The sequence below is a fragment of the Clarias gariepinus genome, chromosome 11 (assembly GCF_024256425.1).
Source record: "Clarias gariepinus isolate MV-2021 ecotype Netherlands chromosome 11, CGAR_prim_01v2, whole genome shotgun sequence".
NCBI classification, from domain to species: Eukaryota; Metazoa; Chordata; class Actinopteri; order Siluriformes; family Clariidae; genus Clarias; species Clarias gariepinus.
The window spans coordinates 33,110,995-33,182,201 of record NC_071110.1 but is presented as its reverse complement, the minus strand read 5'-3'; the positions used below and the strand labels follow the sequence as shown (position 1 = coordinate 33,182,201).

Sequence of the window (71,207 nt, the reverse complement as noted above, 5' to 3'; positions counted from 1 at the left end):
TAACTCTTCACTCAGCAGTGGGTATGTTCCTAAATCCTTTAAATTAGCAATTATTAAACTGCTAATTAAGAAACCCGACCTGGACCCCATTAAGCTGTCCAATTACAGGCTGATATCAAACCCTTTATTTCTAAGATTCTGGAAAAGATAGTAGCGGAGCAGCTATGTTCATATCTACATAGGAATGGCATAAACGAACTGTATCAGTCAGGATTTAGGCCTCATCACTGTACAGAGACAGCACTCGTTAAAGTAATAAATGACCTCCTATCGGCCTCTAATCAGGGTTGCATCACTACACTTGTGTTACTCGACCTCAGTGCAGATTTTGACCCCATCGATCATAGTATTCTCCTTCACAGATTAGAAAATGTAGTAGGAATTAAGGGAACAGCCCTCTTCTGGCTCAGATCCTATTTGACTGATCGTTATCAGTTTCTAGATTTGAATGGGGATCATTCTGCATGTTCCCAAGTGGAGTTTGGTGTTCCACAGGGTTCAGTTTTGGGCCCTTTTAGGCCCTTCTTTTTTCTCTTTACATGCTTCCTCTGGGAAACATAATTCATAAGCATTGTATTAGCTTTCATTGGTATGCTGATGACGCACAGTTATACGTCTCAGCAAAACCAGATAAGAAAAATCAGCTTACATGAGAGACATAAGAGGTTGGATGTTAATTAACTTCCTTCTGCTTAATCCTGATAAGACAGAAGTTCTAGTCATAGGACCAAAAGCAGCAAGAAGCAAGCTTTCTGATCACACTGTTACTTTAAATGGCCTTTTTGTTCTATCAAGAACAACAGTAAAAGACCTCGGTGTGATTATAGATTCCAGCCTTTCATTTGAAGCTCATGTAGATAATATTACCAGGATAGCATTCTTTCACCTTAGAAATATTGCCAAGATAAGAAATATATTGTCACTAAACGATGCAGAAAAACTAGTTTATGCTTTTATCACCTCTAGGTTAAACTTTTGTAACGCCTTACTTTATCTAAACTTTTAGTTTATCTATGTGTGATTAAATATTTCTGTTTGTCTTTCAGGAACAAAAGCACACAGACTGACGTAGAGACAGTCAGACAGACGGAACTGTCTGGTTGTTCAGCTATGTGCATAAATAAGCTTCAGCTAGTCCAGAATGCAGCAGCGAGAGTCCTCACTAGAACCAGAAGATACGAGCACATCACCCCTATCTTATCTTTACTGCATTGGCTTCCTGTTAAATTTCGCATCGATTTTAAAATACTACTCTTGACGTATAAAGCATTAAATGGTCTCGCGCCACAGTATCTGAGTGAACTGCTAGTGTCTTACGAACCGCCACGCCTACTTCGATCAAAGGATGCAGGCTGCTTGTCAGTACCACGTATTATAAAAAAATACAGCTGGGGGCAGAGCTTTTTCTTACAAAGCCCCAAAGTTATGGAATAGTCTTCCAAATAGTGTTCGGGACTCAGACACAGTCTCAGTGTTTAAGTCCAGGCTAAAAACCTATTTATTTAGCCAAGCATTTTTATAAAAAGATTTGCCTTAGGTAAAGGAGCAGATCTGGGGGACTCATGGACGTAGAGTATTATGGTGAACTGGTATGTTTAGATGTTGTCCTCCCCACTCTCATTGATCACTCATGTTTGATCACCAGATCAAACCGTAGCGGTTCGTAAAACACTAGCAGTTCACTCAGATACTGCGGCGCGAGACCATTTAATGCTTTATACGTCAAGAGTAGTATTTTAAAATCGATGCGACAGAAGTTCTAGTCATAGGACCAAAAGCAGCGAAAAGCAAGCTTTCTTGATCACTCAGGTTTGATCACCAGATTTAACTGTTATCTCTGCTCTGTCCACTTCTCTATTTTCTTCTTCTCTCTCTCTCTCCCCCTCTCTTTTTTCCTCTACCTGTCTCTCTCTCTCTCTCTCTCTCTTACTACACATGTTGCTCCTGAGCTGCCAGAGATCCAGACCCCCTCTGCCCCCTGGACCTGTCCGACTCGTCCTGGTGTCCCTCTTCTGGTTGGGGATTTGGTCACATGGACGCCCCGTGTGGTCTGTCTGGGATGCGTGTGGTGACTGGGGACAGTTCCACTTTACCATGAAGACGGTCCTGTCCTCGGCTGATACAGACAGCTGTTTTCTGAGGACTCGTGACTGCAGTCGCTCGATAGTTCTACCTGAGCCTCCAATAACAAACTGGACTCTATATTAACTTAAATACGTCTCCTGTTATACTAAACTTCCAGCCTCCTAACACACAGTATGAGTGCAGATCAATCCCTGCTATCCATTATCACCCAGATGAGGATGGGTTCCCTGTTGAGTCTGGTTCCTCTCAAGGTTTCTTCCTATTACCATCTCAGGGAGTTTTTCCTTGCCACTGTCGCCATCGTCTTGGGCTTGTTCATCAGGGACAATCTTAACATTTTGATTCATACTCATTCACATTTCATACAAACTTTAATTATTCTTTTGCTTGTGTAAAGCTGCTTTGCGACAATGACAACTGTTAAAAGCACTATACAAATAAAATTTAATTGAATTGAAGTGCAGTAAGATAGATAAATAGCGGCAGACGGACAGAGAGACAGAGTGGGACGGTGAGACATTAATACAACAAGTAGACAGACAGACAGATAGACAGACAGACAGGCAGATAGATAGATAGATAGATAGATAGATAGATAGATAGATAGATAGATAGATAGACAGCCAGAATAAGGGAAACCGACAATGAGACTTAGACATACCTCACTCTATAAAAAGATGGATAGTAAGACAGACTGGGAGACAGATGGATGGATTGACAAAGAAAGAGACCGACAGATGGAGAACAAGTCTGGAAAGAGGGGGACATACAGATGGAGAGACAGACAATTAGTCGAGCAAACAGATAGAAGAGAGTTTGAGTTGGCGTCAAACTAAATTACTAGTATTTCAAATAGCATGGAAGGAGAGCATCCTGAACTATAGAAAAGCTCTTAGTGTAGCTAGATCAACATATCTTTCCACTCTTATAGAAAATAACAAAAGTAATCCTAGATTCTTATTTAATGCTGTAGCCAAATTAACCAGAAATAAGACCACTGCAGAAATCTCCACAACAACATCATGCAATAGTGAGGACTTCATGAACTTTTTAAATAATAAAATTGTAAATATTAGGCATAAAATTGAGGTTTTGAAACCGAACAATGTAATTGATGCAGATGTTAATCTAGCCATGTCTGATCAGAACCTAGAATACTTTACTCCCCTTGAAGAGAATGAACTAATTTCACTCATCTCTTCTTCAAATTCATCAACCTGTATATTAGATCCTGTACCGACACATTTTCTTAAACAGATAGTACCAGCAATAATAGAACCCCTGTTGAGAATAATTAATTCTTCACTCAGCATTGGATATGTTCCAAAATCTTTTAAATTAGCAGTTATCAAACCAATAATTAAGAAACCTGACCTCGACCCCTGTCAGCTGTCCAGTTACAGACCAATATCAAACCTCCCCTTTATCTTTAAGATTCTGGAAAAGATAGTAGCGGAGCAGCTATGCTCATATATACATAGAAATGGCATACATGAACTGTATCAGTCAGGATTTAGGCCTCATCACAGTACAGAGACAGCGCTCGTTAAAGTAGTAAATGACATTCTATTGGCCTCTGATCAGGGTTGTGTAACTATGCTTGTACTACTTGACCTCAGTGCAGCTTTTGACACCGTTGATCACGCTATTCTTCTTCACAGATTAGAAAATGTAGTGGGAATTAAGGGTACAGCCCTCTCCTGGCTCAGATCCTATCTGACCCATCGTTATCAGTATGTAGACTTAAATGGTGATTATTCTGCATGTTCTCTAGTGGAGTTTGGCGTTCCGCAGGGTTCAGTTTTAGGTCCACTGCTTTTTTCCCTTTACATGCTTCCTCTGGGCAACATAATCCGTAAGCATGGTATTAGTTTTCATTGTTATGCTGACGATACTCAGTTATATGTCTCAGCAAAACCTGATGAGAAAAAACAGCTTACTAAAATTGAGCAATGTGTGCAGGACATAAGAAATTGGATGCTAATTAACTTCCTTCTGCTAAATCCGGATAAGACAGAAGTTCTAGTCATAGGACCGCATACAGCTAGGAGTAAAATTTTAGATCACACCGTAACTTTAGATGGCCTTTCTGTTCCATCAAATGCAACAGTGAAAGACCTTGGTGTGATTATTGATTCCAGCCTTTCATTTGAAGCACATGTAGATAATATTACCAGGATAGCATTCTTTCACCTCAGAAATATTGCCAGAATAAGAAATTTATTGTCGCTAAACGACGCAGAAAAACTAGTTCATGCTTTTATCACCTCTAGGTTGGACTATTGTAATGCCTTACTGTCTGGTTGTTCAGCTAGATGCATAAATAAGCTTCAGCTAGTCCAGAATGCAGCAGCGAGAGTCCTCACCAGAACCAGAAGATATGAGCACATCACCCCTATCTTATCTTCACTCCATTGGCTCCCTGTGAAATTTCGCATTGATTTTAAAATACTACTCTTGACATATAAAGCATTAAATGGTCTCGCGCCGCAGTACCTGAGCGAACTGCTAGTGTCTTACAATCCGCCACGCCTACTTCGATCAAAGGATGCAGGCTGCTTGTCGGTACCGCGTATTATGAAAAATACAGCTGGGGGCAGAGCTTTTTCTTACAAAGCCCCAAAGTTATGGAATAGTCTTCCAAATAGTGTTCGGGACTCAGACACAGTCTCAGTGTTTAAGTCCAGGCTAAAAACCTATTTATTTAGCCAAGCATTTTTATAAATAGATTTGCCATAGGTAAAGGAGCAGATCTGGGGGACTCATGGACGTAGAGTATTATGGTGAACTGGTATGTTTGGATGCTGTCTTCCTCACTCTCATTGATCACTCAGGTTTGCTGACGGTGAGGTGATTGTTTGCTTTACATGTCAGGAAGCCCTCAAGTTTGTGTTTCCTTCTGGCTCTCCCTTTTAGTTATGATGTCATAGTTAGTCCTGCCGGAGTCTCTGCTTGCACTCTACAGTTAATATACATTCACATTATACATTGTGTGACTGTGACCATACCTAACTGCCATCTCTCCTCTTCTTCTTCTCTTTCCCCCCCTTTTTCTTTTTCCTCTCTCCTCCTGTCTCCCCCTTTCAATCTTTCTCTCTCTCTCTGTCGAGCTACACATGTCGTTCCTGAGCTGCCAGTGATCCAGACTCCCTCTGCCCTCCGGACCTGTCTGACCCATCCTGGTGCCCCGCTTCTGGCTGAAGATCTCGTCACATGGATGCCCCGTGTGTCTCTCTGGGATGCGTCTGGTGTCTGGGAATGATTCTCTCTACCTAGAAAATGGTTCTGGCCTTGACTGGTGTTGGCAGCTGTTTCTCTGGGGACTTGACAGTTCGATAGTTCAGGACTGGAACTTCTTACAAGTCTACCTGGGTCTTCAATAACCACCTGGACTCCATATTAACATCAATTAACATCAGCTATTATAGCTGAACTGCCTCCCACCCTACACACTGTATAAATGCAGATCATTTACTGCTTTCTGTTTCACCCAGATGAGGATGGGTTCCCTGTTGAGTCTGGTTCCTCTCAAGGTTTCTTCCTATTACCATCTCAGGGAGTTTTTCCTTGCCACTGTCGCCCTCGGCTTGCTCACCAGGGACAAACTGACCATTTTGATTCATACAAATTCACATTTCATACAAACTTAAATAATTCTTTTGACTGTGTAAAGCTGCTTTGCGGCAATGAAAATTGCTAAAAGCGCTATACAAATAAAATTGAATTGAATTGAATTGAATTGAAGAGAGAGCGAGACAGATATACAGTATAAAGAGAACGCAAGAGAAAGACAGAGAGACAGACAGATGGATAAATAGACAGACTGAGGCAGACAGACAGAAGGAGAGAAGGAGAGAAGATCAGTGAGTGAGAAAGACAGACAGACAGACAGACAGGCGTGTACCTGCATCTTTTGCCCATTTGAGGATGGACGTGACCTCATTTCCTGTCTGTGAGCGACACACACCGTTCCGCGCAGCAGCACTCAAACCCACAACGTTCAGATTCGTCTTCACACCGCAGAGATACGCTGTCCCTGTGGAGCTGCTGTCCGGGATCTGAAAGTCTACTGTATACACCTGCACACACACACATATACTGTATGTACAGTAGTTGTGCATGGAAATATATGTGTGTGCGTGTGTGCGTGTGTGCGTGTGTGTGTGTGTGTGTGTGTGTGTGTATACCTTAGAGAGACCGACGTAAGGGAACGTGTCCATGTTCATCACCGTCTCCTCTCCTGGACGTCCCTCCAGTTGGCCTTTCAGTATTCGCGCAGCTGTGATTGTGGTAACGCCCATTCCTGCACACACACACACACACACACACACACACACACACACACACACACATTTGTGTAAGATGTGACATTAGACATTATGATTAGTAAATTTATTGTTACTTCTGTACCCAGAACAAAAACTTTCTGCCTTTTAACTTGTTTCAATATTTACATGTTTAAAGGATGAAGGTTCGAGCTGAGGAGGCTGTGGTGCGAGCAGTCAGGTACAGTGGAAGTTTATTAGCTTAATTCATTCCGAAAGTGTGCTTGTATATCACAACACTCGTATATCAAAGTGAATTTCCGCATAAGAAATAACGGAAACTTAGATGAATTGTTCCATAACCCAAAAATATTCATCTAAAAATAATTAATACAAAATATAAAGTTAAAATTAAAACACATTAACCTGCATTTTACCTTTGAAATCCCAACAGAGCAGTGTTTCGTGTACACGTTAGCGTGTACGTGTGTGAATGTGTGAAGCTGAAGTAAAATGACAGGAGAGGAGAAGAGAGAGGGTTACTGTGTAGGACAACTTTCACACACACGCGTGCACGCACACACACACACACACACACATGGTCACAATATTAAGGTTAAACAGTATACACACGCGCACCGATGTTGACTATACAAGTGACACACGCACATTGAGACTGAGCATGGGCGACGATTGGCTCAGTTGTGATCATGTGACACAGCAGACAAAGTGCATGCGTTACATGTGTTACTCACAATCCAAGGTTTTACTGTAATGTACGAATGAGGACTTTTGTTTCTTTCCGATAAAACCACAAATAATTATTGTATACAGAGACGAAAATTTACATAAATGAAAATATAATATCAAAAACCTTGATTTTAAGACATGTTTGGATTGAATGTTACCGTCTCCGAGGAACAGAACGATGTTTTTGGCAACATTAGTGTTGAGTTTTCTCCTGAGAGCCGAGTTTAGTGTCGCCCGAGCCTGAGTTCTCCAAAACTCCGGGTTCTCCTCGTCCACTGCAAAAAAAATAAAAAAATAAAAAATAAATATATATATATATATATATATATATATATATATATATATATATATATATTTTATTTTTTTTTTTTTTAATTTAATGCATTTTTCTATTTATTCTATTTAAGTTGTTGGAAGAGAAATCTTACAGGTAAATGCTGTTTTTAACATTTCAGGATTAATTTAGATAAACGGATGTGTTTTAGTGTAATGTAGTTTTCAAAATGAAAATGTATATACATATAAATTATTAGCTACAGAGAATTTAATTGAAAAGTGAATTATAAATGTTAGTTACGCTGTATAGATTTCCCCGAGGCGGTCAGAAGAAGGCACAGGACACACAGCAGAAACCGAATCATGATGATCAGCAGCGAGCCTGAGCAGAGCGCCCGCTACACAAACATCTGGCTCTCAGGTAATGTGACTCGGCTAATCGCGCTCTTAATAAATGACCCTGATGTTAGTGGGAAAAAAATAACATCTTTATTGCTGGGCAAAGTTCCACTCGCATGGGGAAGGGTCATGAGCCAAGAGGGAGAATGTAGTTTATATGCGAGTCAAATTAATAGTAACAATACAAAAAATAAACTTTAATGTATAGCATGTAAAAAAAAATGCTAATTAAAATAATAATAATAATAATAATAATAATAATAATAAGAAAAAATAATATTTACAGTGTTATAAACTCAACACACATTAATAAAATAAAATTATATTTTTACATTGATTGGTTAAAAACGTGTAAAGTCAGAATCTTGCAAAGCTGTTGAGAAATATAAAACTGAAAATATCAATTAATCAGAATAAATAAAAAGTACATCTGTATCAAAATAAAGAGCAAACTGAACTATTAATATTTATAAATTTATAATTACTCCAGTTATTGTTCACGGCCACATGTCTTATCATTTATATATTATATTTATGAAGAGTAATCCTCATTAATAATTAGTGAGTGGATTATGGCCTGCTGTATCACACCCGAGTCAGGAGAAGGGCAGATTGCGGGTTCAGAGATCAAAGAGAATTTTATTGTTTGATAAAGGGTGAGGCACTACAAAGGATTATTATTATTATTATTATTATTATTATTATTATTGTTATTATTATATTGTTATTATTATATTGTTATTATTATAAATCAAAATTTCACAATTTATCTTTGCTGGGGGGTTTTCTGATTTTTGTTTAAATATCTTTTTTTTGTATCGTGAAAGTGGTGTTGGTGAATGTCATAAATCTGTGATTTTCAAGGCTCAGGTGTTGCATTTGCCGAATGTTCACGTAAATGACTGCAGTGTGCTCCAAGCCACCTTCTTCAAAACGTTTGCACCATTTAAACGGGGAGGGGCGGGAGAATTTAGGAAGCGTGAATACATTTAGGCATTTGGCAGGCGCTCTTATCCAGAGCTACTTACATTTTTATGTCATTACACATCTGAGCAGTTGAGGGTTAAGGGCCGCGCTCAAGGGCCCAACAGTGGCAACCTGGTGGTTGTGGGGTTTGAACCTGGGATCTTCTGAACCGTAGTCCAATGCCTTAACCACTGAGCTACCCCTGGCCCGGAATACAGGTGGTGCAGCTGGGGTCTGGACCAGATCCAGAAATCAAAGTCAAGGTGACAACTTTATAGATTATCAGCTGATGTTCTGATTATCACACATGATTGTGTCTGCTACACTATGTTCTTTCTCATATCTTTCAAAAGTAGAATTTTAACACTAAGTTACACACCTGTGATGAATTAGACCATGTGTGAAGTTTCATCACCATCTAGTGGTTTTGTCTTGTATACACACACACACACACACACACACACACTATGTATCAAACATAAACACGTACAGGAATTTTACAGAAAGCGAAAGCACAGCACTGTGTCAAGCAGAAACATGCAAAATACACACAGTTTATTACACACACACACACACAGACACACACACACACACACACACACACACTTGTTCAGAAATAGATTTATGGTCAGATATTTAATAGAGTGAATTCATTATTTTTTGACCTCTGGTATCAAGATTTCTTTAAAACCATACAGAAAGTAAAGACTGACAATAGCGGTTAGCATGACCATGGGTGTGTGAATGTTGTGTGTCCTTGTGTTGAGTTGTATATCACGAACACTCTCTGCGTTCTGATTCACAGATCATTGAGCAGAGAAGCTTGTTGTGTAAATATCAATTTCCAAAGCACTGAACTCAGAGACTTCTACTGCTCTTTTAACTTCTACTTCTCCTGCTGTCTTTTAATTTTAACTACTGTCTTTGAACTTCTAGTTCTATTGCGGTCTTTTAACTTTAACCTCTCTTTTAACTTCTAGTTCTTCTTCCACTTCTACTGCTGTCTTTCAACTTTTAACCTACTGCTGTCTTTTATCTTCTACTTGTATTGCTGCATTGTAGCTTATATTTCTACTTCAACTTCTAATTCAACTTCAAATTTTTTTTAACGTTTAACTTTTAACTTCAACATCTACTGCTTGATTGTATTAATTATATAGAAATACAAATATTAATAATTTAAAATAATTTATTATTATTTTACCATAATTAATATTTGACATTTCAGAAATTAGAAGATCTCATGGAGTCACGTGAGACATAAGTTTAGTTAGTTTAGTTTAGTTTAGTTTTAAGAAGGTTAAGTTAGACCGAGTCTTCGATGAAGTTTATCCATTTGTAGAAAAGATGCTAAATGATTATAAACATGTGATTGGCTTGTGGGAATAAATGATGGTCATTCATTCTGAGATGTTTGTAAAGAGAACAAAGTAAAATCTACAAACAAATATACTAACTTAATACTCGTGTATAATTATATTAGTTTATATAATTAAATAAAATATATTGATATATCAGTATAATGATGTTAAAGTATAATTACTAAACTCTGAATTTGAATTTCAAAGGCTTGACCTCAAAGAGATGTCAAACTCTAGCCCCGCCCCTCTCACCCCTGCTCTCACGTGCAGTTCTGTTTCCATAAGTTACTGTTTTATTAAATAGTCTGATGAAACAAACTGTTTCCTGAATAACATTTACACATTTCCTAATAAGAGACTTTCTGAACATTGCAGTGTTAAAGCTGATTGGTGTGTAAATTCTCAGTACTGTGTATAGTTTACGGAGTCTTAAGATTTCTGCATGACTGAACCCAACACTGTGTACAATGCAAATCCATCATTCTGTAACACTGTAGAAGATAATAAATGCCTGCATGTGTTGTTTCTACATGATTTAACAACTAATATTTTGTTGGAACACATGACCACATGACCTTTTTCCATCGCTCCCAAGTCCAGGCTTTATGCTCCCTAAAAAATCTGAAGCCCTTTATTTGATGAGTCTCACTAACAAGGGGTTTTCTTATGGACACACAGCTGTTTACTCCCAATCTCATCACGTGTCTGTGTGTGTGTGTGTGTGTGTGTGTATATGCTCTTACTTTTACTATTAAACATAGTTTTGGTTTGTATTGTCCATCCTTCTTTTACCATGCAACTTCACCGTATGTTAAAGTGATCAAAAATCACATTAATTTGAAGTTGAAGCTTCAGCTCTGTCCTTACATGGTTTAATTCTGTCTTGGACAGATCTTAACCCAATTCCAGTCATTTCAACTTGATCTCCTTAGTTGTTGTCTTTGCTCGATGCAGGACAATAATTTGACTTTTCTGAAACACAGGGTTCAATGAAAACTGAATGTTTTTTAGTAGTTGTTCCTCATCTCCGGTGTCTTTTATATTTCTTGCAGAAATATGGAGAAAACCTGAGCTATATGACTTTACACACAGTCTACAAGTCAGATACTTTTCTGCGATTTATCTAAATTTTCCACATGATATATGAAAAATATTCTCTTTCTCTCTGTCTCAGTCTGTCTGTCTCACTACACCTGTCTCTCCTGAGCTGCCAGTGATCCAGACCCCCTCTGTCCTCTGGACCTGTCTAACTCGTCCTGGTGTCCCTCTTCTGGTTGGAGATCTGGTCTCATGGACGCCCCGTGTGGTCTGTCTGGGATGCGTGTGGTGACTGGGGACGGTTCCCATGAAGACGGTCCTGTCCTCGGCTGATGCAGACAGCTGTTCTCTGAGGACTCGTGACTGCAGTCACTCGATAGTTCAGGACTGGAGTTTCCTACAGTCTACCTGAGCCACAAATAACCAACTGGACTCCATATGAACTTCTTCACATCTCCTGTGATACTGAACCTCCAGCCTCCTAACACACAGTATGAGTGCAGATCAATCCCTGCTACACTATATGGACAAACGTATTAGGACAAACCTGCAGTGACATTACACATTAACTTTAATATGGAGTCAGTCCTCCTTTTGCAGCTCCTTCATCCTTCTTCCACACCGAACTCATCAAAACCATCTATATAGTCTTTGCTTTGTGCACCGTGACACAGTTCTGTTGGAATAGAAAAGGCCTTCAACAAACTGTGGACACTAAGTTTAGTGAAGCATAGCATTGTCCAAGATGGCTTGATGTCTTCGAGATGTATTCAAGATGTATGCTGAAGCATTAACATTGCTCTTCACTGGGGATAAGGGGTCAGGTTGCTCGAAACAATCAACTTGATTTAAACAACTGAATTCAATAATTTACAGGTTTAGCCAAATACCTTTGTCCATATGATGTACCTGTTATCACCCAGATGAGGATGGGTTCCATGTTGAGATTGGTTCCTCTCAAGGTTTCTTCCTATTGCCATCTCAGGGAGTTTTTTCTTGGTACTTAGGCTTGCTCATCAGAGACAATCTGATCATTTTGATTTATAAACATTTCCTCACACATTTCATACTCATTTCCCAAATTTTCTGTTTGCTGCTTCGCGACAATGACGAATGTTAAAAGTGTTATAAATAAATTTTCATAGAATTTATTGTAATTATGTGCTTCTTAATATAATAACTTAATATGATAATTTAAATACAATATTTTAATATGCACATACAGTAGTTAAAAGCTTTTAATTGGATAATTACTGAAGTGACTAATATGTTACATTGAGGTTTTTTTTTTTTTTTAATAAAGATATTTAGGTTTAATATCTTTTAAAGGTAGATTTTGGGCAATTTATTTTACAGTTTAGCATATTATCCTTCTTTTTGTATTTGTTCATAAGTTTTTAGATCATTGCTGTTATAACATCTTTATTTATTTATTTATTTATTTTTTTATTATTATTTAATTGGAAATTGTCCACATTTTAATTAGCTACAATATTTGTTCTTAGTGTAGCAGTGTTAATATTTAAGTGTTTAGGTTCCATCTGAGGGGATCTGAATTAATCATGTGCAGGACCTCAGCTTACTCAAAATAAATCTTCACAAATTCATGAAGAGCTCTAAACTCTGATTATTGTCATTTATTAAACTGTGTGATGTTCTAGTCAGACGACGAACAAACCAACGCTGCAGTAATTCTAGTGTTTGAGACTACACAACTGGAAACACATTTTCCTGGTTGATTCCTGTGATATATGTGAGACTGTATACATCACCTTTCATAAAAGGAAAAAAATTGATGCTGAATGCACAGACACACACAGACAAGGCAACAGTAGAAGTGTGTTTAAGACTTTGTTTAGGCTACACACTCGGTCCACTGCTGTGTTCTTGGAGAAGAACTAAAATTAGACTTTTTACTGAAAAGCAGAAGCCTGGAGCTCCAGTCCCGCCTCAGGTCATCACTTCACTGATCCTGTGACATATAAAATGGACCAAGAGCGCATCAGTGGCGTGTGTGAGACGCTGCACGACTCTATTGAAGCACTATTGATGTGTATATGTGTGTGTGTGTGTGTCTGTGTGTGCGAATAATCAATGGCTCGTGAGGAATCTGGGGAAAAGAACATGCATCAGTCTGAACAGCCACTGGTAAGTACTGTGTGTGTGTGTGTGTGTGTGTGTGTGTGTAAGAAAACATGATAAACTATCCAAATAACTGTACTTAGGCTGCCAATACATCTGTGATTGCCACAAATATTAAGAGCATTAAAGTTTTTTTTTTAATTCTTTAGATATTTAATGGTTCTGGTCTCATTTAGAGAACCCCAACATTTTTTGGATTGCACAGAGAACCTTTAAGGATTTCTTCCAAAAAGACAAACTGATGAACGTCTGTATTTATCTCCTGTTATACTGAACTTCTAGCCTCCTAACACACAGTATGAGTGCAGATCAATCCCTGCTATCCGTTATCACCCAGATGAGGATGGGTTCCCTGTTCAGTCTGGTTCCTCTCAAGGTTTCTTCCTATTACCATCTCAGGGAGTTTTTCCCTCAGCACCGTCACCCTCAGCTCGTTCATCAGGGACGATCTGATCATTCTGATCTAAACACATTTTTACTTTCTCCTACATATTTCCATAATCATCTTTAAATTTTTGTAAAGCTGCTTTAAGACAAGAACTTTTGTTAAAAGCGCTATTTAAATAAAATGTAATTTAATTTAACTGAATTCTCCCAAATATGGACGAATAAAAAAAAGAAAAATATCCATTATTAGTCAGTAAATAAATTTGCATTTCATGCCATAAATATAATTTTACCTGATAAAAAAAAACTATATATTTTTTTAAATAAATAATTTGGATTTATAAAAAGATTTCTGATTTAGGACGAGGTACCGGATTGATTGTGCATGTGGTGTTAATAAGTACAATATTTGATAAACAAACAAACAAATCAATCAAACACATCTTATCTAAATAATTAAATATTCAATTTTTATTTCATCAAAAAAAATTCATTTAATGAAATGCTACTTTTTTTAGTCTTCCATATTTTTTTACTCTAAAACTTTCAGTTTGTCTTCCTGGAAGAAATCTTTACTGATTGAGTATACTTTACTTTATTGATTGAGTGATTTTAATTTTTTTATTTACACCTGATGGACTTCGGGATTCCTGTACTTTGTCCTAAATTTAAAATGATTTTACAAATCCTTTTATCACCTGAGTTAAAAACACCTTACCCTTGAAAAAAAATTCTTACTTGAGAATCACTCTCACTTGTGCTAAACCAACAAATAGCAAAATAATAATTTTAATTAATGCTAAAATTATGAGACATAATTAATATATTAACCATAACATTTATTTTGTGGTGTTTAATGTTTAAATTAGTTTCTTAATTTGTGCATGAAAAAATGTAGTGTGCATATGTGTGAGTGTGTGTGTGTGAGTGTGTGTGTGTGAGTGTGTGCATGTGTGTTTACTACTGGACCAGCTGATCCTCTTACACCAGTTCTGTGAAGTGTTATTGCTGCTGCTGTCCACTGGAGCAAATTAATGTGAAAATTTCTCAGAATGTGTCACGCCAGTGAAGTTTCTTTACAGTCAGATGTGTGTCTCTGTGTGTGTGTGTGTGTGTGTGTGTGTGTGTGTGTGGTTGGATGGATGGGTAGAAGAAGGTTCTACTAAGAAATGAAATGTTTTCTAGAGGATCTTAATGATCTGGAACATGTGATGATGGAAACTGACGTCATAAATGTTGGTTATTAATACTTTCATGTAAAATAATTTGTTTTGTTTTTTTACGCCAAACGTTCATTATAATAATGTTTTTGGTTCCATTTTTGGGGCCCGATCATGTCCATCAAATCTGCAAAATCTGACAATTAAAATCTATCTCCAGGGGTAAAGCTTGATTTTAAAAAAAATTCCCCTTTGTGTGTGTGTGTGTGTGTGTGTGTGTGTGTGTGACAGATGTCCAGCTGTACAGATGAATCAAAGGACAAAAGCAGATTCAGGCAGCGTCTCACTGAACAGAGACAGAACGAGGAGAACAGGAGCAAGCGCACATGTGAGTGTTTAACGCTGTGTGTAAAAGAGGAATAAAACTCTCGGGTCTGTGCAGTTATGGGAAAATAATCAGCCTCAAGGTGGGAACTAATTCTGCTCCAGCACATGAATCAGCCAGGACACAGCGTTAGGGTTAGGGTTAGGCAAAGAAACTACTTTTATCAGTTTAAAAATATATATTATTATAATTATAATGTATCCTAATATCAAATTAGATTAAACTAATCATTCTAGTAATTAGAAAAGAAAATTTATATATATATATATATAATCTAATAATATAAATTATTATAATTTATATGATTTAAATAAAAAAGGTTTAAAAAAAATTGGCAAGTTAATAGAGAAGAATTTGTAGATTCCATCCAGAAACCTTTTGAGCTATTTTTAAATCCTTTTTCTTGCTTTATTTTATTTATTTAATTATTTATTTATTAATATCTTAACTTTTAGGGTTATTTAAAAGTGTCTTATTACTACTAATGAACTAAATTTAATTAAAAAAATTATTCTTTGTTATCTCTTTTCGTTTGCACATGTCTGTGTTAAAAGTGGAGACGGAAGTAATTAAAGGGAGTGTGTGACTTCACACAGTATAAATATTACACATGTAATGTTCAGTGAACTGCAAAATATACTTTTGTACTTTTTACATAATTTGCATATTCATCAATATATTTTCATTTAGATCTTTATTATTAAAAAGTTAAAGTTTTATTCTTGGACACTGGCTCCTGTGGTGCATTGTGGGTAATTGTGATCGTGTCTGCGCAGGTGATCCGCGGTGGAAGACGTTCCTGCTTTGGCACTTTGGTGAAGAATGGATCATCCTCATCCTGTTAGGGATCATCCCCGGTTTCTTCAGCTGGGCCATGGACTTCGGCATCGATGCCGGCCTGCATGGTGTGTGTGTGTGTGTGTGTGTGTGTGTCTAGAAATTCATTGAGCAGTGAATTTTCTTTGACTCTTACAAAGTTTATAGACATTAATATTGTGTGTGTGTGTGTGTGTGTGTGTGTGTGTGTGTGTGTGTGTGCGTGTGTGTGTGTGTGTGTGATCCCTACATCCCTACCTAGGAACAAGGAAGCTGTATGAGATGGCACACCATAACGTCTTCCTGCAGTATCTGGCCTGGGTTTCCATCCCCATCCTGCTGATCACCTTCGCCACGTTATTTACTCAACTAGTAGGACCACAAGCTGCAGGTATATTACAGCACACACTAGAGCCTAAGAGCTCGTCATGGTAACCACCGTAACCATAGCAGCAGTTTAATATGGTGTGTGTGTGTGTGTGTGTGTGTGTGTGTGTGTGCGTGTGTGTGTGTGTGTGTGTGTGTTTAGATTTAGTTTTAGAAGGCCTAGTCTATAAATGTGTCGTTTTTGTATATGTTTTGGAGATAAAGTCAGAGAGGCCAGATTGAGGTGGTTCGGACATGTTCAGAGGAGAGATGGTGAATATATCGGTAGAAGGATGCTGAGGTTGGAACTGCCAGGCAGGAGGTCTAGAGGAAGACCAAAGAGGAGATTTATGGATGCAGTGAGAGAGGACATGAAGTTAGTTGGTGTGAGAGAAGAGGATGCAGAGGATAGGGTTAGATGGAGGCAGATGATTGGCTGTGGCGACCCCTGAAAGGGAACAGCCCAAAGACAAAGGAGAAGATGTTCATGGATGTGTAGTTTTTGTGGGTGTAGTTTACGGACGTGAAGTTGTTGGATGTGTAGTTTGGTTTTGTTTTATACACATCAATGTCTCTCTTAGGATCTGGAATCCCAGAGATGAAGTCGATAGTGAAAGGAGTGATGATTAAAGATCACCTGAGCCTCAACACTCTGGTGGCCAAACTGGTGGGTCTGACCTGCGCTCTGGGCAGCGGCATGCCTCTGGGAAAAGAGGTATACACACACACACACACACACACACACACACACACACACACACACACACACAGATATGTACACAAACAATAACTTACACACATTATAACTAATAGAAATATTACTTATTATTATAACATTTTATAGTAATTATATATATATTAGCAATATATACTTTTTCAGGTATTCTTTATAATTTATTTGATGTGCTGGCATATGGCAACAATATTTTATTTATTACCTGTTAACATATTAACTATGTTAAGTAAAGAGGTAGATTCTAGCCAAATTCACACCTGTTTTAGGGAGGGGACGATACAGATGGGAATGTGGTTTTGGTGCTTCGGTCACATTCCACAGCTGATACATGAGAGTCAGACAACATCAGCACCAGTTTAACCCCTTACTGCTGTTTGGGAGAAAAATTCAACGTTTTTTGCTCTTCCCTGAGTTCCGCGCCTATCACACTCCATGTCTGAGACACAAGCTTCAGATGATGTCAGCATTAATAGTGTAACTTCTATTAATAATATACAGTAACTAGGGTGAATGTGTGTATGTAGTTGTGTGTCGTTGCAGTGTAATTATTTATGGTAGTAAAAATAATATCCTGAATTTCCTTATTTATTGATTTATCTATTGTTTTTATTCCCAGAGTCCTTTCGTGCACATCGGCAGCATATGTGCAGCACAGCTCAGCCGCCTCTGGCGATTTATTGGTGGCGTTAAATCGGTAAACTGTCAAAAAATAAATGTCAAAAATGAATCACACACACAGACACAAAGAAACTCATTCATTTTTATTTATATGTGATTTTGATTTAATAAATGGGAAATAGAAATGTTAAGTCTTAATTATTACAGTAATGATCATGTGTGTGTGTGTGTGTGTGTGTGTGTGTGTGTGTGTGTGTGTGTGTGTGTGTGTGTGTGTGCCCCAGAGTGAGTCTCATGGCATCGAGCTGGTGGTTGTTGGTTGTGCTGTTGGAATCGCCTGCTGCTTCGGCTCACCTATTGGAGGTGAAGACAAACGTTGTGTGTGTGTGTGTGTGTGTGTTGTGTATTGTTATGAGTTAGAGTCATAAGAAAACAGTTATAGATGTATGCTTTTTTTAAAAATGTGTGTGTGTTTTGCAGGAATCCTGTATAGTATAGAAATGGCCACGTCGTTCATCATGGTCCGGTGTTACTGGAAATCTTACGTTGCTGCCACCATCAGCGCCTTCGTCTTCAGGATCCTGCCTGTGTGGAGTGGACAAAATGGTGTGTGTGTGTGTAATAGATTTAATTTGGTATGATGGCAGAAAAACTTAGTTAAAAAAATAGGTTTTATTGAATAATAATAATAATAATAATAATAATTGATGCGTATTTACAGAAAGTATCATTCCTCTGTTTAACACATCGTTCCGTCTGGAATTTCCCTACACACTCTACGAGATTCTGGCCTTCGCCATTCTGGGGTATGTGTGTGTGTGTGTGTGTGTGTGTGTCTGTGTCCTATACTTATAGTAGTTATTAAAATACAAACTATAAATCATTAGATTCAATTATAATACTAAACTAAAGTTAAAGAAAAACCTGTTACCTACTTATTATTATTATATTATTATAACTGTATCCAGTGCATATTACTTCATTATTTTTCCAATAAACAAATTATATATATAAATAAAACTAAATAACTAAATAAATTATAATAATAAATATATTTTATCTTGAATAATTTATGGAGTATTCAAGTTCCAAAATGTAATTTTTGTTTTATTTTAGGAATAAGATGAATAATCAGTAGTAATTATGATTTTCTGCATAATAATTCCATTAGACTTGTTCATACTAAAATATACATTAGATTATTAGGTGTGCAAAAATTAAAGTAACTGTTACCGTTATTTTGATATAAAATACAGTTTGTGTGTGTGTGTGTGTGTGTGTAGGATTCTGAGTGGGCTTTTTGGAGCATTTTTCGTCTTCATGAACAGCACGATGGTGCGCTTCATCAGAAGCCCTCACCGCGTTAGCAGGTTCCTCGCCAAGACGTGAGTGCTTTAGTTGGATACTAACACGATCACAAGCAGGTTCGCGATTCCACACCAGAAACAGGAAATTTCGCAATGTTCCGTGGGCAGACGAGATGCAGACGAGATTCCAAAGTTCAAATAGAAACATTACTTAACATCAGATACAACCAAATGATAACACAGCAGGACAGCTACACACAAATACACTACCGTTGTGCTAGCTCTCTAACCACAATCAGAACTTTCTGTCTCAAAAATGAGCAGTGTAATATACTGTACATATAAACACTATACTACAGCTGCATGCAGTTACACAACAGCTGGAAACTCCTGTAGCTCTCAGGTGGAAGGTCCTACATCCGAGTGCATTATACCCACTTGAAGCTCAGATCTCAGCTCTGGAGTGTGATACGAAGACCAAACGTCCACTCTTATTTACACCATGTCCTCTTAAGCCTGAGGTCTGAATTTTGTGAAGATCTGAGAATCCTAAGAAATCTGAGAAACAGTAGCCTTTGTGGATTTTTAGGTGAAAAATTTTTAAATTTTCAGATTTTTCCCAAATTCACAAGGTACGTTAGGGAGTACAAAACATACACAGGGGGACACAGGTTACTCTAAAAGTGAGACGTGAAGTTCCAAAGTCCCACCTATTCCAGCAGGTTTAGTAGGTTATACTCTTATACCTGAGAGTTAGCATGAAATTTAGCCAGACGCATTACAATCGAACATTAAAACAGCTTCAATGACTTGCAAAAAAAGTCCTTGCAAAATATTCTCATTTGCAAGATCACGGCTTCTTCTTATTCCATGTTTTTGGAGTCTATGAGAAGTTGGTGCGAGACTGCCACCTACTGAACTGGAGTGTGTTTGTTTCTTGCCCATCTTCCACTCCACACTCCTTTGTACAAGACCTGGCATTTAAACAACCAAGAACACAAATGACACATTTCAGTGTAATTAAATACTTTTAGTAGTTTTTTTTTATACTTTAAACTCTGTAGGAAATATACAGTACGTACTTGAGACAAATCAGTCCATAAACACTCTAGTGCTAGTGAATTAATTCATTCAAATAAACTGATTCAGCAGCGCACCGATGGGTCTAATAATTAACATACTTACGAACAATAATTAGAACCTAAAAATATGATGTGTGTGTGTGTGTGTGTGTGTGTGTGTGTAGCCGTGTGCTGTATCCTGTTATTATCACCCTGGTCGTCTCCACTTTGACCTTTCCTCCTGGATTTGGACAGTTCATGGCAGGAGAGGTAACACACACACACACACACACACACACACACACTTACCATAACTAATTTGTATATAATTAACCTCCCCTAATCCAGACCTTGTGTTGCATCACTTCCTGTACAGCTCACTCAGAGGGAAACTCTCCTCGCACTGTTTGACAATCACACCTGGTCCAAACATTTCAAGAGTGACCATTTTGATCACTCGGACCATTCTGTGGCGTGGAAACACCCGAAAGTCAACGTCTTCGGCACGCTCACCATCTCCTTCATCACAAAGGTCAGAAACAAAATTAACCTTCGAATCACAAACAGATTATTATTATTATCTTTTTTTTTTTTTTTTTACTTTTTTAAGAATTTCAGCTTAAATTTTTTTTTTCCCCTCTCTGTGCTCAGTTCTTCATGTCAGCGTTGGCCATCTCCATGCCGGTCCCCTGTGGAGCTTTCGTACCTGCTTTCGTCATCGGTGAGTGGCTTTAAAGGGTGTGAGTGTAGTCATGACTTTCATTTCATATACCATTTGTGTTTGTAGATTTCATTGGTGTGCAAAGTACACATATCCTGTAAAAGTAAAAGTAGAGATGCTCTATAGGTAAAATTACTCAAGTAAAAATAAAAGCTCTCCATTTACATGTCAACTTAATTAAAAGGAAAAAAAAAAAAAAAAGCACTCACCTTAAAATTTACATCAGCATCGAAAGTACTATGTGTGTATAAGTAGCCTTTTTATAATAATAATAATAATAATAATAATAATAATAATAATAAATCTCTCTCTCTCTCTGCTTCCTTCGCTTCTGATTTGGAACGGCTGTAACGTGCCATAAGGGGAATGCAATTTTGCATAGATGTCAGGTGATGGCAAAATTCCCACTTCATATACTACACACCTCTGTGTCATGTAACGCCATGCAAAAATGTAGCCAAGTAAAGGTAGAGATAATTGTTGTAGGAAGAAGTGGAGTAAAAGTAAAACGATATAATACTCAATGCTCGTCAAGTACAGACACCTGAAAAATGTTCTGAAGTACAGCGACACAGCGAGTTTGAGCTCATTTACAAAATCGGACAGACAGATTGTTAGCTGATGAAATGGTTAGGACGTCAAACATACCTTAAAGTATAATAAAGTAATAAGTTGGTCGTGTGTGTGTGTGTTTAGGCGCAGGTCTCGGCCGATTGGTCGGTGAGGTGGCAGCTGTTGTTTTACCTGAAGGAGTTTATGCAAACGGCACCGTTTACTCTGTAATACCTGGGAGCTACGCTGTAGCAGGTAACACACCCACAAAATGAATAAAAAACAAATCGACTATTCCCGTCTCTGGACCTGCGGCACTGTGTGCTTCTCTTCTGTTTGTGCGTAGGAGCAGCAGCGATGTCCGGCGCAGCCACTCACACCGTCTCCACAGCCATGATCGTGTTCGAGTTAACCGGGCAGATCAACTTCCTTTTCCCGTTAATATTTTCTGTTATAGTGGCTAATGTCGTAGCCCAAAGTCTGCAGCCGTCACTCTACGATGCGCTCATATTCATCCGGAAACTTCCGTATCCCGTAGAGCCCGACTGGGGCGACAAGGAGTGAGTGTCTGTCGTCTTTAGTCCGTCTCATCATATTATTTTTCTAAATCTACAGAAACATTTATATGATGGATTTACATTTAGCCACACCCACAAAAGATGAAAATGACATGATTTACTAACCCGTGTGGAAGCCTAAAAAGTTTCCAGCTTTCAGACAGAGCTGTTTGTCTTTGTTCAGAAAGTCTAGCATCCGTGTGGAGGACATAATGGTGCATGATGTGAAGTACATCACGCTGAAAGACACTTACAGAGACGTGAAGAACCTCCTGCTCTCAAAACTCAGAACCTTCCCCTTGGTGAAGTCTGAAGGTACCCATCCACCATAGACATTCCTCCAACATCTCATCCTGCAATCAGAGTTTAATGTAGTGACGTATTGGTGGTGCTCAGATTATCTCCCTGTTCCTGCTCTAGACTCAAAGATCTTGCTGGGTTCTATCGAGCGCGCTCAGCTGAAGGTGCTGCTGTCCAATCAACTCAGCAGCACAAGGAGACTCAAACACCACCATCAGCCAAGGGAGAAAAAGGAGTGTGGTCATGAGGTGAGGAGTGTGGGAGGGGTTTGGGGTGGGTGGGGAGGTATTTATAAGACACACACACACACAGCGCCTGGACCATTGGTCTGCTGTTCGGTGTGTGCTTTGTTTTCAGGTAGACCTGCAGGAATTTGTCAAGTAATATCAAGAACATTTTTTTTATTTAATGTTTAGATGAAAGGGCGTGAAGTAGACGTACTAGTAGATCTTCGAACACCTTAGAAAGTGTCACAATATCAAGTTGATATAATTAAAGGACAGAATTAATTTTTTACTGTCCCAAACATTTACATTAAAGCATTTAGTAGACACCCTTATCCAGAGCAACTTTGGACATTTTAATATTTTTTCCCATCTCATTATACATCTAAGCAGTTGAGGGTTATGAGTCTTGCTCAAGGGCCCAACAGTGATGATTTATGCGTGGTGGGGTTTGAACCTGGTGGAGTTGGCCTGGATTGTAGTCTAATGCCTTAACCACTAAGCTGAGATACTAATGAAGAACCTGAAATTATTAAACACGCGGTTTGAATCATCACCTACTGACAAGGAATGTTTGTGCCATCAACGTCACCCCACGTCTTGGCCTGAACAACCTCACACTAACCGAAAAGGAAACTGAAAAAAAGATAAAATGGTATGATAACTACTCTGATCTCACCTTCTAACATTTTGGACCTGTAATTGTCTTTCAGCCCTTTGTAGATGGAACCTCCCAATCCTGTTCTACTAAAGCACTGATAATAGAGAAAGGTACAACACCAGACCGCGTGTCACACATTCTACACATCAGGGAAACCCATTAGTGTGGGGAAACGAAAGCATACGCATCTAATCTTTCGAAATGGTACAATCTTGCTAAACATGCCTCTTATTCCTCACTCTAACATAAGTACTACTGGCAATCGCTCAAGGTACAGCATGATTGCCCTGGTGGATCTCCAGGTGGCCAAATTTGTAGATCTGGGATCCACTGCCTCTACTGAACGGGGAGCATCAAGGCATCACCGAGGTTGGATGAAGGTTTCGGGCTTTTGGGTGGCAGGTCTTTCTTCTTAACATGGCTTGGTCCTCATTGTGGTTTCCATCTTTCATATAGGGTTTGTCCTGTGCATCAAGAGAACTGTCAAGATAGTCTTGTCCAAATAATGCATCTAGCTACTTTAGGGTACTGTTTCATTTTCAGGAGAACTGTTGGCTCCAAATTTAAATCTAGAACCATTTTCTGTGCACCAAATGTATTTATTTATTTATGAGGCTTGACTAGTGTGGAAGATCTTCAGAGCTTCACTCCAGAACGATACTAAGTATCAAAAGTCCTAAAGATTTCTAAAATACAATGTAACAATTCACTTGATGCCCAGGAAAACATTGAAGTAAGGTCCTTTCCACTTCATTCCTTGCCCATCTTACTGGGTGCTGGTTCGGATCGCGGATGGCGTAGACACTTACATCAGGTGGAGTTTCTGGATCAGTCGTGACCCTGATTATATCCACGGACCTCTAAGTCATGTAACTACTACATCTCTAATGTCTTGCTCAGGTTACGAAGATGCAGAAATTACCCTTAAGAGCCTTGTGTGCAGCCAATCTACAGTCGATATTGAGGTAAGCGAGCGCTCATGTTTAGCTCGAGTCTCCTTTAGTCAGTCAAGTTACATGACCTCTTTCTTTCTGATTTCTAAATGAAATGAAAAGAAAATTTTAAATAATAATGGTTTCTTTCCATCTAGGAGGATCCAAGTGGAGAAGATACCATGTCCCCAGTAGAGGTTGTTCTCAATACACGCCATGTACACACAGTTTTAACGCATTGTTTAGACCTGGTTTGTCTACTCAAATCTTCTGTACGTTGTTACAAGGACCAGATTTGTTACCAAGCTCATAACAATAGAGACCATTAACTATTGGAAGATGTATACTGTAGTTAGCTAATAATAAAAATTACATTAACTATTAGAAGAATATTAAAGAGCTAAACAATGAAATATTCCTTGGGCTCCACTAGGGGGCATTAGTTTACTCGGTTTTTAGAACATCCATTTGTGTCTCCATGTGACTGGGTCCAGATCCTCAGATGGGAAGAGCAACAGCTTGATGAAAGAGTCAACTTCAACCTCTGCAACATTGATCCTGTGTCCGTACATATAGTGGAACGAACCTCTCTGCAAAAGGTGAGCGGACTTCATTGGACTAGTCCTCACCTACATCCCACATCTCACTGGGAGGGTCACACCTTTCTTTCTCCATCTTTAGGTCCACAATATCTTATCCATGCTGGGTTTGGACCAGGCATACGTCACCAGCGCTGGACAGCTCATAGGAGTCGTGTCGCGTAAAGAGGTGAGAAAGAGCATATTTGTGTTTCTGAGAAGCGCTTGTCTTGGATATGGCCAGTTCCAGAGCCTGGTGGTCTTGGAGATCAGCTAGAATCTGTTGTGTCTAAAGAGCTATTTTATTGTGCTTGTTCTGTTGTAGATGTGCAAGGGCTTTGAGACCTCAGTGAAGGTGTCAGGAGCCAAAGCACACCCCCCGATGTCCTGCTTTAGGGAGACCAGCACCAGGTTGAGGAAGACGGCGACACCAGGGGCCACAGGGCTCCATAAACATCTGGGCAGCCAAAGCAGTCTGATCACCATAAGGGAGGGTCGTGCAGGGACCGACTGAGGGACCAGTGTCCTAACTACACGAACAAATTGGACTGCGCCTGAATACAAAATAAGATCCTGAGATGTCAATTTACAGCTTAATTATTTTACTGTTTGAATGTGATACCAAACCTGCAAATTAAACTTTTTTACCATTTTATGTTCATTCAAAAATCTATGGAAAGCCAGTATTTTTTTTCTTTTTTTGCACAAAGTGCAAGATAAAACATCACTGCTCCACAGTCACACAATTAGTCTCGATTCCAATCCACTTAAAATAACTAAAATGAGCAATTATTACAAATCTTTACGTCCGTGTGCAATTTATTTAAAAATGTATTCAGTGACTGTGAGGGTATACAGACTGCCACTTTTGAGCCCTTTTTGCTTTCTGTGTAAATTTCACATCACTGCAAGTGACGACCCATTTCGGGTTGGGAGGGGTGGTTGCGTGATTGACGACCCAAAACCGCAAACTCCTTTAACTCCTTCGGGTTAGTCGTCACCCTGTTGATATTTTCATGACAAGAGGGTGCTACTTAAAAGTGGAATCTAGTTTTTTTACTTCTACATGGGCTGATTTTATATCCTGTCTGGGAAAAGCAAAGCACAACTGAGGTGAGCACCAGTTTGCCATTTTTAACATTAAACAGTAGAAAATGTAAACTTGATATTTGAAAAATGTGAACTTGATATCTTCTGGAATAAATAAACAGTAATAACTCTACATTTGGACGTGTTAGACAAGAGAATAAAGTGCCTTGTGAACTTTAAGATATAGCTAACATTAACAAAAATGGCAGTTTGGGGCAAATTGTCTCAGTCATTTTGGAGTAAGTGGTCACATGTTGCCTTGTGCCATCTCCACCCACCAATCTACTGCAGAGGACATTTGGCCACACCCAAAAGCTAGTCCAAGAAAACAAGCCCGCCAACCGAGAACAAAGAAAAAAAATTGACAGACGAGTAAAGGAGGCACTTGAGTCTGAAAGGCAGGCACAAGGTGAAGAGCGTCTATCTTCCAAAGGAAATGCAGGGCAACCAAATCTAACCAATCTAAAATACACAATTAGCAAGAGGCAGAAGGCAGGTGTAATAAGAGACAAGTCTGACTAGTGAAGATTTAAGGGGTTCGAGATTTGTTTTTGAGCGTTTGCCGGGTTTTATTTGAAACGTTGACTGAAATTATTTTCCAGTTGTAGTTGGTACTGATTAAATGGACATCATTTCTTTAAGTTAAGTGATGAATCAAGCTTTTTCTGTAGCTCCAGCATTTAATGAAGTAAAATTAAACAATAAATTGGTTCTTGTTTTATATGTTGCAAAATCCAGTGTGACGTCTCATCACATATTGTGACAACTTACCTGCTGTTGGGGCAACATGTCACATTTTCTCACTCACTATTTAAAAACTTATAATTCTTTACTGACATATTTCAGATATAAAAATGAAATAAATACAAAATGTGTGCCTGAGACTGTTCTTTCACTCGGTATGTAATTTTTAACAATATGTTGTATTAATCCCCGGTCTCCCTTAATCGATAATAAACTTTAGCATTAAAACAAGAACTTTTGGAGGATGGCAAAAAAAAAAAAAAAAAAAAAAAGTCAAACGTTGTTTAAAGTTAGCATTTTTTATTATTGAAAATTTTAAACAAAAACAATCAAAAAACTAAATATTTACAGGACTCTCCTGAAATGCGTTATGCTAGCGGAAACGGCTTTTCACGCTGCTTGTACTGTTTTTTTGCCTTACTTTAAAAAAAAAATTATTTATTTTTTTATTATTTTATTATTTAACACTTCTGCCTTTGTTACATGTAACCTAGCTTAGTCAATGAATTTTTTTTTTTAAGTTTTAGTATTGATTGAATTTATAAAATGCACTACAGGATTCACACTGATTCAGTAAACCAGTTTTTTTGTCCTTTTTTTCATTTTTTCGTTTTTATTTTAGTGGACAAAAAGTTAAATCAGAAAAGTTCAGGTGGCGATTAGTGTAACTCTGCCCCCCTCAGCAGCAGCAATAGCCAAAAAAAAGAAGTTCAAAATCCAATCGCCATCTCTCTCCCTTTTTTTTTCTTTTTCTTTTTTTGCATCACACAGAGCTGTCAGGAAGTAAGTCCCCGCCCCCTTTTACACCAATCACAGCTCTGGATTTTGCCCTTTTTGCCCTGTTTAACGAAATTAAGCAGGGAGAAGGTAAATAAAATAGACACAGCACTTAATTCTCCAGCGCAGAGTAAAGAGTTTCTCTCAACACGACAGTCAATGAGTTTCAAAAATATATGGAGCTCTGAGCAGCTTTCGGTAATCAGTGACACATCGCAGGCGAAAGTGTGAGTTTAGCGACACCAAGCTGATGTCACGAACGAATGAAACGTTAACGGAACAGACTTCTTTATCCTCTAGGTGAAGTGTGGAAGTTTCATAATCAACAGTTTCGGCTCAAAAACATTCCTTAGCGTAAAACCAGAAGAAAAAAAACAATGAAAAAAAAATCATGATCCAAAGGTTAAATTTTATCCTCTTTCAAAAGAAAAAAAAAAAGAAAAGCTTCTTGTTTCAACTCCAGAAAGATTGTGAAACGCTCTCCAGTAGGCGGAGCCAGGGCTTTAGCTGTTGTCCGATTCCTCCTCGGCCTCGCGGAGCCAAGTGAAAAAGGCTGTGACGGATTTGAGGGCGACGCCCTTTCCCTGCTGCTCGGCAGGATCTTTGCTCGCCTCCCATTTGTAGAAAGCGTCTTCCTTAATGATGTCCTCGTCGTAAAGCGTGTCAAAAAACATTCGCAACAAGTCTAAACACACAAAAAAGAGGCAACGTTAAAATCAGTACAATAATTTATTTAAAGGGGGTGGGGCTAGCATTGACTAATGCATGTATAAGCTCCTCCCTCCACAATCACAATAATGATGTCACTCTATTAACTATAAAACTATTGATTTAAAAAAAAAAATGTATTATTAAACTAACGCTGCATCCACAAAGTCAGGAAAACATCACCTTACTCTGACTTCACGTGGTTTTTACTAGATGTTTATTAACTCTTTTACAAGAGTTGCAGTTGTAGGTAAGTTTAGCACGTGTGTTTACCAATAAACATCTGACGCGGGTAAAACAAACCAGAATTGTTATTCCCGATTACACTCCTGTGACCTAGACACTCCTTTTTCTGAGATATTTTCTATTCCTGAGTCTGGTAGCTCATCTCATAATCCACTCACTTGGCGGCTGCTCCATCCGCACCATGAGGCTCTGTAAGGCGTAGAGCGCCTGCAACTCCTTCTGCTCGTTATTAATGTAGCGCTGGAGCAGCTTGGCCCTCTGGGTAATCTCTTTAGCCTCCACTTTATATGGGGTTTCACCTGCAGGAGGAAGAAAGAGAGCTACTAAATACCTACATAAAGAGTCTGAAGTTTTGTGCGTGTGTGTGCGTGTTACTAATCAAGGATGAAAAAGAAAGACTAATTAAGTGACTTACAAACGATAGCAGCCTGACAGACGGAGGACATCAGAGCTCGCACAAAGGTGTTTGAGGAAACCTGCTGCTCGTCCAGGTTCGCCTGATAAATCAGGAAAAGTAGAGAGAGAACACAAAGTGGCATTATTCACTCTGAAGCATTTGCCCACCCACTCGCCCACCCACACACGTACCTCCACCCAGTTGTAGATGCATGGATTGTCAGCTTTGTCCTGTAAATGCTGGTCCAGATGTTTGGAGATCTCCTCCATGCTCAGGGATTTCCTACTGCTACCAACTTTTACACTCTCCTCACCCAGCGTGTACTCTACTCCCTACACACACACACCCCTTTCAGTTTAGAGTTGTTCAGCTAAGGAATCATAGGATTATAAAGAAGTCAATATGTGAAGAACAACGAGCCATCATCAGATGCAGAAGATGAAGTGATAGTGTACACAAAGAAAGTGTTTGCGCAAAGAAGTGACACTTTTTTTAATCAAACCTTCTCAGTCACAAATTTGTTGACATCTTCGTCTTTAGACAGGAAGTCCTTCCAGCTAAGCCCCGCCTCCCTCCACATGGCTCCGACCTTCTTATGGCTCTGAGCACATACACACACAGAAGTGTTAATATCACAGATATACCTCTCTAATAACTGACACACCCACACACACACACACACACACACACACACCATTCCTTTGCAGAGCAGGGTCAGGATGTGTGCCAACAGAAGTCCAGCGTTGCCGATAGGTACCAGAGGCTTCGACACTTCCCTAAAGGGTGAAAATTAGCAATGATCAAAATCCATTTGATTCTCCTCTTGCATGCCCGGTTACGCTGTTCTGTGAAAGTAGGTGGCGCTGTGTGACTCACCTGAAGAGCGCGCCTATGGGAATCCCGCCCTCGTGCAGCATGGGTGTGATCAGCTCAGCCAGGTAATCCCAGATATGAGGCACGTCTATGGCCATGTCCTCAGCCACCTCCAGCACCTCCATCAGCCTAAACACACACACAATATTAATAAAAGTAAACTTTGGTCAACACCATCATTAACACTATATATATATATATAATTAGATCCCCACAATGATATCACACACACACACACACCCTTTGTAGTACTGCTGTGCCGACAGCGTTCCCGCCTTGACGAGCTGGTGCAGCAGTAAGCCCATGTGCTCTCTGGCGATGGTGCTGCGCTCCAGAGTCGACTCGATTCCGGTCCTCACAAACAAGTAGAGCAATGAGGCGCAGTTCAGCTCGCTCACACACTGCAGCGCCTCCTGCAGGACGACAGAACATTTACCATAGTTAGGTTGCAGCTTTCTATAAAGCATGTTTTCAGTTAGAAAAACATGCTGTTCCTTCAGGAATCACTGTGGTAGCTGCTGCAACGGTGTGTGTTTATGTGTGTGTGTGTGTGTGTGTGTGTGTGTGTGTACCTTCATGTCATTGATATGCAAGTACTCCTCAATGATGGCCGTGGATTTCTTCTCAAGTTCCTCGGGGCTCAGAGCTGGTTTAGACGGAGCAGGAGGTGGTGTGGCGACAGGTTCTCGCTTTACTATAAACACACACAGTCATCCTAAACTTTCCAAAAACACCAAACTGTGTAACAAGCCCAGTGGAGAGGTCGAAAGTTTTAGTCCCATCTAGTGTTTAGACCAGTTTTAAAAGTGATGTTTCTCAGCTATGATGAAACCATAAGTCACTAATCCAAACCAGTGTATCACTGACTAACAGCTCTAAAGATGGTAATGAGGTCCTTATAGTGTCGATATCAGGTAACTGTGTGTGTGTGTGTGTGTGTGTGTGTGTGTGTGTGTGTGTGTGTGTGTGTGTGTATGTGTGTGTGTGTGTGTGAGAGAGAGAGAGTGTGTGTGGAGGCCTGCCAGGTTTTCTAAAGCCCCCTGTAGCCAAAAAACTGTTACATTTAACTACATGTTGTAGTAAAAGAAACTATACTACATTACACCACCTGTGTGTGGATATAACTATAACGGCACCACACACACACACACACACGCGGTTTATCCCTTTACACCTCAGATAAAGAATCAAATTGCAGACGGCAGTGAGCGTACGCGTACTAACCGCTGTCTTTGCTCGGTGGTCGTTCTTTCTCGCGCTCTCGTTCTCGCTCTCTAGCTCGCTCCCGCTCGTCGGTCATGCTAGCGACTCGCCGCACCGTCTCGGCCGGTCTCTGCTCCCACTCGTCTTTGTCTCTGCTGAAGCTGCGCTTACTGATGGCGGGCCGGTTTCGGTCTGGACCACGCTGGTCACTGCGCTCTCGACTCGAGCTGTTCCTGGTGTGGCAGGTGAGAGAAAGAAGATAAAGGATGATTACAGAAACAGTCCGTGATGAAGCTCACGTCACTGAGCGACTCTGGCAGATGAGAGAACGAGAGGAGGGTAAAGGGAAAGGGTGACCTCTGACCTTTGTGGAACTCTCCTATCGGTCTCCACGTTGGAGGAGGACAAGGATGAGGTGGAGGAAGGAGTCTGCTGCAGGGCGGAGAAGCGATTCAGTGTGCTCGTACGGCTCGAGTCTTGAGCTGCGCACACACACACACACACACACACACACAGTATATAATAAACCATAAAAAACAATGCTAGTATGCTACATTTCTAGTTTGTGAACTATCAAACAGTATAATGTACATGTTGTAGCAGTTACCAAAAACATATACAATTACTTAACAAAATAAAATCAATTACGTCCAATTATGACAAATTATTATAGCACTAAAAATGATTCCTTATTAAATAAAACTCTTAGTATTTGGGCAACTATGAGCCCTAGAGTCCTCAACTCACCACTATCACGGGGTTTATCCCCCGAGCCTCCACTGCTCCCTTTGCCCCAGCTGCCCCATGATCCTTTGCCACCAGGGGCAAGAAGCTGGTTGTTAAAGTCCATGGCTCCAGGCTGTGAAATCAGACAAGAAGTGAGTTATTTGGAGTGTAATCGCCCCAGTTGCTCCCCCCTCAGGTCCAGTGCAGTACTACACTTGGATATGGTTTATTCATTTAAAAAAAAATAATGAAATTTAATTTCCACTTCAAATTGGACATTTGCATAACTGTTCCATGTCCCTGTGGTTACCAGAATGAGTGGTTACTATAGCAACAATAACATAACACATTAATACGTTCTGCTAAGTTATAACTCGTGACTGTGATCGGGACAGTAACCTTGGTGATCTTGCTGAGGCGACTGGTGTCGATGGGCCGGTTCTTGGTGGAGATGGGCACCGTGTTCCAGCCGTCGTCTTGTGGAGGGTTTCCGCGGTGTGAAGCGGGGCCAACACCCCGAGGGCCCAGGGTCACACCACTTCCTCCACCGCCTCCTCCCCCTCCCCCTCCTCCTCCTCGTGAATCCTTCCTGGACATGAGCTGCTGCTGGACTTTAATCTGCTCTCGCTGCTCCTCCATCTCGGCATCCTTATGGATCTGCTCGATGGTCTTGGGGCCCTGATCTCCTCGCCTGGGCACCCAGTTATTCTACAACAGGAGATAAATAATCATGAGCAGGAAATTTTGCAAAAACCACAGTGTAATTTTAACACCAGTGTGTTAGTGGTGTTTACGGTAGCTGAACTATCCCTAGCTTTGTGGTAGTGGAGCTTCTTTCAACTTATGCTCTTCAGTCGAAATTTATGAATTCCGAGTAGGAAGCCTCTCTTAACTCAGTCTTACTCAGATGTTCAGGATGGTGAGCACAATTTCATAAAGTGACCAAAAAAAAAAAAAAAAAAAACATAGCTGTTTATATCAATAGGAAAAAAAATGTCCTAATTTTTTTCTTTTTAAATTATGTTTTACTTGAAGTACGACTTTAAATTAATCAACATACAGAATTTTTTAGGAATCTATAACACTGATTATAGAGTTAATCGTCTTTTTAAGAATTTTAAAATCACTGTGTTTATATCACTAATGCTTAGATTCCTGGAGGTTCCACCCCTGCACACTAGAGGGCGATAGTCTGGATAGTATTTTTTCCCATAGTTCTTATGCAAACATAAAGAACTCAAACAAGCGTCTTAATAATGTTTATGTGATGATTAGAAATTTACTAAAAATCCTCCCACACACATGCGCAGAGGAGGAATCGCCAGGTCCAATAAAAAAAATAAAATATATATATATACATAAAAAAAAACAAAAAAAAAACAAACTGTACGAGCGTAGAAAAGAAATAGCTACAATTTACTGCCAACACCCACCTGTAATTAAGCTTGCACACAAAACACACCCTCTATCTCTCTCCCTCTCTCACTCACACACACTTTCCTGGAAACAGCCAAAGTTTCATTTCTGTGGAAGTACTAGAGTCTGTGAAGTGTGTGTGTGTGTGTGTGTGTGTGTGTGTGTGTGTGTGTATGTGTGCATGTGTGGGTGGATGGGTGAGTACAAGGTCAATGACAGAGATAAAGCAAAATCTAGACACACTAAAACACACACGTACACAAAGAAAAGGTTGCACATTAATATAAAATATAAATTGGTGAAATAGTGTAAAATATTAATAGGGGGCGGGGCTTAAGAATGCTGACTTGATATTGATATGAGATGGACACCTGTGACAGATTATGGTGAAATGCAACTGTCGCGCTCTCGCCCTACTCACACCCACACTCCCTCACACTCCTTATCCTTTACCTCATCACTTACTGTGATCGTCGTATTTCTGTCACAGATTCTGTAAAACGATCGTAACTTTTAAAAACAACATTGTGTAAATAAAAATGTTAATATCAAATAATTTACTCGTCTTAAGTCGATGACGTCTTGCAGCATAAAGCGGATTCTGGATGACGTCTTCTTTTCTTTAATGATCTTGTCCATCTGGTTAAAATACTGATCCATACGAGGCTGGAGACAGAAGAGGGAAAGTGAAAGAGAGAGAGAGAGAGAGAGAGAGAGAGAGGGAGAGGAGGGAGAGAGACAGAGAGAGGAAAACAAGTAAAAAATTTGGACAGTGAAACTTGTCTGTCAATGGAAGGCCAATCTGCTGAGGACATCAAACAAAACCAGTAATAAATTAATGCTGAACTGCGTGTGTGTGTGTGTATGTGTGTGTGTATATGTGTATGTAATGTTACCCTGGCCTTCTCGAAGTCCAGGTCCTTGCCGATGGTGGACAGCAGCCTGCACAAACACTCCAGGCTCTCCTCGTCGTGGTTCTTCAGCAGTTTGACCACGCAGTCGTGCATGATGTTCTCTGTGAGCATCTTCAGCTTGAAGAGCTCACCTATAAACTTGATGTTGCCGAGCGAGCGGCGCCGTGCCGCGTCCTTCGCCTCTTCTAATTCCTCTTTTAGACGCTGGCGCACCTCCTCCCGTAGCGAGGAGAAAAACAATGCATTTACTCCACAATAATGCACAACACAATCAGAACCCATACTGCTGCTGGTACAAACCACACTGCAAATGCAAGTGTAACATCACAAAATTAATCATCAAAATGTCTGTCGCTCTTTTTGGAACACGCTCCACATACACCTTTTTGTTCGATGACGTTTTCCATTAATCTAATCAGACCACAAAGGGACAACTTCTATAAATCACACACTCACAAATAATCAAAGTGAGTATCTGTGTTTAAATGATGCTTCTCTACATAACACCATCATAAAGGCCATTAAAACTAACCAGGTCTTCTTAACACAGAAACTACTTCCTCTGAATCATAAGCTGTAAAGTGAGTAAATACTTAAAGAAATGTTTTTTTTTTTTTTTCACGTATCAGCCTGATCTCAAAACTTCTCAAACTGGCATTCAGTTAAATACAGCCAGTTTCAGGAATTTCACAGACGATTGTAAATTTATCTGTACATACTTCCTCATCACTCAACCAGAAGCCCCTTAACCCGTCCTCCACTTCAACCTGATGTTTAATTGGAAATTTCATAGAATTTCCAGAAATTTATATAATCCTGATAATCTGTCATTTTTGCGACATCCACGATATCTAGTTCATTGACTGGCATTTTGTCTTGAGCCATCCCGGTGAACACGAACTTAAGGTTGTTTTAATATTAATATTTAATTTTCAGTTTTCTGTTCTGGCAGCTTGTGGTGGTGGAATGAACTTCCTCTAGATGCCTGTAAAGCTGAGTCACTGGCAGCCTTTAAACAACGTCTGACAAAGACCTGTCCGTTTCTAAAGAAGTTAGGTATTTGTTCTCTGGTAAAGCCATAAACCATGTTGCAACAAAATGTGATCTTAGTAGAGAAGTGTGTGTGTGTGTGTGTGTGTGTGTGTGTGTGTGTGTACCTCAGCGGCAGCGTCAAGCTCCTTTTGTTTCTTCTCAAAAATCTCGTCATCGTCCTGGTCCTTCTCAAACTCTTTCTGGCAGCGGTTCAGGAGAAGCTTTCGGAAATTCACACCCGGCTTGCCTGGTTTATCGCCGCTAGGCACTTTCAACTGAACAGACAGAGAGATCATTCTAAAATCAATATCACGGTACAAACATAAAGCCGCATTTGATACGTAGTGACACACAGACACACACCCCGATGAGGCAGCGGCACATGTTCGCGTAGGCGACAGAGAAGTTGGGCTCGGAGATGGCTTTCTCGAACACCAGGTCTATCACGCCCTTTAGCCGCTCCTCTGTGTCAATGGTCATCTCCGTGATCTGCTTCATCAGTGGCTGGAACATCTGAGGGGTCAGTTTGTTCAGGACACCCCGGACACGCCGCAGCAGATCCTGTGTCTTTACCGACTCCAGGTCCTCCTGGTCAGCTCCGCCCCCTCGCTTCCACGCCTTCTCCGCCTTGTTCAGCTGAATGTCGTCATTCAGGGACACTCCGGACAGGACGATCTTCCTTGGCTCCTTACGCGACCCGGACTGACCCGAGCGCCTCGGGCCGGGCAAACCCACAGGCTGGAGGGTGATGGGGGGGAGCATAGAGAAAGAAATCCAGAGCGAGAGAAACGGAGAAAAGATACAATATAAAGAAATTAAATACAGTTGGAAGTAGGGGAAACAAGCAAATCTTCAATTCGACACATTGTGAAGCTGTGATTGGAGGAGAGACTGACCGGGCCACGCCCACCAGATGGCTGTCGGCCCAAAAGAGCAAATGAGGGGGTGAAGTCTGGACCACAGTTCATCCTGCTGATGTCCAACGGCCGCAGAGGAGTTTTATTCACCTAGAGAGAGAGAGAGAGAAAGAGAGAGAGAGAGAGAGAGAGAGCGTAACATGAGAGGATTACATCATCAAATTTAACCACTAATCAGGTTACAGTATGTAAATGAAAGTCATGTACCTAAATAGAATTTAATGCAATTTTATTACTTGGTATGCAAAACATCATAACCTTCAAACAAAATTTGGATGAATTAAAGTAAGACACCGCTTCTGAACTGCGTGTGTACGTGTGTGTGCGTGTACCTTATCCAGCACCACGTCACTGATGTGAGGGAGACCCTCTGGTTTGTGCATGCTGGCGCTGATGAACTGAAAGCCCAGCAGAAACTCGCGGTCATATTTCTTCTTCTCCTCAGGGTTCAGCGGTTTCCACTGTTCTGTGAGAACAATCGCAGAACAAACGGCATCAAACGACACAAATCATGTTTCGTTCTAATGCATGAACAGTAGGGTGGAATTTTCAAATTAAGGAAAAAATGTACGAGTTTTATTAACACACACACCCTCTTTGTACTGGTATTTTTGCTCGGTGGGCGTGGCTGGGGCAGGGCTGGGTGGCTGAATGTTTTCGGCATCGAGCTTGTCCTCCTTTTCCTCCCAGGTCTCTTCCACGTCTTCTACAGGGGGCGGAGCTACAGGGACAGGCTCGGCTTGCTCCGATTTTGCAGGGGGCGTGGCTTCAGTCTTCGGTGGTGGTGGCGGCTAATTTAAAGGTGTGAGGGCAGGGAATGAGGTCAATATTTGTCAGCAAACACCTGCTTCAGCACGCACACACACACACGCACACACGCATACCTCTTTAAAGGCATCCAGCACATCACCAGTCTCCTTCTTGTTTAGGTCCTTCAACTTTCTCTTCTTCTTTGGCACAGAAACAGCTGCATGGAGAAGGAAAGAACGAAAGAAAAAAAAATTGTGTAAGATCAAACTACTATATACATTTACACTTCAAAGCGTAAAATATTTACACACACTCACAGTTACATCGTGATTTTTGACTTTAATGGCTGGCAGCCAACCAGAATTTTCGTAATATCAATTTTATAAAAAAAAAAAATTACTGTTCTGCCATACTGCAAAAAACACAAGACATAAGCAGAGCGTGTAAAATAAGCACAAAAACGATTCACTGCAACAATCCGTGTTTTAAGTGCACGTACCTTGCATAGTGCTCTCTGGTGGCGCTGCCTGTGGAGGGGGCGTGTCCTCTCTGTCCTCAACAGAGGCAGGAGGAGGAGGATGAGGTGTGGCTTTGGGAGCAACACAGGCAGGCTCCGAGGGACTTGGGGTTTCCTTGACGATGGGTTCTGAGGTCTTTTTACCAACAGGACAAGGATCCTTGACAACAGTTTCTTTGACAACAGGCTTGCTAGTTTTTGTGGCAGCTGGAGGAGGGGTCTCCTTCACAGCTGGGGTCTCCTTTACGGCGAGGGTCACTGGGACAACCGCGGCCTCCTTTACAGCCGGGGTCTCCTTAACTGCCGGGGTCACTGGGACAACCGGGGTCTCCTTAACTGCCGGGGTCTCTTTAACGGCCGGGATCACTGCGACAACCGGGGTCTCCTTAACTGCCGGGGTCACTGGGACAACTGGGGTCTCCTTTGCGGCCGGGGTCACTGGGACAACCGGGGAAATCTTTGCAGCGAGGGTCACTGGGACAACCGCGATCTCCTTAACGACCAGGGACTCCTTTGCGGCCGGGGTCACTGGGACAACCGGGAACTCCTTTGCGGCCGGGATCTCCTTTGCGGCCGGGGTCACTGGGACAACCGGGATCTCCTTTGCGGCCGGGGTCACTGGGACAACCGGGATCTCCTTTGCGGCCGGGGTCACTGGGACAACCGGGATCTCCTTTGCGGCCGGGGTCACTGGGACAACCGGGATCTCCTTTGCGGCCGGGGTCACTGGGACAACCGGGGTCTCCTTTGCGGCCGGGGTCACTGGGACAACCGGGGTCTCCTTTGCGGCCGGGGTCACTGGGACAACCGGGGTCTCCTTTGCGGCCGGGGTCACTGGGACAACCGGGGTCTCCTTTGCGGCCGGGATCTCCTTTGCGGCCGGGGTCACTGGGACAACCGGGGTCTCCTTCACGGCCGGGGTCACTGGGACAACCGGGGTCTCCTTCACGGCCGGGGTCACTGGGACAACCGGGGTCTTGTTTATAACCGGGGACTCCTTTGCGGCTGAAGCAGTGGTTTCCTTGGCAACTGGTGCAGGGATCTCTTTGACAGATAATGAGGGGGTATCCTTGGCAACCTTAGGCAGGGTTTCTGTTACAACAGGAATAGAAGAAATCCCTGCAACGACCGGTGTGGGTGTCAGCACGGAGGCTGGTGTTTCTTTGACACTCGAGACATAAGCTTCCTTGTTGGCCGGAAGGGGCGCCACCTCACTGGCAACAGGAGCAGGAGCTACCTTGACGACAGCTTTGGTAGTCCGTGGTGAGTGTTCCTCGATAATAGGCAGAGCCTCTTTTGTGATGTCAGGCTCAGCAAGAGGGCTGATGTCTCTGTTGGTTGTGTCTGCAGTTAAACCGTTTACAAGCTGAAGCTCCTCTGGCTGTGCTATTGGAGACTCGAGTGCTGGTTCCGCCCCCAAAGCAGGAAGAAAAATAGATACTCTTGCTAGCCCCGCCCCATTCTCTGTAGAAACGTTTGAAGGAGCACCTGCTGATGAGGGCTTCGGGTTCTGCTGACTCGCATCTTTGGGTTGCGTAGCTTTATCCATGGCAGGAGGCGGAGCATCAACTGTCTCACTGATTGGGCTGGTGGGAGGTGGAGTGGGCGGGGCATCTGGGATAGGGCTTTCCCCTGGGGGAACAGGGAACTCCAGGGACACTACAGGCTTTACACGCTCATCTATAAAGACAAAAAACAGTCAAAAACTTTCATCTTCAAAGAGACCTAGAGATCCAAGAATCACTTCTGAGTAAGAAGCTACCACATGGACAATGTGTGTGTGTTTAATCATTATAAGAGTCCAAAAAAAACCCAAAACAATGCACAGACAATGACCATTACTTATTGATGCACTCCTTACCTGTTCTGGCTGCGGCAACAGGGGGCGTGGCTTTTTCACCATTAGACTGTGTGATGGCTCCACCCTCTGATGTGGACAGAACTGACTGGAAGAGGGGAACATGATTTAAAAGAAAGGTCATGCATGTGCATGTGATGCACGTGTCCATGCTACAGATGATATTCAATGACACATTTGTGCCGTAAAACATTTCATTGACTCTTGACAAAAACTTGTTACACTTTAGTACACTTGTACTAAAGTGGAGGTGCGTTACCTGTGGAGGCGTGGGTGTGGAGGCGCTGCGGCCCCCGGACATTATCTCCTCTGTGATATCTTTGCCTCCTTGGTTAGGGTCTCGTATTATTATCTGGGGAGGACAAGTTAAAGAGTTTTCACATGCATGATAAAAAAAATAATAAAAAAAAAATATGCAGGAGCGAGAGACGAGAAAGAGACGGGCGAAGGAACGCTGAAGAGTTAAACCACTCCAGTTATTGAGTCTCTGTATTCTCACTCTACCTCTCTCACACACACGCTTTAGTTCTACCTGAATCAGAGAAAAGGCAAAACAAACACACACATACACACACAGAAATTCAGCGACTGTTTGTCAGTCTTACCTAACTTGAGTCTGTGAAAAAGTTTCCCGCAATCAAGTTCTCTGTCTGTCTCTCTCTCTCACACACAGGCATGAGCCAGCACATTTGTTAGCAGCGCTAAAGGCCCAAAGGCCTGTCTAGTCCTGGAGGCCGAGTCCAAACCCAGCCCGACTCTGTACACACACGCGCATGTACGTAGGCAGAAATTAGAGTGTGTAAAAGCGGGGGGGAGAGAGAGAGGCCTTGTGAAATGAGTGCAGTGGAATGTGTGTACACACCCACCGAGTGAGAGAGACAGACGTGGGGGGAGTGTGTGTGTGTGTGTGTGTGTGTGTGTGTGTGTGTGTGTGTGTGTGTGTGAGAGAGAGAGTGAGAGAAACATGGGGAGGATATTCCCCTTCCGGGCCAGAGAGTGGGCGGGAAAGGGAGTCGAGCCACGTGGAGCTGCTGAGTTGTGCTGACTTGTCCTTCTCTCTCTCTCTCACACACATACACACACACACACACCATAGATAGCAAAGCCTAGAATGGCAGCATGACTGCGCAGTATCATGACAGCTAACTAACCATAAGGTGCATGTTTTGCATTGTCTCATGAAGTTACATCACACACACACCAAAAAAAAAAAAACCTGTTTCTCACTCTTTTTTTGGCAAAATCATTCTTCCTGTACGGTCATTATTCTCTTCCTTCCTTCTTGTCTTTCTTGTTCCGCTACGTTAGCTAAAAAACTCGCTAACGCGCTCCAGGCGGAGTGTGTGTGTGTGTGGGGGAGGATGGGGGTGGCGGCTGCGTGCAGGACAGCGAGCGTCCGGTGGGTCAAAGTTCACCCCGTTAAATGCTCTACCAGCTGCACGCCCCCGTAAACACCGGAGTCACATGACTAACACGACTAGAGACTAACTACACCAGAGGTTAAACTACATTAGAGACGTTAGTTTTCAGGAAATAACTGTGCACACACGCAGCATAATAATAAAACCAGATCAGCAAAAAAAATTACGACTGAAATTTACATTTACAATTAGGCATTTGGCAGACGCTCTTATCCAGAGCGACTTACATTTTTATCTCATTACACATCTGAGCAGTTGAGGATTAAGGGCCGCGCTCAAGGGCCCAACAGTGGCAACTTGGTGGTTGTGGGATTCGAACCTGGGATTTTTCAAACCGTAGTCCAATGCCTTAACCACTGAGCTACCCCTGGTCCATTGAAGCAGAAATGACGTCAGAGCAGAGAAGAGAAGAGCACTAACAACGACTAACAAGTGAAAAGCTGTAAACTTACATCAAAGACTGCACTAGAAAAATTATCATACATAAGATTAGTAAATAGTCCATCCATCGGGAGGTCGTCTTTTTGTAAAATTTAAATAAAACAAAAACAAGAATTTCAAATCACATGAGCCAATGTTTTATTTCACAATATAGGACATAAATGTTTAAACTAAAAAATTTTATGCACAGAAAAAAAATAGTGCTCAATAGGGCTCAAAATAGTTGGCACGTTTAAAAAAAAACAGACAAACAAAAAACGTCCCAAAACTCTAAATGTTTTTCAAAAAAATTAAATAACGCATATGGCATTAGGTAATTAGTCAGTTGGACAATCATCAGCTGTTCTGGAACAGTTCTTACAAGAACAGTATTAAGTGCGTTTGTAAACCCATCAAGCTTCATGATGAACCTGTCTCTTATGAAGACCTTCCCAGGAAAGCAAGACCAAAACTGAGCTCTGCTGCAGAGGAGAAGTTCATTTAGAGTCACCAGCCTCAAAAATCACCAATCAACAACCAGCACCTCAGATTAGAACCATATATGTATCCAAACATACACTATGGGCAACATGAAAATGCCAGTTAACCTACACGGCATATCCTTTACTGTCCATAATCAGAGTTCTAGAGGAGTCGAAGAGAGAGCAAACATTATAGCAGTAAAATTAATAGCGAGCTTAACACTAAAGATAACTTAAGGGCAAAAGCTACAAAAACTGGATCTGTAAAACGAATCACTAAGGCAATAAATTTTAAAGCAATATAATTTAAAGCAAAAATTTAAAGCAGTATAATTAGTAAAGATCTAGAGCAACAAAATAACTGCGAGACATCAAACTGAGAGAAGGAAATTGCTTATTAAAGTCTTTAAAGTATTAAAGACTACTAACCGTGTCTCAGTCATTCCGAATGGGATATCAAACCTTGGTTTGGAGCAACCTTCCAGTTGTAACCTTCTTTTGACAACCATTTCAGTGCATTACAAAATTTTTGCCAATATCAAAATATTTATTTAAATTATATTTACTGTGTGAAGAATTTAGTTTTTAACCAAGTCTATTTGGTAACTGTTGTATAATTATTCCTAATTTTAATACAGCAACTTTTAATAGCATTTAATTAGGGTATAAACTGGCTTCCTCCAAGTCATTATGGAGAAAAAAAAAAAAAAATAAAAATCCACCCTTGCTTTTCCCCTAAAAACAGTATACAATGGAACCTTGGATTAAGAGCATAATTCGTTCCGAAAGTGGCGTTACGTCCACTCTTAAACCAAATCGAATTTTCCCATGAGAAATAATGGAAACTTAAAATATTCGTTCCACAGCCCAAAAAATTAATACATAAAAATATATATTGTTTTAAATTCTTTTCACACACACACAATGGAAACACTGTTTTATCGGAAAAATAAACAAAAAACCTCTCCAATGACACTCGATTGAGCGATACACTAACTAAATCACTGCCGTAAAGTAAAAATTAAACAAATTAAACTGCACTTTACCTTTGAAAAGAAGGGGTGTGTGTGTTTGTAAACGCGAAAGTAGGAGAGGGGTGTGCGTGGTACAGGGTCCAATGACGCGCGCACACAGACACAAAGAGCAGGCTAAGCCTTGAGCAGAGAGAGAAAATAAATCTTTAACCTCTCAAGTCACGAGACTTGCCTTTGTTTTTCATATGCGCTGTACACACACGCATACAGACACAAAATAAATGTTTTAAACACACACGTGGTCACAGTGTTATAGTAAACAGTACACGCGTGCACGGATGTTGATCATACCAGTAAGAGACAAGCACTAAGACCCAGCAGGAGAGACGATTACCCACAATTCTGCAGCACAAGTGAGAGAAAAAGCATTGGCTCAGTTGTGATCACGTGACGCTCGGCGTCAAAACAAGAAGCGCATGCGTGATACATGATACTCGGTACTCGTAAACCAAGACTTGTTCGTTTTCAAGTTAAAAAATTTATTTAAAAAATTTTATTTGAAAATAAATCTTCCTTAAAATGTTAAGAAATGTAACATTTGATTACAAATACACTATTGTGGGAACAAATTACAAAAAAAAAAAAAATACTAAGATTCCTACCTGAAGGTGTTGACATCTATATATAAAAAATAGAAATTCTTTGTTTTGGCAGCGGGCGGTGCATGGCCCGTGGTCGGGGGTGTTTGCACAGATTTATGTTATGCTGTGGCGTGTCACAGGCAATTATCAGCTTTTGTTTCGTACTGTGGGCGTGTCACAGACGTTTCACACCGACTGTAATGGTAGACAGCCTCATCAACCTTTAAGGTACTACTGTGATCGTGTCACAGGCGCTTCTCACTGAAAGTAATAGTAAGCAGTGTCATCTGTGGTGAAAATGGGTACATCAGGGCGAGCTCGGGGACACTGAAACCCCGAATCAGACTGTGACGAATTCTGCAACAGGCAGAATTAAGGGCTGCCGAAACATTGGAGCAGCGTGAGGAGGGCAGCGAGTTAACCGCACACTCCATTCACAGGTATGATAGCACGCAGGCATCAAGATCTGCATGTGGGCGGAGCCGTGGGTAAACTTCATGTACGTGGGCGGAGCTGCAGGTAAACCTCTAGTAAATTATAAGAGATCTTTAAAAAAAATATATCAAATGGTTTCACAAATACAGAACTATTAGGTCTTATTTTAAACGTTTATGCAGAATTTAACACCCTGGAATCAATTTTCACATCTTTAAAACATTTTTAAATGAACAAGTTTTAGCATGAAACTCTTTTTTTAATCCAGGCTTTAGTTATTAAAACCACTGAATTGTGATTTAGCAGGCACGGTGGCATAGTGGTTAGCACCGTCACCTCGCACCTCCAGGGTGGTGCGGTTGAAGCAATGAATCATGCTTAATTATTATTAGTAGTAATTATTAATATAGGGGCAGTGGTGGGTCAGTGAGTTAAGGCTCTAAGTTACAGATCAGAAGGTTGGTGGTTCGAGCCCCAGCTCCACTGGGTTGCTGCTGTTGAGCAAGGTTGCTGCGCTTGAGCAAGGCCCTCAACCCATCATCGTCTGCTCCGGGGGCGCTGTATTATGGCTGACCCTGCGCTCTGACCCCCAGCCTACTAACAATGCTGGGATATGCAAAGAATGAGGAATTTCACTCTGCAGTAATGTATACAGTATGTGATGAATAAAGGCTGGACTTATTGAAATAACACTTCACTGATAATAAGTAGAAATTAATATCAACAGAAAATAACAAAAACTAATGTTTTACTGAAGAAAATGTAAAAAGGATCTTAAGTATTAAAATAAAACCTACTTTGAATGTATTTGTCACATAAGTTTTTCAGTCAGATAAATTTCCTGACAAAATTACATCTTATGTTTCTGAAATGTATGAGGAAGTCAGTTTGTTTTTGCAGGGATCTATAATGAGGTATCTTTCGTCATATATTCTAATCAGTTTTTTTTTTTTTAGCTACTTCAAAATGTGAACCCTGGTTTTGGACAAGGACTTTCTCAGGTCTAGCTGGGACACTATCAAATAAAAAAAAATTTAAGAAGGACTAAAAAAATAATTGTTTTTTATGCTGAGTTTACTGATCCTAATCAAAATATGAATTATTTTCTAATTTTAAAGAAAATCTTTTTTTTCCAGTTCTAATGAACGAATAGTCTAGGAACACTGAAATGCTGTACAACCTGTGCTGTTGAAAAGTTTAAAGGTCATGTCTCATACAAAGTGATAATCTCTTTCCCCTGCCACACTTGGTGGTGGTATTGAAAAAGATAAAATAAAGACGATGTTAAACGATGTTAACGATGTATGACTTGCAAAACAAGAGTTTTTGTGGAAGATGAAAGTGGTTTTTATTTTCTGCAAAAAGTTCAATTAAATTTTATTTGTATAGCCCTTTGAACAAATAAAAAGTGGTATTAGACAAATTTTAGTAGATTTACAGTTAGAAAGTTTTCTCTAAGTTAAGATATGTGAATCAATTCTGAATCTACTTAATTAACTGAATTGATCAACAAAAGATGGATTAAATTGTGCATCAAACACTATGGCATTAAATTAGTAGAGTTGAATCCAGGGCAGTAAAAATAAAACATTATTATTATTATTTTTGTAAAACATTATTATATTATGTAGAGCAGGGAAATTAATACAGAGCAATAAAATACTAGACATTACTACTACAGCAGTAAAATCACTAGAGATAAAAAAAAATCAAACCAAAATCAGTAAAACTTATAGAGACTGAACCTAGAGTATTACTATTACTAGAGATCAAAGACGAGGGCAATAAAATGATTAGAGGTAAAGTAAAAAGCAGTAACATTACAAGAAATGAAATACCAGAGGAGTAATATAATAAATCAAAGGCTCCAAAAAGAGAGATTACTATATTTATATTATTTTTATGTTCGTATCTTAATTAACCCTAATCATTAATCGCATCAGCACGCCCACGTCAGCCTCTATGTCAACAATCACAATACTTAACACAAACATTTTAAAGAAATTTTTAAAAAAGCCTTTAACATGTGCAGCGGTGTTTCTGACCTGCGTGTAGACTTCTCCTGAGTGTAACAGCAGATGATGAGGGTTACTCACCTGTTTGCGTTCCCGTTTGGCCGGTGCTGCATGCTGAGGAGGGGGCGGGGCTTGCTGCTGCTGAGGGGCAGGATTCATGAGGACAGGTGCTGGGGCTACAGGAGGTGTGAACTGGGGTTGGGCGGGGTAGTACGCTCCAGCTGTAACACACAAACACACAAAGGAAAAAAAAAAGAAAACTCCATAAACTCATCATAACATTTAGGAATAAATAAAACTATTTTAGCTTTTACAAGTAAAGTAAAGGGTCATCAGTCATCCTTCAGGTCAAAGAAGGTCAGTTTTAAATAACTGTTAATGGTTTGTTAGGTTCGGATTTTCAGATTAAAACAAAAATTAAACCTAAAAGGTATGACACGGAAAAGTCCTGTTTGATTTGGTCTTGTCTGAGAGGTGTAACAAAGCGGTGTTCATTCAACACCAGAAATCATTCCCTTTGCCTTTTTAAAGAGGACTTATGAACCATTTAACGAAACGTTCATTAAAACAGAACATTTAAGGTAAAACTTCATTATATTTTAAAATTAGCTAAAACAGAGAACCCAACTTTAAAAATTCAGATCATCTAAAATAAAACACACATCACGTCATGTCACAATAACGACTGATGCACACCAACACGCTGACTTTCAGAAAACTTACTGCGATAGACATGTTTAGCCATTCTTCCATTATTATTGTTATGAAGAGAGAGAACTTCCAAAATCCTGTTAGTGATGGTGTGTGTCTCTCTCTCTTTCTCTCTCTGGGTCTCACACACTCACAACCTGCTGCTACAGAGGCTGCGGTGTGGAGCAGTGAGAACTCAAGACTAAATATAGTCATAATCACACATGGAATGAAGGAGAGAGAGAGAGAAAGAAAGAGAGTAAGTGAGGGAGAGAGATGGGGACAGACAAAAGTTTAAGACCAAGCAAGAAACAGGGAAAGAAAAATATTTTTGGGGAGGGGAGCAGTGACATACAGCCTGTGATACGAGACAGATAACAGGAGAGAGCAGGCAGACAGAAAGAGAGGATGACTAAACAAGAAGACGACATACAGACTCGCAGACGTACCATCAGTACTGCTGCTGGACGCTTTGTTCCCCATCGTCCCTCCTCCCTCTCTCTCTCTCACACAGCTACTCTAACTATTCCCTTTGTCTTTTCTGTTCTCTCCCTCTCTTTCTGCTCTTGTAGCCTCAGTTAGCCCTAAGTGATCCAGCAGGAGTGAGAGATTTGATCCACAGGGTCGAGTGTGCTGGCACTTTTGCTCTGCGCGCGTGTGCGCGTGTGTATGTGTGTTTGTGCATCCCTCAGCAACCTGATAAAAATAACTCCACGTGAAAGTGCGCATGCATTTACATGCTCATCATACCGGCTGCCGTCTGACTGACCAGCTTTAATTTAATCTTGAGAAGAAATTTGTACTGCACCCCCTAGTGGTCTGGAGGGTAGAGCAAGTAACACGATAAATTTATTACTTTGTGTATTACTGAATAAATCATATCAAAAACACACTTAAAACTAAAATCCAAAAATTTCATTAATGTATTTATTTTTTTACAGCAGCAGCAGACACCTGACCCATCAGAATGTGTGTGTGTGTGTGTACACGCGCGCGTATATGTATACACACCATACTCAGCTTGACTGCTTCCAGGATAAAAGTTCGGAGATCCAGCGACCTGGTACTGCTGAGGAGAAACGAACGAGGGGCGGTACTGGGGACAAAAAAAAATTTAAGCACCATAAAAAAACTATGTTTTTGATAGTTTTACCTGCAAAAGGTCTGTGGCTTAATTAGTTGAGCTGAGTTTTTCCCCCCATTATTAAATTTTTCTATCAGGTTTCAAGAAACTGCACATTCTGCACATATATCTAATCTAAAGTGGGCCCAGAGCTTATCCCTGAGGCACTCATTTCTGAGAAATGACAACTGCAAATTAATTTAAAAAAGAGAAATTCTTGTTACCATTATGATATAATAAACAAGAAAAAAGTATCAGTATCAAACACCTAGGGATTAAATCAGATCAGTACTAACCTGGCCGGAAATGTAGTATGCAGGAGCCTGCGAGTTAGGAAAGCTGATTGGCTGCGGTTGGATCATCATCATTTGGGAGCCTGTCTGGAAGACGTGAGGGGTGTGTGTCCCATGTGGCGTTTGAGGGATGGGACGTGGAGCGGAGCTTGCCTGTGCTCGGGAGGGGTTTTGGGGTAACGTGGGCCGAACAGGGTAGTACGGCTAGAGAGAGAGAGAGAGAGACAGAGACAGAGGTTAAGAATTTAAGAATTAAAGGTCCTACACATCCCATTTTTCATTAAATGTTAATATGATCTTTAGGGTCCTAATTAAAAGTTTGTATTATACGTTAATTAAAAATTCTAAAGGATTGTGTAAAAAAAACCACTACTTTTACCTGGTAAAAACTAGCTCTGTTCTCAGCAACCTGTTTCAGTACATGCTACTTTAAATGCTCATGACCTCTGCTGAGCCCGCCCCCCCAGTTCTGTGGGGCGTGTCTTCACAACACACGTGGGGTATAGCCACGGAAGTGTAGTCCAGTGCGGGCAATGCTTTGGACTGCATTACCCACAAAGCATTGCCCACAACGCAGTGCTTTGTGGGTAATGCAGTCCAAACTGGAAAACACTGGAATATGGAGCCTGAGCCTGTTTTCTTCAGTCGTTTTTGGTTTGATTTAAGTCAGAACCTACGCGGAAGTTTGTAATATCGCCTAACAACGCAGAAATTAAAAGAATGGACATACATCGACTCGATTTGTCTCTCATCACTGCATGGGCATGAATTAATGGGCTGTTGCGCTGCCGCGAGCAACAACAACATAAAGCGGAGAAGCTTACTTAGAGAGATACGGACGCGATGTGTTTACTGATGTGTTTACATGACTTCTTAATCTTCGACAGACATCGTTATAAACCATCTAACGTAACAAAGGTAAGCATAATAAAGTTTTCCGACTACCCACACAGTTTGCAACTAGACAATCCCCTCAATGCATTGTTTATTATAAACGGGCGATTAGGGATTATATAGAGATAGATGTACACAGAGAAGAAGCCATAACCATGTTCTATGAGAGTATAAGTTAACTTACACTCCGCATTCATCGTGATTATTAGAAAAGGCGATCTGCAAAGATTCATAGAAAAATAAATTACGCACTGAGCCTGGTGAAGATGAAGCAGGAACACGAAGCATTAGTACAGATCCATTTTTTAGGAGCAGCTTCCTAGTAAAACCTGCTTTATATTGACCCGCGTTTATAAAGCAGTCTGGTGAGAAATGATTATCGCAAACATGAACGCATTTAGGTAAATCGGCGGGGACGTTAGCTTTAAAAACTAAATTCAGCCACTGCGTCCTCAGTGGCTCAGATACCTAACCCTAGGTAGGTACCCTAGGTAGTGAATGACGACTGCTGTGTTCGCTATTACACCCAACAACTGTACACAACACTCGCTTAGGCAACATTTTGCTCCAGCGGCGAAAAACAATGGCCGACAGCTTCTTCTCACTCGGGGCGGGTCTTTGATAAAACACCAGTGTCAATCAACTATAGTAGGAGCGGCCTCTTGTGGTGTGGCGTCACATCGACAGGCATTTGCGATTGGCCTGATTTCAGAAGGGGGATGTTATTGTAATAAATGAAAAGAAAACCACTGGGCGGCTCTTTATCATCGTAGAGTGGTTGTGTACACACTCTCCTAACACACGGTTCAGTCCAAACAGCTTAAAAAAGTGCATGTAGGCCTGTATGACCCCTTTAAGCTTAAGAATCAAGCTGTGCTTCTGTTTAAGAGCATCCGAAAAACAACACTGAAACCAGCACACGGGTGATTTCACAAGAACTGGCATCTGTCACATGGGGGTTAATATTTATGCACAAGTGTGAGTAATTCTTCAACACCAAGGATGCAAAAAATAATAATACAGCATACGACTGTCTTTGAGGCTTGTGATTTAACCGTCTCTTTAAGGCATTTAATTCTTAACTTGATATGCTCGATTTTTAAACTGACTCTTTGATGAACTTGATACTATTTGACTCTGAAACTTCACATGACTCTTTAATTGATTCTTTAAAGAATCTGATTCTTCAGTTCACCTAGTACCTTAACTGATAAAATTATTCTTAAGGAAGTCTAATTTGTTAATGCGCCAAACATTCAAATTCATTCTTCAGTGCAACTGATTCTTTAATTGACTAATTACTGCTTCAGATTTGTTAACTGTGTCTTTAATGCACCAGACACTCTTACTGATTCAAATAAAACTGACTCCTGAAGGCACATGTCGTCAAAAGATTTGTTAATGTAGATGATTCTCTAATTTCTTAGTCAATGCACATGACGGTCTAAACGATTCATTTATGGACCTGATACCTTAACTCATTAATTACTGCTCCTAATTCTGTAATTAATGCTCCTTTAATTCTTTGACTGATTCTTTAATGTGACTGAGTCTTTAATGATTTTGATTGTTTTATGCACAAGACACTCAAATGACTCTGCTGAAACTGATTCTTTGCCTCTTAAGGCATGTCACCATATAATTTGTTATTGTTCGTGATTCTCTAGTTAACCCACCTGACTCTCGTACTGATTCATTTATGCACTTGATTCTTTAATTGATTCATTCTTCACATCTGACTCTCTAATGAACGCCCCTGACTCTTTAATGCACTTGCAGTTTGTGCAGTGACATACCTGTCGGGGTGGGCCCACGGGGTTCATTGGAGGTGGAGTGGGCGTGGCAAAAACCATAGATGGGGGTGGAGTGGGTGAGAAGTTAGGCTGGAGATGAAAAACAGGAAGCAGAGCACAACGCGAGTCGTTTTAAACTTTTGCCCAGATCCAAGTTAAAGATCTAATCTACATATAACCTTCTTTACCTGGGGCAGGTTAGGAGAGGGTGCAGGGAGGGGGGAGGAGGACGGGGGTCCTGGTACTTTATTCATTTCATTTGGATCCACGTCCAGGTCAGGCTCAGGCACCTACTGAAAAACTCTACAGAAAGAAAGAAATGAAAATAAACAGACATTAACGATAAAGTGACGTACTGTACATCTGAGTTTCCCGGCATCAATCGTAACATTACCGTACAGAGTCAAAAAAAAAAAAAAAAAAAAAAAACGTACGAAACACACAGAAATGCGATAACAGTGCCTGAGAATTATTACATTACAGTACGGTTTCATGAGATCAGATTTAAAAAATATCCGAGTCCATTAGCAGCCATCTGAGGATTGCATAATATCAAATATTCTCAAGAGCCTCCCACACTCTCACACACTTTTTTTTTCTCTCTCTCTTACAAACACACATGCGACTCAAGTCACATGTGGGCCTGTTTGTGGTGGTGAAGAAGAATGCTGCGTGCTCCGTCGAGACCTTTGTATCCACAGCCATGACACATCAGCGTGAGTGCGCACTCAGGAGCGGAGTCAGGCGTCACATGTCGACAAATAGTTCAAACAAACACGAAACAGTGTGTGTGTGTGTGTAACTCAATCATCTTATTCTGTTAACAGTGTGGAAACTATTTGAGGTGGGGTTGACGTGGAGGTGAACTTTCATGACCTTTTCTTTGGCAATAACGGTTATGAGAATCACAATAACCTGATGAACGGTGACATGACAAGACTATACCCTGATCAAAGCGGTTCTACAACACAAGACACACACCATGATCCATAAATTTGCTCAAAATCTGCATTTTTAACGTGATTAGAAAACTTATTTTTTAAGGATTCTGTACAATATCATGATACAGAGTGTGAAGGGGGAAATGAAACGCTCGCACCATGCACTAGCCTAGCATTTACCACAGCACACACTGCTAATATTTACTCTTTAATCTATGACTAGCATCAGAGCTGGGAGAGAGTGCCGTGTGGAGCTGCAGCCGGTCGTGACTGTGGACATGACGTGCAGCTTTCGCAGCTTTTCTCATGAGTTACAGAACGCTAAACTTAGAAACACTGCTTCGGTTTCATGTTGGACACAGCGTTTAAGGAGTAAGCATGCCAGCTAGGTGGATAATAACAGGACATGACTGCACTCATCCAGTGGGCGGAGCTTAACATGTAATAGGCAGCATCAACGCTAAGCTTTAGCTCGCCACTTTCTGCAGTGAAAAGGTGAAAATACACCTATCTGCTCGAGTTTTACACCCAAAAGGAGGGACTGTTGAAGTAAGTTTGTTTTTACCCAATAGTATTATTCGATTGTTTATTTTGTGTGTTTATTTCTGCCCCCTAGAGGCCACAGTCATGTCACTGCATAGCTGAAAACATAATGCAAGAAAAATATGATTCAACAAGTGATTCAGACAAAATGCTAATAAATAAAAGAGAGAACTAACCCTATAGAACTATAATTTGTTTAAAAAAAAAAAGAAAAACTGAAGAAAAGAAAGAAAGTAGCAGACAGACCAAACTGCAGGACAAAAAAAAAAGCCAGACAAGTGGACAGAGAAAGAATGAAAGAGAAATCATGCTGACCAGTTAAAAAAAAAATAAAAAGAAAGAAGAAAAATAAAGCGAGCAGGGATAAAGCAAAGACAAACGAGGACCATGTGACCAGTCTGACGCTCAGCAAATTGAAAGCAGGAGGCGACCCGAGGCGACTGATTCACTTCAGTGAACCGACTCTTCTAAAATGAATCAATCAGGTCAGATTCAAAGTTCGGCTCTTGTGGGATTTTTTGTGCAAAAATTAAACTGATTATAATCTAGTTTTGTCATTACAGCAGCCAGATTATCACATATTATAAAAGCAAGCAACAACCAATAATTGCAGTAAGGGTAAAAAAAAAAACATACACTGTTTACAACTTAAGGTGCATTACTGTAAAAATTGTGTTAAATAATACAGATACACTGTTTGTACGTACACGTGCATGAAGATTGTTGTTAACTACAGGCAGGAACTAAACCGTACAGACGTTCACAGTATTGAGCTTTTCAGCTATATTAAAGACAATCAACGCCTGCTACAACAGGACCAAGCAAACACACATTATACACAATTTACACACATCATAAACAAACATCAGACCTGCTTTAGTCAGCATAGTTTCTTTGCCATTATCAAGCGATTTTTTATTACATTTTAAGAGATCTGAATGACTTGTCTAACAGACTCGGTGGACGAGTAGAGCTCTGCGTTAGATCCTCCAGCGACAGACCTTAGGCAGCACTCCTGAAGGTGCGAGGCTACGGTGCTAATCACCACGCCATCGCCACTTGCTCAATTTATTTTGCAGTTAGAACATGGCGAGCACAAATTAGTCGAAAATCTTAGAAACATTAGAAGCCGCACGTGCCTTCAGCGACTCAAACTGCAAGCTCGATATCAAGTTGAATTTTACGATTTTTTGAGGCACTTAAGGCAGAAAACGTCACTGTTTCTTTATGATGCGGCACACTCTGAACTATTCACACATTTCCATCCTGTGTCGTAGGAGTGAATTATTTGTTAAGTTTGTTTAAAAATAATAATTGACAGATACACACTGATCAGTAAAAAAGTAGCTTTGTGTATAATTAAGAGCATTTGTACTCCTGTATTTAAAGTTAGTTGGTATTGTTTAAAAGCCGCGCTTGATTTTAAAGTAAGAAAATTATTGTTATAAGGTACAGGCTTTATATAATTACTTTTTAAAGGTTTAAAATTGTGACAAAATCTGGATTTTTTTATATTAAATCGGGAATTCATACATTTTACTTTATATGCAGATTTTATATTTGACATCTTTTTTATTGGCCTTTTTTTTTCTTCCTTTTTTAGGGCACGAACAGTCATGTAATTTCATTTCACTGCACATCATACCGTGTACAGCTGTGTCTGTGACGAACAAAAATTTAGATTTAGTCATAAAATCGTGATATTTATAGAAACACTGTTTTAATAAAATCAGCACCAGGGTATCATGATGTAACTGGTGATTCACGTCCCTGATGCTTATAGTTGTTAAGTTCTCACAGAAGAAACCACAAAAACCTAAATTCAATTGAACTTATGAACCGACTCACTCAACTTCTTAGAAAGGAACCGATTCACCAAACGATTCACCGCTAGTCACACAATGAACAAACCACAAATCTGTGTTCCCAACGTCTCATACGATCATATGTCACAGCTTACGTGTCATGTGCAATATTACAAATAATACAAATAAATACACAATATCAACACTTAAACTCTGATCCTGTATATTAGTTTAAACCGCTAACGTGTTAGAAATGATTGATTAGAGAGCTAGCCCTGAATCCTGGCCTTGAGCTCGGTTTAACGTTATATTTGTCGACGTGTCATGGAGAGAAAACACGAAAAAAGTGCCATAAAGTAACACAAAACTGTTGTGGAAATGAAAAAAATCACGGAAACACCACGGTATTGTGGAGAAGTGAGAAAGAAAACAAACTAGCAAATAAAGCTAATGGAGCAGAAGCTAATCAGGGCTAAGACTCGGCTAGCTGGTGTTAGCTTCAGCGGTTAGCTTCGGTTTTAACGTGAATTAAACACATTTATGTGTAAATGAAAAAGGTGACAACTATAGAGTGAAGTAATAATTAGTTTTACAGACTGAAAATTAATTTAATTTACAACACGAGAACCAAAAAAACAGCTTATTTTGTGGGTCGCGTTTAAAACTTAAAGGCTTTACAGGCTTATAAAGCAGGATTAGCCACACAGCTAGCATCCACTACTCCTCTATAAACAGACTTATTCATCACAATAATGATCATGACAAGCCATTCAACAGCTTTAAGTGATTTTACTTTGACAAAATGTACACTAAATACCAGCAAAGGATCAGATACAGGGCTGTATAAAGTTTAAATTGAAACATTTATTTCCTCTCTCCTGTTTTTCCCCATAATATTAATAATCCTCTTTTATTTGGGGTATTATCTCGGTATAATTCAAGCCAAACAGCTCAAGTGTCATCATCTAAATAAGAGAAATTATATAATAATAAAAAGTCGTCTAAAAGGTGTTAAATGCTGATCACGTGACACGATGATGACGTACAGAGAATTACAGTGAGAATAATAATCATAATCCACCATGCTGATTATTAAATCATTATTAGATAATAATTCTCGTCTAAATGCATTAGAAACCCCAAAACTAGGCCTTTAAATAAGTTTCAATTCAATTCACGTCTGCACAGACTTTATACTTCTAAAAAGAAATAAATTAACTTGGAGATGGATTGTTTTTATGTCTCAAACACAAACAAACAAAGAGAGAGAGAGAGAGAGAAAGAGAGAGAGAAAGAAAGAGAGAGAGAAAGAGAGAGAGAGATGTGAGTGTTCATACAGATACATGAACACAGTGCGTACTCCTCATAGTAATAACAATAATAATTTATTGCTTATAAAAAAGAAATTCCTCCAAATGTCACACGAAGATATGAATACTGATCAAGTTAATGACATCCTAATAATCATAATTACAATAAATAACAATAAAAACACAATGCAGAGACAGCACAGCCTTACCTTTCTCCTTCAGTCCGTAGACCGGACAGACTGATTCCTCCTTCCGGAAGCCGGGGTATACAACTTCCGGTTTAATCATGCTAGGAATTCCGTGTCACGTGACAAAGAAGCAGGAACGTTGTCCCTATATGACATGCTGTTATCATTATTGTTATTATTTTAGATTGTATTACTCGTTAAATAAGGATAAGCAATAATAAATACTTCAATAATTAATAATCAATCATTAAAAACAAGGTTTTCATTGTGTCTTTCTGTGTTTAAAGGAAAAATTAAAAATTAAACTTTAGCATTTATGGATAAATAAGAATTTTAGCAAGGATTATCATAAAATGTGTGCATTATCATTTTCACGTGTTGGGCAAACAATTTCCATTTCTATAATATAATAAACTAAATATCATCAAATCCATGGAGACTTTCTCGTGGTCGTCCATGAGGTGGGAACTGGGGGGCAAATATTTTTATAAATGATTTTGGTACGCATACACAGTACATACAGTGACACGTCAATAGTGACAGTCAAACTACACAGAACATCGAATCAGATTCTGATCACTTTTGACTCACCCACTCATCGTCTACACCGTTCCATATCAGTTATCATCCCAAATGAGTCTGGTTCCTCTCCAGGTTCTTCTAATGACATCTCAGGGAGTTTTTCCTTGCCACTGTCGCCGTTGCTCTCAGCTTGCTCATCAGGGACAATTCTATCATTTTGATTTATACACATTAACATTTCACACAAACCTTCATTATTTCTTTTGATTGTGTAAAGCTGCTTTGCGACAATGACAGTTGTTAAAAGCGCTACACAAATAAAATTGAATTGAATTAATCCTGTATACAGGATTCAGGGCTCGAGGCGGGGTACACCCTGGACTTACATGCTTATTCACACACTATGGGCAATTTGGGAACATCAATTACCCTAATTTGTATGTCTTTGGACTGTGACCAGAGAAACTGGAGTAAACCCACCAAGCACGGGGAGAACATGCAAACTTCACACACACACACAGATCCTAAGGTGCAAATCTAATCCTCAGCCTGGAGGTGCAAGACCACAGTGCTAACCACTATACCACCGTGGCACCTTTTTCAAAAGTTACCGAATAAAATAGAATAAAAATAAAAGATTATAAATTACAAAGGGTTTACAGACTATACAAAAGAAACTTTAAACTCTGATGTACAAAGTATAAGAATATAGAAATGTAAAAATATTTTGTCTGGGTACCTGGAGGAAACCCACCACACACACACAGCCCCCGGGACGTCAATCAAACCCTCGACCCTAAGCCACGGTGCTGCCGATGAGTGATATTGCTTTGATAACAGTTGACTTGTTTCTTTTCAATGTTGTTATTGTTGTTGTTTTTTGGGTGCTCCCACAGCGGATTACCGATCTGCAGAACAACTTGGCACAGTTTTTTTTTTTAATGCCGAGTGCCCTTCCTGGACCAATCCTCCAATTTTGGACTCCAGGTCTAAAACTGGGCCTTTCACATGGCAGGTATAAATAATTTCGCAGGCGCTTCGTCACTGACATTTCCCAATGAACGTTATAGTAGGTGGCCTCATCAACCTTTATATCATATTGTGAGCGCGTCAACGGCGTGTCTCACTGAATGTAACAGTAGGAAAACAAGTACGGGCAGAATTAAGCGCTTCTGAAACATTGCAGTAGCGTACAGAGCGGCAGCGAGTTGACCGCAGGCTCCTTTCGCAGGTAATGGTAGCACGTAGGCATCAGGATCTGCACACAGGTAACCTCGTTATTAATAAGAACAACCAGGACAGGTAAAGCTGTGCATCTCTGCAACGTCTTTAAACGTGCATGTGGAAATACGGACATTTTTTAAATATTATGAATTTGGCCATAATTGTTAGTATGCTGTTATTATATATTGTCAGGTATTTTTCCTTTTACAGGCTACACTGGAAATGTAAAGCGGGGCATCTACAGGATATTTATTCAGAGGGGTCTCGCCAAGGCTGATGTAGCTATTTTTGTAGATGAACTGTTTAAAACCTCTGGAACTTTGTGTATAAAATTGTTTTTTATTTAAACTTCACACATAGTGAATAAATTTGATGTTTAATATATTTGCTGTACTGTATATGATTTAATATAACGAATATTTACATTTTGTTAATTTGCTACACAGTTATAATAAAAAATAAACCTTTTATTCACGGAATCTTTTGAAAGTTACGATATGATTATACCACAGAGAGGCAGCAAAAATCATAACTGGGGCGGAGCTATACATGTAGCCCCACCCACATGGCTGAAGACAAAGTGGAATCCCAATTTTTTACACCAAAAAAATATTTTACGTGAGCCTACTTTAGACACAATATAGTGACGTATATGACATCCAGGGAACAATCCAGTGCACAGATATAGTTGTTACTGTAGTTATTGAGACAGGGTAATCTATGGACACTACACGGCTAATAAAATGTGAAATGCATCGTATTGAACTGTTTGCAATTAAAATAAAATGAAACGTCCACAATTTACTGACCATCTTATGTTATTTATTTTTCCACATCATAACAGTAAAACATAATGAAACCAACAAATGTAGGGAAATAATTATCCAGGGCTGAAAAACAGGGCTGTTTGTTAGGATTAATGTCTTAAAAATACAAAACAAAACAAAATCTGAAAAAAAACAACAAAAAAAAAAAACAACAACCACCCTGTGCTGCTCTGATCGATGTGTCAGTCAGGGATCAGACACTGGAGAGGTCGAGGTCCCGGGTACGAGTGCGTGAGTAACGCTGTGTGTGTGTGTGTGTGCGTGTATAAATGTGTTTATGCATCGTAGTTGGGGTTTTTGCGCAGGATGACGAAGCCCTCGAGGATGGGCGTGACCGGGATGTACTCCTCTGTCGCTAGCTCGGCTCTCTCTCCGTGCGCCAGTAGCACCGGCGTGGTGTGTGTCTGGAAACCAGTGATGGCTTTGGGTTTGCCTGCCTGTCCCACCACGTCCACGGCCTGGAGATTAAAAAAAAAAGAAAGAAAAAACAGAAAGGTGTAAACGTAGTTATTAGCCAGATCAGATCCAGGTACAGCGGCTCTGACTTAATCTCAACATTAATTCAGACCAGCAGTGACAGATGAGTGTTGAAGACAAGAGACCTGAGACCCATGGTAAAATCATAGCCCTACACACACACACAAACACACAAACACACTGACCTGCCCCACACGGACTGACACCGGTAAAGGCCGAAGCTCCTCGTCGAATGTGACGAGCATACGAGGCTGCATCGCTGCTACCAGGCCGTAGAGGACGTAGTGAGACTTCCCTAGTATAACTGCAGAAAAAAGGGGAAAAAAAACACATTATAAACCACCAGTCCTTGATGTTTTTATCAGTTTAATTCAGCATGTTTATTACAGATAAAACTCTTACTGTTTTTCACATCCAGGAAGGACACTAGGACTGTGAGGAGTCCAGCAACTGCTACCTGACTCATGAGCTGTCTGTCACTGTGGTACGGACACAACGTCAGTGTCCCTTTACCCAGATGTGTCAGTCCCTGCACACCCACACACACACACAAACACTTTACTATACACAATTTCTTAAAAATTATATGATGCTCACATTATACAATGTGATCGACCATGCGGTTAAGTTTTCTATAAGGAGCAGCTTATGTAAAATTAATAGAAAGAGTCTCCAGTGTTAGTGCTTCGTAACAGTCAGATGTTAAGTTTGTAAAGATTTTGAATCTTCAAAACAGCAGAGTTCCTGCTGTTTACAGCTGCTGTGACAAGAGGAATTCACTCATTTAAGGTTAAATGTATAATTTATAACTTCTGTATAAATAAATCCTGAGTGATAAAGTGTTGTTAAGAGTGTTGGAGCAACACACTACGCCATGACATCTCGTTATAGGGAACTAATCAGTGCTGGTGTAGTAGGATGAAGCCTGTCAGTACTGTACCTGAGCGAGTCGGACCATGAACAGGTTGTTGGGGTCCTTGGCGTGGTACTGTGCCAGCTGACGCAGCATGGCGGCGAGACGAGCGTTGTTGGTACCTGAAGTCAAATACAAGAAGAAACACTCGTTGAAAAAGTGCTGAAATGTGTTATGCGATATGTATTGTGATTTTTTAAAAAACTTTTAATTTCTAATGTTTTTAGTGTGTGAAGCTACAAACCTTTTACAAAAAAAAAAACAACAAAGTGCAATTTTTCTTAGACATTAAGTAAAAAAGTAGCAAAAAATTATATTTAATATATTTTGTGAAAATAAATGAATCATGAATATTAGAGCTTTTTTCAAAAATAGTATTAATAGGTTAAATTCTGTAGTGCTTTAAAAAATGCGAAATTAAACTTAAACCAAAAAATTGAAATGATGGAAAATTAAGTTTAATTTGCACCACTATTTTATACACATAAAAGTTTAATAAAACATTTATTCAGCAACACAAAGTGTTGATTTTACAAAGCACTTCTCTGAAATTTCAGAAATATCACTACCATTAAAGAATAAAAAAAATAAATCGAAAAAAATTTACCGTTTTGAATTACTTAGTTGAAAAAGTCTAGTCAAGTTGAGTCTAGTTTATTTTGCAGACATTACTTTCATGGTATAATAATATGTTTTTGTTTTTTTAATAATTATAAGCTTCATCTCTGTTAACTCACCGCTCCCCACCATGCCCATGGCGAAGATGGAGTTGTGTGAGACCTCGGGGTCGGCGTCGTGGGAGAACTTGCTGAGCGTGTCCAGGATGTTGAGTCTGGGGTTGGACACAGAGATGAGCGCTAATGCTAACGGCACCGCTCTGCGCAGGGTGGGCTCGCCGTACCGTAACTACAGACACAGACAGAGAGAAAAGGGGGAGAAAGAAAGAAACGATTAAAGACAGAGTGAAGTCGAAGGACAAGTGAAGAAACAGAACAGAGGAAAATGACGCGTCCTGGTCTCTTCTCGCTGCGAGTAAAGCTTCAGCAACGCGTAAAGGACTCACCAGGTGACCGAACGTGCGGAGAGCCATCTCTGAGCCGATCTCCTCCCCCATGGCAATGAGAGCGATACCCAGCACGGCCACGCCCTAGAACAGGAGCAGCAAAGTGTGTAAAGATCCGACCACTCACTTCAAATCAGTTATGATGATTCTCTCTCTCACACACACACACCTGATGTGAGCCCATGTCTGCTGCGCTGTCTTTCTTCTCCTTATCTTTTTTATCCTTCTTGTCCTTGTCATCGTCTTTGTCCTTGGTGTCGTAGTGCTCACTGCAGATGTGCAACAGCTGCTGAACCTTCAAAACGTTCCCCGAACCTGAGAGAGAGAGAGAGAGAGAAAGAGAAAAAGAGAGAGAGAGAGAGAGAGAGAGAAAGAGAGAAGTCAGATAAGCAAAAGCTTCTTGTGTGATTTTGGAATGTTTATAAAGTCTAAAATGCAGCTACACTGACAGCAAATGCAGTGTGTATGTGAGCGTTTTTAAAATTCTTACCTGCGTATGCACAGATGTCCACGAGTGTGTTTGCGAAGCTGCGGAACGGCTCGGGGACGACTTGTAATGCTGCCAAAGTGGTCTCAATTGCCTCGCCTTTGCCTACATGCACACACACATGTGTATATATATATATTAGCCAACTATTTTAGTGTATGTTTAGCCCTGTGTTTGTACTCTGTGTTGTACCATGTACTCTGATTCAGGTTAAACAGACACACACACACACTTGAACTGTAAGAAAATGCCATAAAGTCACAGATTTTTTGTGCATTTACGTTAACAGCAATAGGGATGATAATTTTGTTGTCCTATAAATCCCGTCCCCAGCCCCTGTCCTGAGGACATACGGTACAGTCCCCCTTGAGTCTGCCCCACGTAGACTCTCTACTGGTGTCCCGCAGGGCTCAGTACTTGGTCCTCTTCTGTTCTCCCTCTATACCCGGTCTCTTGGTGAGGTCATATCATTGCATGGATTCTCATACCACTGTTATGCAGACGACACCCAACTTGTTCTCTCCTTTCCTCCCTTTGACACTCAGGTTTCCACCCGGATCTCAGCATGTCTGGCAGACATCTCATTTTGGATGGCTGCTCATCAGCTGAAGCTCAATCTCAGTAAAACCGAACTGTTGTTTATCCCTTGTGACTCATCTCCAGGTCAAGACCTTGTGATATCCATGAACAACAACCAAATCACTACCTCAACCACTGCCCGCAATCTTGGGGTAACCGTGGACAATCATCTGTCATTTTCCCCACACATCGCTAACCTTACTCGCTCTTGTCGATTTCTTCTTTACAATATCAAAAGAATTCGCCCATTTCTTTCTTCACAGGCTACTCAGGTGCTTGTTCAGTCCCTTGTTATTTCAAGACTGGACTACTGCAACTCACTCCTGGCAGGCCTGCCTTTGTCCACGATTCGTCCCCTGCAACTGATCCAGAATGCAGCAGCACGACTCGTTTTTAACCTTCCCAAGTTCTCCCACACCACCCCACTCCTCCGCTCCCTGCACTGGCTTCCTGTAGCTGCCCGCATCAAATTCAAAACACTGATGCTTGCCTACAAAGCTAAAAATGGCCCAGCACCCACTTACCTCTCTGCGCTAATTACACCACGCACTGCACCACGTTCCCTCCGATCCTCCAGCACTGCTCGCCTCATCTCACCATCTCTCAGGGATCGAGGGCGGCATTTATCCAGGCTCTTTTCTGTTCTGGGACCTAGGTGGTGGAATGAACTTCCTCTAGATGTCCGTACATCAGAGACTTTGACTATCTTTAAACGACGACTCAAGACGCATCTGTTTCTCCAGTACTTGGACTAACCCCTCCAACCCCCCTCCCAAAAAAAACCCAAAACAAACAAACAAAAAAAAAACTCTTCTCAGATGTGTTGGACTAATGGTACTTAGTTATTAATCTAGTTAACCCAGTGTAAGTATGTATCCAATGTTGTAAACATTAAAGCACTTTTTGTAAGTCGCTCTGGATAAGAGCGTCTGCCAAATGCCTAAATGTAAATGAGTCCCAGGCGTGTTACCGAGGTGGTTGAGCCCGAGGCCGAGGGGGAGCCAGCGCGCGTACGTGTCCTTCAGCTCCTGCTCGCTCTTCTCCATAATGGTCTGGAGGATGGTGGAGGTGACGTCACCGTTACAGGAACCCACAGCGATCATACCGCATGCCAGAGCCGTCACACCTGCCACCTAAACACACACGCAGAGTATTAATACCTGACCCCTGCTTCTGGGTGTGTGGTGTGTAGGTGGGGGTCGCACCTCCATGCTGGACTTTGAGTCTCCCATGACCGGCAGGAGCAGTGACAGGACGTCTTCTCTGTTAGACCCAGCATACGCCAGGCCCAGTCTGGGTAAACAGACAGGGTCAAAGGTCAATTTCTGCTATCAGACCACAGAATGTAGACACGTACAGTAAATACAGGTTTGATGGTGTTGAACGTAAACACTCTTGGTCTGTTACCCGAAGATGGCTCCTATCCTCATGACGTTGCTGGTGTGTAGGACGTAGTCGGAGAGGAGGGCGAGAGCAGGGTCACACTCATTACGAACCCCGGAGTTCACGATTCCACACGCCAGCAAAGCCCCAGACTACAGAGACAGGAAATAAATCATCTCATTAATGCTGGGGATCATTAATTACACATACTGGAGAGAGAGAGAGAGCCAAGGGAAGAGAAAGAGAAAGAGAGAGAGCATATATACCTTTATGTAATCCTCTGATGAGTAGAGATACTTGTCGATCTGAGTAAGACCACCGTCCACGTCCCACAGGAGGATCATACCCAGAGACGCAGCAGCACTGAGCATTCCTACACACACACACTTAAATTAAGTCCAACTACTTTTACCTTTGTCTTAAGAATTATTCAGAGTAACAAAAAAAGCAAAAATGTACCAACGTAACTCCTTTTACAAATTTTAAAAGGCAAAAATTAGTTTAAAATTACAGTTACAGACATTTTAAGAAAAAAAACTAAACCAATACTAAATACAAATGTGGGACATAGCTAGAGTTTAAACTCATTTTAAGTGGAACAACAACTTACAGTTAGGAGCAGTTAGGAGACAGAGGAACACGGAGTTTAACAAACTATACTGACTACAAACACCTTACACATTTTATATCGTAAACAAACAAAGGATGTATGGCTATGTTTTTGAAAACAAACTAATGTTAAATGAGATGTGTTAAGTCCTATAGTGTGACCAGGAGTGTTTCAGATAAAATGGAAAAGTCCCAAAATGTGTCTTCAAACAAATATTTTTTTGACTTCATGGCCAACTGAGGAATTGATGCATAATGCAGCAGCAGGGGTGAGTGACAACACACAAACATCACAGCACCATTTTCACAGACAGTTCAACTAATCATGTGTTAAGGAAACAGTTTGGTTTCTACACTGATTGCCTATACCGCATTATCCTGTATTCAGGGCCACGGGGGCCTGGAGCCTATCCCAAAAGACCTAGGCGAGGCATGTGGCGGGTTTGACACCCTGGACAGAGTTACAATCCATCACAGGGCACACACACATACACTGCAGGGAATCTCGGATCACCATTTAACCAAACTTGCATGTCTTTGGACTGTGAGAGAAAACCAGAGTACCTGGAGGAAACCCAGCAGCCACGGGGAGAACATGCAAACTCCATGCACACACGGACGGGAATTAAACCTGGACCCTGAAGGTGCGAGGCAACAATGCTAACCACCAAACACTATTTAAAAAAAATTAAAATAAATACATTTTTTTTTTTTAAATCAACAGCCTCTCATGTGTCACGGCTTAGATTTTTTTTTTTTTGGAAAACAAGATAACATCAAAATGACCACAATAATTTAATGACTCATACGGAGACATCTTACGAAGTGATATTGTCATGCAACTTTTCTGTAGGATTATAGAGGTGTGGTCTGTCTGTGTGACATCATCTCGTACCGTGGTCCTTGTTCTTGTACAGCCACTTGTTGCCGTCGTCAGTGAGCAGTTTGTCCTGTCCGAACGCTGCGTTAACGAAGCCGTTTACGAAAGAGGAGGCGAGGTTCATACGGGCGGAGTCGACCTGAGACCCACTGCCACAGAATCCTGAAGGGGGGGAGGGGGAACATGAGGGGTATACATAAACATCATGGTAGACTCGTAATTGATGTTAAATGTTTGACTTTTTAGCTTTAATCAATCATGTTACTGAAATGCCAATTTAAACCTGTTGCTTTACAAAAACTTGAACGTTCTGTTTATTTCAGAGGAAAGGACGAGGTCTTACTGTTGTTCTCCAGGTGGGTTTTGTAAATGTCGTCTGGTACTTTGGGCTCCATGATGTCCAGCTGTGGAGAAAATAAAGAAAAAAAAGGAGCAGATTTTGTTTTTAATCATCCTCAGGAAAAAAACTACATGTAAAAAGCAAAACCAGTGCTTGACGGTGTAGACAGAAAACACACACACACACACACCTCACGTGCGAGAGCCAGGAAGTTGCTGTTGAGCTGGACATTGGACATGATCTCCGTCAGGTCCTCGTAGTCCTCAACGTCTTCGTTCAGCTCCAGGAACATGCCGTGCCGACCCAGCATGAACGCCATCTCCTTCTGAACCACACTACACACACACACACACACACACACACACACACGACAGAGATCAGAGAATGCAGAAGGAGCGTTAGTATTCTCTAAAATGAACGAATCACACAATGTGGTGTTCCCACACAGATCAGACGGGTGCCAGAACTTTAATTTAGCTGTATTCTTACAAATCAAATAATGAATTATGTAAGTAATATATATATATATATATATATATATATATATATATATATATAGTAATTTACAAAACATTAGCGGCCATTTTTCAACCTAACAACTGGCTCGAGCTCTGGTCCCAAAGGTCAGTATTATGTGTGTAATAGTAGGTGTGTAATAGTGTGTGTGTGTAAAATCTTACATGTCTTTGCAGGAGGTGAAGATGTTCTCCACAAGCTCTACGTCATTGAGCATCAGCGCCAGCCTGAGGGCTTCTGGGTAACGGTTGAACTTGCGGAATATGTTGAGGGCGCACTTGAGGAGGGCGGAGTTCTCTGGCTCGGGGACGTAGCTCACACAGCTGGTGAGATCGAGACATGTGGGTTTATGCTACAGTAGAGCAAGTATGTGTGTGTGTGTGAGGGAGAGAGACTGACCTGGTGAGATAGAGGCAGACCTTGGAGTATGCGTTTTCGTCGATGTAGGTGTCGAGCATGTCGAGGCGCTCGATCTCCATGAGCAGGTCGCAGGCTTCGTGCTCGGCGTTGTGCGCCATGTTGTAGGGGACGATCTCCTTCACCAGCTTCAACAGTGTCTCCTGCTGCGCCTTGTCTCCTTCCTCCAGCTCCTGCCACTCTTTAGCTACCTCACCTGCCAGGTGCCTACAAACACACACATGATTACCACATAAGAAACATCTACCTGATCTGTTTCCATAGCGACGTGGACATAGTGACGTCCAGTACCTGACGTATTCGTGACCCCAGGACGCGAGCTCCTCCTGTGAGCCGAGCAGGCGGTATTTTAGACACTCTCTCTCTCCGCTCATGGTCATGGCCAGGACCGACACCACGTCTGCACAGAAACGCTAAAAACACACACACAAACACACACGATCCATTCATGTTCTGTAACAGCAGGTTTATTTTAAACTTGCTCATTCTAACATGTCATTTGTTTCCATAGTAACCGCTTACTGAGACATTAATTTTACATTTGTGTCAGTACTTGTCCTATCAAAACACACACTCACTCTCACACACACACCTTGTTCTCTCCAGCTGCCATGCCCTCGTAGATCTCTTTAAGTTTGCTGTAGTGCGGCCGCAGGAACTTGAGCGGTTTGGGCACAGAGGTCATAGATGTGGTGGAGGACCGGATCTGCCGACGCAGCTCCTCGAGTGCAGAGCGATGGAGAGACGTGTCCTTCTCCTGAGACACAGAGCGAGAAGAGGAACATGCACAAGACGTTTATTCAAACGGAAATCATAGTCGGGCATGGTCATGGTTAAAAGGTCCATTTTAATTGTAATGCAGCAGAACAGGACCAATACCAAGGGGAGGGGTGAATACTTTTGCATGGACCTGTATCTGCTTTGTTAGAAGGTATTTATCAAATAACAGTCTCAGTTCTATATAGGATCTAAAAGATGCTAAGTGAACTGATGTGAGGCCACAGAAGAAAAGATTATAAAACATTTCTCTAACTATCAAGAACTTTTAGGTATTATGATCAAACTCCCAAAGTTTATATCAACTTAAGTCTATTTATTGAATTTATTTTTAGGTATTATCTTATTTGGATCATACTGTAAATGCAAACATCTGCAAAATATCAGCTTTAGGTCGTGATGATGTTAATAACAACAACAATAATAATTAAATCATAATAATAATAAAAACAATAACAATGTGTGCAGTAATCAGATTAGACACCCTGGGTCTCAACCAACAATATTTCTTCTTTAGAAGGGACAAGAACTTACACTCAGTCTCTCCACCATCAGTTCCAGCTCCTCCTGCAGCTGCTTGTCCTCCTCTGACTGTAAAATATAAAAAATTAACACAAATTATTATAGAAAATTAGCAGAAGTCCTTATGCAGTAATCCTGAGCAGATTGAATTAGCACTGAACTGAGAGATTAAACTACTGCGCAAAATCACCCTTGTTCTCCAAACTCTTCGTAAATTAGTCGCAAACCTACACATTACACCAGTCTCAATACCACGAGTGCTAATTAATAAAAAAATGACATAACGTTAGAAATCCCACATCAGAAGCCGCACATACCCGCGCGTTCACGTCCAATCAACTGCACGCTCACTGTCGAATTGAGTTATTAGACGTTGGAAGCGTTCGAGGCAGCAAAATGTCGCTGTTTATTTAAAATCCTATAGGTGGCGCACTCTGTACTATTCACACATTTTTATCCCCTCTGGTAGAAGTAAATTATTTGCTAAGTTCGTTTAGAAATAATAATTCTGGCGGATGACAGAGAGACGCGCTGCTCAGTAACAATGTGGCTTTGTGTTTAATTTAATTTGAAGTTAAATGTTAAACTCTTTGTAGTGTTTAAATGCTGAGCTTAGTATTTAAAGTGAGAAAACTGTTATAAGTCACAGACTACATTTAATTATTCTCCACAAGAATTTTTTTAAAAGCTTTAAAATTGTAACAAAATAACGTATTGGGAGATAACTGGTGATTATCGTCTCTAATAAACACACACATTATATATATATATATATATATATATGTATATATACATATATATATTACACACACACCCATACATACACACACATACACACACATCCATCCATCCATCCATACACACACACACACACACACACACACATCCATCCATCCATACATACACACACACATCCATCCATCCATACACACACACACTGGACAGATTGGACAAAATCTCTCTAATAATAATCGATTACAAATTTGTGTGTGTGTGTGTGTGTGTGTGTGTGTGAGCGCTCATTCGAACTCCATGTTAGCTTAACGGGCTCGCGATTGATCCCGCCTTCTGTGTCAGGATTCGCTGACTAACGCTGCTCGTGCTTACAATTCCACAGCTGATTGGTCAGTCCCAATGAGAGCTCAGGGCTCAGCCAATGACAGGAGCCGTCATAATACGGGTGGGGAAAAAACAAACCCGGTGCTAGCTAGCTTGGTTGTGCTAGTAAAACTAGGTTGTCATGTCGCTTCAAACTAACTACAAATCATATATGAGTTTTGACACAGATATAACAGTGCTAGTGATGAAAATGAAAACAGTTAGTAGACCATTTAGCTAAATGTAATAATCTGAACAAAGGAATAAAAAATTAATCAAAACGACAGCTAGCTAGCAGGCGAGGACAGGTAGCGACTAGCATAAAACTAGCATCGGGAATGTTTCCCTTTTTCTCACACAGACACATCACTACCCAGAGTGTATATGCGAGTTATTCTACATCCTGTGTAATGCACTTATTTAAAGAACACTACGTGATTATAGGGGTCAGACCTAGCCGTAGTGCTAATGCTAACGCTAACACTGTACAGGCAGTGACTCAGTAAATTACACACTCACCAACTCCTGCTCTTCCTTTTTCTCTTTATCCTTTCCCGCAGACTGTTTATCCTTCTCATCCTTCTTTTCGGGCTGAGTTTTATCTTTATTTTTTGTATCCTCCATCGCTGCAGAAAAAAAGAATACCTCAAATTTATGCGACAATCCCGAGAACACTACAGCAGCCGGGTGTCTCGACTTCCACTTCTTCTACCACAGCGGTGCTGCGAGATCAGTTTGAGTTATGAACTCGCACTCCCTCTAGCGGTCATATTTTACGAACTTGATCGTTTATTAAGAAACTATAGACTCTCACTCCCTCTAGCGGCCACTCTGAAGAATTACGAGCTCAAGCTTTCTCTGGGGGCCACGTTGAGAAATTATGAAACACTCCCTCTAGCGGCCACGCTAAGAAATTATAAAGTCACACTCCATCTAGCGGCCACTCTGAAGAATTACGAACTCGAGCTTTCTCTAGAGCCACGCTGGTCAATACAATTTTCTTTGAGCTGAGGTACAAATCCCCCTTGCAGTGACTTGCAGTGAATAAGCAATTAAAATTTTAAATAATATTTATTTTTCAGTTTTTAATAACTACAGTACATTAAACACGTGGACACTTTGCTCTTAGATGGCCGTGTATATTTCATTGTACTTCATCTGCACGCTGCTGGGCTGTAAATGAGTGTGAGACGACTCTGGTTGCTCTCAGATATGTTCGTTCTAACGACCTGTGTTTTGTCTCATAGCGGCGCTTCACATCACTGCTTTTTATTATCACCAGGGTTTCAGAATACTTAAGAAAAGCTGGTTTTAAATTTCCGCAGGAAGAAAAAACATACATTGATCTGTTTATTCATCTTTGAAGGTTCAGTTTCCACAGTCTACTTTATTTATTTTTACTCTGTCTATACGCGGTAAACTACCGCGCTGATCGGCTCTGGCGAGTGACCCGTACAGCGGGTATATAGAACAGATTAGCCGTATCAGACGCACTTCTGTCAGATTTTAACACCATCGGGAATAGTTCTAAAGCTGTGACAATAAAATGAAAATCGAGACTGATCAGCGAAGTGTGAGTTCTTCCCCCTCGGGATCACATTAGAAGTGTTTAACTGATTCAAAGTCCAAGTGACAGCGAGTGAGTCTCCTTAGCATTAACAGATGCAGGAGAATAAAATATATTATAGACTTTCCAGTAAAAACACCCGTGGTGTCTGTGACGCGTGCGGACGGAGGAACATCAAACTTCAGACATCAAACTGTGTATCTGGGGTTTTGAACGTGTCATGTACAACCAAAGGTACCATTACTTTTAAATCATGTCAATTTTACTCCCACAGAGGCATCGTGTACGGTAAGAGTAAAACACCACCCAGGGCTGATCACTGCCAGACCTGTTGGGTCAAGAAATCACTATAATAGAACCTGACTGGCAAAGTGAAGCACGGTAAAGATCCAAAACACAATCTATAGAAATTTGTGAACAGAGAATTTGAGAAACAGAGTGATTGACGTGTCAGTGTGTAAACAGTTCCAGAGACATTTCTAAGGCTTTGGGACTCCAGTGAACCGCGGTAAGAGACATTATTCACACCTGGAGAAAACCTGGAACAGTGGTGAACCTTCACCAGCCGACCAAAATTACTCCAAGAGAACAACGACGCCTCATCCAGGAGCTCATAAAAGAACCCAGAACAACATCTGAAGACCTGCAGGACTCACTCTCCTCAGGTCAGGTCAGTGTTCATGATGCAATAATAAGAAAGAGACTGGGGGACAAAAAGGGCGTCCATGGGAGAGTTCCAAGGTGAAAGCCACTGCTGACTAAAAAAGAACACAAAGGCTCGTCTCGTCTTGATTATCAATAATGTAACTTTCCGTTACATCTGGCATAAAACTAACACAGCGGTAGAACATCATACCAACAGTCCCACATGGTGGTGGACGTGTGGTGGTCCGGGGCTCTGCAGCTTCAGGACCTGGACAACTCGCCATTATTGATGAATTCTGCGCTCTACCAAAAAAATCCTGAAGGAGAACGTCCGTCCATCAGTTTGTGACCTCAAGCTCAAGTGCACTTGGTTTCTACAGCAGGACAGCGATCAGGAACACAGCAGCAAGTCCACCACTGAATGGCTCAAAATGAAGGGTGTGCAGTGGCCGAGTCCAGACTTCAACCCGATTGAGATCCTTAAACAGACCGTTCATGCACGAAAACCCTCCCATGTGGCAGAATTAAAACATTTCTGAACAAAACAGAGCGGCCAGATTTCCTCCTGATGTGAAAGACTCAGTGCCAGTTATCACAAACGCTTGATTGCAGTTATTGTCGCCAAGGGAGGCACAACCAGTTATTATGTTTTTTCACCCAGGGCCAGGAAGGTTTGGACAGCTTTTATCACCTAATAAATGAAATCAGCATTTAAAAACTGCATTTTGTATTTACTTCACTTATCTTTGTATAATATTAAACATTTATTTAAGTGTGACAAATATGCAAAAAAAAACCAAACAAACAAACATTAAAAATCAGCAGCGGCAAAAACTCTGTTATGGCACTGTATGTACTGTATATTATTTAGTATTTGCATGAAAACTATTAAAACATTAATATTTAATATTCAAACATACACAATATACTGTATATGTATTCTACTTACTGGTGATATTTTTTATTATTTATAAGTATTTCTGTTTTCTAGAAATAACATTAAAATAACTAGAAACAGAGCAATACTAACATTAACATATAATACTTATTTTATAACAACTAATAATCTTCAGTATTTCATTTGAGCAAAAAAAAAAACAAAACAGCCATGTACAATTGGATTAATTCTTTATTTGATTTAATTTTTTAAATACTTATATAATAATAATAATAATTATTATTCTAGTTTTATGGCCCTGAGGCAGAGGAAATGATTATCCTGTAACTGATTAAGTCTGTGCTTGATTTCATGCTGCTGATGAGTTTATTTAATGAACAACTTCTCCTGAGGTCCTTTCTTACACAGGATTTAGATTTACAATGTTTAATTTAGTGTAAAGCAGCAAAAAAAAAAAAGAAGCCCTGAGCAAATATTAATCTCCCAAGTGCACTGCAGAGTGAAGGTGGTGTTTCTGGTGGATTTGGGGTTTTAGATTCTTCCTCTTTTCTACAGTTCAGGTCCGGTCCATTGTGGAGATTGAGTTCTTCTTCATCACTGCTGTCCAGTTCCATCTCTACATAGACTAATACACATACACACATTTATGTCTTTATGGGGACATCATCCTGTTTACACACCAACA

At 40.5% G+C, this 71,207-nt stretch overlaps 4 protein-coding genes across 5 annotated transcripts in view; 1 reads left to right on the top strand and 3 right to left on the bottom strand.

Moving 5' to 3' along the window:
- Nucleotides 1-7,801, bottom strand: part of alp3 (alkaline phosphatase 3) — a 14,360-nt gene extending 6,559 nt beyond the window's left edge. The window contains exons 1-4 of the mRNA XM_053506716.1: nt 7,678-7,801; nt 7,259-7,375; nt 6,273-6,388; nt 5,990-6,164 (exon numbers count right to left, since the gene is read on the bottom strand). Of these exons, the coding sequence (XP_053362691.1) occupies nt 5,990-6,164; nt 6,273-6,388; nt 7,259-7,375; nt 7,678-7,741 (472 nt within the window). The 5' untranslated portion in view covers nt 7,742-7,801. The remainder of the gene's footprint in view (nt 1-5,989; nt 6,165-6,272; nt 6,389-7,258; nt 7,376-7,677) is intronic.
- Nucleotides 7,802-13,168: 5,367 nt separating this feature from the next.
- Nucleotides 13,169-25,298, top strand: LOC128532729 (chloride channel protein 2-like). The gene is made up of 23 exons (XM_053506831.1): nt 13,169-13,288; nt 15,121-15,217; nt 15,991-16,119; nt 16,293-16,421; nt 16,978-17,111; nt 17,749-17,826; nt 18,035-18,113; nt 18,231-18,356; nt 18,472-18,556; nt 19,034-19,135; nt 20,304-20,388; nt 20,495-20,650; nt 20,770-20,839; nt 21,536-21,646; nt 21,738-21,951; nt 22,133-22,263; nt 22,369-22,496; nt 23,186-23,243; nt 24,034-24,098; nt 24,224-24,262; nt 24,560-24,664; nt 24,747-24,833; nt 24,969-25,298. The coding sequence occupies exons 1-23, from the start codon at nt 13,235-13,237 to the stop codon at nt 25,155-25,157; spliced, it is 2,451 nt and encodes an 816-aa protein (XP_053362806.1). The 5' UTR covers nt 13,169-13,234; the 3' UTR covers nt 25,158-25,298.
- A 1,458-nt stretch (nt 25,299-26,756) lies between these two features.
- Nucleotides 26,757-54,816, bottom strand: wu:fb16f03 (eukaryotic translation initiation factor 4 gamma 1). 2 transcript variants are annotated; one of them, XM_053506829.1, is made up of 30 exons: nt 54,800-54,816; nt 50,180-50,294; nt 49,995-50,081; nt 47,308-47,508; nt 46,900-46,984; nt 45,280-45,419; nt 39,070-39,162; nt 38,814-38,898; nt 36,935-38,632; nt 36,570-36,652; nt 36,278-36,476; nt 36,018-36,151; nt 35,665-35,775; nt 35,132-35,506; nt 34,894-35,043; nt 33,719-33,952; nt 33,384-33,488; nt 31,806-32,114; nt 31,428-31,539; nt 31,045-31,162; nt 30,702-30,913; nt 30,050-30,171; nt 29,718-29,890; nt 29,481-29,606; nt 29,299-29,380; nt 29,107-29,205; nt 28,796-28,936; nt 28,623-28,704; nt 28,366-28,506; nt 26,757-27,938 (listed from the first exon to the last, which is right to left on the bottom strand). In XM_053506829.1, exons 2-30 carry the CDS (start codon nt 50,243-50,245, stop codon nt 27,757-27,759), a joined length of 5,745 nt encoding a protein of 1,914 aa, XP_053362804.1. In that variant the 5' UTR covers nt 50,246-50,294; nt 54,800-54,816; the 3' UTR covers nt 26,757-27,756. The 2 variants fall into 2 exon arrangements, with proteins under 2 accessions (XP_053362804.1, XP_053362805.1); XM_053506830.1 differs by lacking the exons at nt 45,280-45,419; nt 46,900-46,984; nt 47,308-47,508; ... (1 more) ...; nt 50,180-50,294; nt 54,800-54,816 and adding an exon at nt 39,416-39,601.
- A 2,508-nt stretch (nt 54,817-57,324) lies between these two features.
- On the bottom strand, nt 57,325-68,132 carry psmd2 (proteasome 26S subunit ubiquitin receptor, non-ATPase 2). The gene is made up of 21 exons (XM_053507977.1): nt 67,932-68,132; nt 66,327-66,383; nt 65,608-65,772; nt 65,307-65,428; nt 64,998-65,222; nt 64,763-64,921; nt 64,273-64,417; nt 64,086-64,146; nt 63,758-63,904; nt 62,520-62,626; nt 62,278-62,405; nt 62,076-62,163; nt 61,841-62,003; nt 60,295-60,396; nt 59,974-60,119; nt 59,805-59,888; nt 59,479-59,647; nt 58,769-58,863; nt 58,231-58,357; nt 58,014-58,132; nt 57,325-57,809 (listed from the first exon to the last, which is right to left on the bottom strand). The coding sequence occupies exons 1-21, from the start codon at nt 68,034-68,036 to the stop codon at nt 57,627-57,629; spliced, it is 2,697 nt and encodes an 898-aa protein (XP_053363952.1). The 5' UTR covers nt 68,037-68,132; the 3' UTR covers nt 57,325-57,626.
- Between the last annotated feature and the right edge of the window lie 3,075 nt (nt 68,133-71,207).

Excerpts from the sequence above, each read along its gene's own strand:
- wu:fb16f03 (XM_053506829.1), bottom strand. The coding sequence starts at position 50,245 with ATGAATAAAGTACCAGGACCCCCGTCCTCCTCCCCCCTCCCTGCACCC. Across the intron at positions 46,985-47,307 it reads CATACTACATTTCCGGCCAG|TACCGCCCCTCGTTCGTTTC; the intron begins GTTAGTACTGAT and ends TTTTGTCCCCAG. Across the intron at positions 29,891-30,049 it reads TGCATATCAATGACATGAAG|GAGGCGCTGCAGTGTGTGAG; the intron begins GTACACACACAC and ends GTCGTCCTGCAG.
- LOC128532729 (XM_053506831.1), top strand. The coding sequence starts at position 13,235 with ATGGCTCGTGAGGAATCTGGGGAAAAGAACATGCATCAGTCTGAACAG. Across the intron at positions 20,840-21,535 it reads CGTACCTGCTTTCGTCATCG|GCGCAGGTCTCGGCCGATTG; the intron begins GTGAGTGGCTTT and ends GTGTGTGTTTAG. Across the intron at positions 24,665-24,746 it reads AACGAACCTCTCTGCAAAAG|GTCCACAATATCTTATCCAT; the intron begins GTGAGCGGACTT and ends CTCCATCTTTAG.
- psmd2 (XM_053507977.1), bottom strand. The coding sequence starts at position 68,036 with ATGGAGGATACAAAAAATAAAGATAAAACTCAGCCCGAAAAGAAGGAT. Across the intron at positions 62,406-62,519 it reads CATCAGAGGATTACATAAAG|TCTGGGGCTTTGCTGGCGTG; the intron begins GTATATATGCTC and ends CTGTCTCTGTAG. Across the intron at positions 62,164-62,277 it reads AGGATAGGAGCCATCTTCGG|ACTGGGCCTGGCGTATGCTG; the intron begins GTAACAGACCAA and ends CTGTTTACCCAG.